Source organism: Gossypium hirsutum, chromosome D08 (genome assembly GCF_007990345.1).
Source record: "Gossypium hirsutum isolate 1008001.06 chromosome D08, Gossypium_hirsutum_v2.1, whole genome shotgun sequence".
NCBI classification, from domain to species: Eukaryota; Viridiplantae; Streptophyta; class Magnoliopsida; order Malvales; family Malvaceae; genus Gossypium; species Gossypium hirsutum.
Window position 1 is genome coordinate 55,043,769 of NC_053444.1, and position 72,089 is coordinate 55,115,857.

At 32.6% G+C, this 72,089-nt stretch overlaps 4 protein-coding genes and 1 pseudogene across 12 annotated transcripts; 2 read left to right on the forward strand and 3 right to left on the reverse strand.

Moving 5' to 3' along the window:
• Window positions 1–21,122: 21,122 nt before the first annotated feature.
• On the forward strand, window positions 21,123–25,057 carry LOC121219865 (conserved oligomeric Golgi complex subunit 6). 2 transcript variants are annotated; one of them, XM_041098424.1, is made up of 10 exons: window positions 21,123–21,589; window positions 21,720–21,867; window positions 21,960–22,067; window positions 22,260–22,327; window positions 22,674–22,797; window positions 22,893–23,039; window positions 23,161–23,424; window positions 23,504–23,788; window positions 24,071–24,217; window positions 24,341–25,057. In XM_041098424.1, exons 1-10 carry the CDS (start codon window positions 21,318–21,320, stop codon window positions 24,851–24,853), a joined length of 2,076 nt encoding a protein of 691 aa, XP_040954358.1. In that variant the 5' UTR covers window positions 21,123–21,317; the 3' UTR covers window positions 24,854–25,057. The 2 variants fall into 2 exon arrangements, with proteins under 2 accessions (XP_040954358.1, XP_040954357.1); XM_041098423.1 differs by having other exon boundaries at window positions 21,161–21,589; window positions 24,071–24,226.
• An 896-nt stretch (window positions 25,058–25,953) lies between these two features.
• Window positions 25,954–35,567, forward strand: LOC107900682 (conserved oligomeric Golgi complex subunit 6). Of its 7 annotated transcripts, none has more exons than XM_041098418.1 (12): window positions 25,954–26,006; window positions 26,392–26,617; window positions 26,859–27,149; window positions 27,280–27,427; window positions 27,520–27,627; window positions 27,820–27,887; window positions 28,234–28,357; window positions 28,453–28,599; window positions 28,721–28,984; window positions 29,064–29,348; window positions 29,631–29,786; window positions 29,901–30,617. In XM_041098418.1, the coding sequence occupies exons 2-12, from the start codon at window positions 26,412–26,414 to the stop codon at window positions 30,411–30,413; spliced, it is 2,310 nt and encodes a 769-aa protein (XP_040954352.1). In that variant the 5' UTR covers window positions 25,954–26,006; window positions 26,392–26,411; the 3' UTR covers window positions 30,414–30,617. The 7 variants fall into 7 exon arrangements, with proteins under 7 accessions (XP_040954352.1, XP_040954351.1, XP_040954353.1 ...); XM_041098417.1 differs by lacking the exon at window positions 25,954–26,006 and adding an exon at window positions 26,083–26,303; XM_041098419.1 differs by lacking the exon at window positions 25,954–26,006 and adding an exon at window positions 26,083–26,303 and having other exon boundaries at window positions 29,631–29,777.
• Window positions 35,568–35,668: 101 nt separating this feature from the next.
• On the reverse strand, window positions 35,669–40,111 carry LOC107900681 (protein root UVB sensitive 1, chloroplastic). Of its 2 annotated transcripts, XM_016826363.2 has the most exons (8): window positions 39,976–40,111; window positions 38,384–38,513; window positions 38,013–38,288; window positions 37,828–37,884; window positions 37,479–37,677; window positions 37,276–37,391; window positions 36,553–36,729; window positions 35,669–36,238 (listed from the first exon to the last, which is right to left on the reverse strand). In XM_016826363.2, exons 1-8 carry the CDS (start codon window positions 39,984–39,986, stop codon window positions 35,966–35,968), a joined length of 1,239 nt encoding a protein of 412 aa, XP_016681852.1. In that variant the 5' UTR covers window positions 39,987–40,111; the 3' UTR covers window positions 35,669–35,965. The 2 variants fall into 2 exon arrangements, with proteins under 2 accessions (XP_016681852.1, XP_016681851.2); XM_016826362.2 differs by lacking the exon at window positions 39,976–40,111 and having other exon boundaries at window positions 38,384–39,715.
• A 93-nt stretch (window positions 40,112–40,204) lies between these two features.
• Window positions 40,205–43,405, reverse strand: LOC107900683 (uncharacterized; annotated as a pseudogene).
• Window positions 43,406–46,284: 2,879 nt separating this feature from the next.
• LOC107900680 (uncharacterized) lies at window positions 46,285–49,472 on the reverse strand. Its single transcript, XM_016826360.2, has 5 exons — window positions 49,001–49,472; window positions 48,636–48,766; window positions 48,195–48,320; window positions 47,969–48,096; window positions 46,285–47,144 (listed from the first exon to the last, which is right to left on the reverse strand). Exons 1-5 carry the CDS (start codon window positions 49,197–49,199, stop codon window positions 46,862–46,864), a joined length of 867 nt encoding a protein of 288 aa, XP_016681849.1. The 5' UTR covers window positions 49,200–49,472; the 3' UTR covers window positions 46,285–46,861.
• Between the last annotated feature and the right edge of the window lie 22,617 nt (window positions 49,473–72,089).

Below are 72,089 nucleotides of genomic sequence, written 5' to 3' on the forward strand. Positions count from 1 at the left end.
GGAGCAAGAAGTCCAAGAAACCTCCCAGGACCAATACTAAGGTGGATCAGGATACTGGGATCAAAACGACATGGTATAAGGTAAATTGTTTCACGTATGTTGTCAACGTCGAATATAAAATGGCATTTTTCAGTTAATTAATTGATAGTGAAGGCTAATTAGGCTGTTAATTTGGGGTTTTTTTTTATAAAGTCAAGTTACAAATTAAGAGAAAGAGAATTACATCAACAAACCCTAGTCATTAGGGAATCAAGAATGAGTCTTAACCGTTTTTCCCTTATAATGTTGACTAATTGAATTGTTAAAATGACTCAGAAAGTGTATTTACCTATGCAATTAGCTCTTGATCTTTTGTGGTGATGTCCGGTCCTTTTATATGAATTCTTAATATGTTTTAATGGAACCAAAAGAAACTATAATGATGTAAAAGAAAATTTTAATCTACCAAAAAGTAATAAAAAAAAGTTACCATGAGTGGAAAAAAAAAGAAAGATAAACTTTTAATTTCGGTCATAAATTAAACTTGTACGAGGGACTCCTAAATAAAAATTTAACCAGCAGTTTTTAATGGAGTTTCATAAAATGAAACAAGAAAAACTCTTAAAAAGTTAGACAAAATAATGCGGGAAGTCACTTCTACTTTTAACTAGGGCTGTAAACGAATCGAGTTTGAACGAACAAACATCTGTTTATGTTTGTTTGTTTATTTTTAAGCTTGCTCGTGTTCAGTTTGTGTTCGTTAAGAATTTCAAATTTTTTTTCATGTTTGTTTATTTAAAATTATGTGTGTTCATGTTCCTTTGTTTAATGTTTACAAACATGTTTATTTAACTTAATCGAACATATTCACGAATATTAAATGAACATGCTCATATACATATAATTGAACATGTTCACGAACAATGCTAATAAATAATAAACAAACAAACAATTAATAAATACATACATACACACACATATATTGTTTCGATATAAAATAGTCAAATATAAATATTAATAATTATATTATAAATGAAAAATATACAAACAAATATAATTTTATTAACATATACTAATGAAATTTTTATAAGAAAATATCATTAATAAATAAACGAGTCATAAACAAGTCAATAAACGAGCTTGTTCATGAACATAAACGAATCAAACACACCTCTGTTCGTGTTCGTTCTTTATTAAACGAACATAAATTTTTGTTCATATTCGTTTATTTAATTTAATAAACAAACATAAACTAATGAGAAACATACAAAGAACTCAAGTGAACAAGAACACAATCCATAGTGATTGGAAAGGTTCAATCTTATTTTATAAAACTGAATACCAAGACATGGTATTTAAACACAATCTGTAACCTAATAACTAATTATAACAACCTTAACTACCAAGCTCTACCTACTAACTGCAATAACAATTTTCATTCCTTAACATGTCTTCATCTTGGAACTACCCTTAATAGTTGCTGTTTGTTCAAAATTTTGCAACAACTTTAAGATACGATCTAAATTTTGCAAACAAAGGGGCTGATAAAGGTTTGGTAAAACACATCTGCTACTTGTTCTTGTGCTGGAACATGCCCCACCCTTAGCTTTCCAGTAACAACTTTCTCTCAAACAAAGAAGAAATCTAACTCGACATGCTTGAACTTCGAGTGCAACGTTTTAGCATATACATCAACTGCTCCTGAGTTATCACACCACACTGTTGCCTTTCTTGAGGTAGAAACATGTAACTCAAACAAGAGAGACTCTAGCCAAACCATTTCTGTAACAGTGTGAGCTAGCCCTCTATACTCAACTTCTGCAATTGACCGAGAGACAATTTGTTGCTTCTTGGATCTCCAAGCCACAGGATTACCTTTAAGGAACACATGAAATCTTGTAGTAAACCTCCTATCATCCACATCAGTTCCCCAATTTGCATCCGGATAACCAACCAAATCGAAGTTGATAACTGCTGTAAAGTAAAGTCCATAGTTCACACTGTGTTGAAGATACCTAAGAATACGTTTTACAACCTTGAAGTGCTGGTCAAGAGGCTTATGCATGAATTGAAAAACTTTATTAACAAAAAAAGTAATGTCAGGTCTGGTAATGACCACATACTGTAGAGACCCACAATGCTTTTATACTCAGATTCATTCTCTATTGCACTGTACATGCTGAGACAAGTTTGTTGAAGTGACTATGGGTGTGGAACATCCTTTTGCCTGATCTATTAGAGCCTTTTTTAGAAGATCAAGAACATATTTGTGCTGACTTAGAAACAACCCATCAGTGGTGGGAGTTACTTCAATACCAAGGAAGTAACTTAGTGGCCCCAAATCTTTTAATGAAAACTGGGTATCAAAGGTTGAAACAAAGTTATCTATGCTACTTTGATGATTTCTAGAGACAATGATGTCATCCACATACACTAGGACATAGAGAAGCACACCCTCAACTTTCTTAACAAAAAGAGAACCATCTGACTTAGCCAAAAAACAACTCTGAAGCAAGCAAGAAATCTCTTAGCTTGAATAACCATGCTCTGGAAGCCTATTTAAGACCATACAGTGCTTTCTTCAATCTCCACACCAAAGGCTGTTCACCATGCTACTGCTCAAAACCAAAAGGCTGAACCATATAAATTTCTCCAGACAAGTCACCATTAAGAAACATATTGTTGATATCCATTTGCCTTAACTACCATCCAAACTTCACAGCCAATGTTAAAACTACTCAAATCGTTGTTGGTTTCATAACTGGGCTGAATATTTCTTGAAAATTAATACCTACCTCCTGAAGATATCTCTTGACTACCAAACATCCCTTGTAACGAGCAATAGTGCCATCTGAATGGCGTTTGAGTTTGAACACCCACTTGCATCCTATAGCTCTTCTGTTTGCAGGTAAAGGAACTAAGTCATATGTCTTATTTTTAGCAGAGCATCATATTTTTGTTGAGCTGCCAGTGCCCACTCTTTATTAGCAAAGGCTTCCTCAATTATGATAGGCTCAGTCTCACTCAACTCAGTTGAAAACACATTAGGATTGAAAATACCACTTTTGGACCTGGTTGCATGGGATGGGAATTGACAGGTAAAGCTGATGGATGATCTTGAAAGTCCTTAATAAACAGATTAACACTAGAAGCCATACTTGAGTTTATATGAGGATCTGTAACATGCTGAGATGAGTTTGGAGTATGAGTAGAACGAGCAGAACTACTATTTCTATCTTCATTCCTTGGTGAGATGCTATCATCTTGCCTCAATCTCATATCAGTGGACTCCAAAGGAAGAGTACCAGAATTTGGAGTAGCAGACCCTGACACATCACCTGAATTCATCCGATCTGAAATAACAGGTATATTTGATGCACCAGACTGTTCCAAAGAATAGACCACAACTGGAACCTAAGACTGTTGATGCTAGATCTTTGGTTGAGTTCAAGAAGTGGCAGAACCACTACTTGAACCAGTAAAACAAGCAAAAGGAAAACATTATTCATCAAACACCACATGCCTAGAGAAAAAAATCTTGTTAGTATCATCAAGACATTTGTATCCTTTGTGAATAGGACTAAAGCCAAGGAGATATGGATATGGATATTGTAACTTATGAGCATTAAAGGGTTTGAGATATGGATAGCATCTACATCCAAAAGCCTTTAAATGCATGTAGTCTAGTAGAGTTTTATGTAAAACCTCATAGGGTGACCTGCAATTGAGAACAAGTGTGGGAAGTCTGTTGATGAGATAAACAACACTAATGAAAGAATGAGCCTAAATAAGCATAGGCACACTAGCTTGAGCCAACAATGTCAAGCCATTATCAATCACATGCTTGTGTTTCCTCTCCACCAAGCCATTTTGCTCAGAAGTATAAGGACAAGAAAGCTTATGATAAATCCCCAGCTGAAAGAGTACCTTTGGAAAAGAACAAAATTCTCCACCCCAAACACTTTGAAGAACCTTAATCTGACATCCAAACTGAATTGCAACAAACTTCTATAGATGAAGAAATTTTTCCAGAGCCTCAGACTTGTGTTTTATAATATACATCCAAGTGTACCTAGTGTATGCATCAAAAAATGAAACATAATAACAATTACCTTCAGATGCCATAGAAGTAAGTCCCCACAAATCAGAAATAATTAGTTTAAAGGGAGCTAAATAAACATTAGTATAAGTAGGAAATGGAAGCTTATAAGACTTTCCAAGTTGACATGCTGAACAAACCGAATTTAACTTAAAACTCTTTGAAACAATATTACACTTTTGAAGAACTATAGTGATAGTTTTATTATAAGGGTGACTAAGACATTTGTGCCAAAAATAAAAAAAAACTGAACCACTAGAAATAGGAGACCTCACCTGAGTAGCGTGGGTAGTGGCTGCAGAAGAAGAAGAAATTTTAAAACTCTGAGTGCCTGATAGATCAAACTTGTACAAACCATCATGAATGTGACCCACCAACAAGATGCCCTATGTCTTGATATCCTTCACAAAGCAATGGAAAGGATGAAATTCAAAATAAATTTGATTATCTTTAGCAAATTGTACAACAAACATTAAATTTTTGCAAATTCTTGGAACATGCAGAATATTTTTCAAATGAAAAACTCTACTTTCACTTGTAAAGAATGATGAGCCAACATGAACCACGAGTAAAAATAGACCATTCCCCAAGAAAAGCTTGTTGTTACTTGTATATTCTACTGTCTCCTGCAAATTATCTAGATCATTAGTAACATGGTTGGATGCTCCTGAGTCTGGATACCATACTTTTGTATTCAATGAGCTTGTGGGAAACTGCCCTTTTGTGGAGACAACATTAGTTTGCAAACCAAAACTTTGCATAGTGTTTCTTTTGGGAACAAGATTGAGAACCACCACAGGTTGAATGGAGGAATCTTGAAACTGATGACAATTCAACTGTATTGTTTGATAAGAAACCCCTTCAAAAGACTTGTCAAATCTAGTAGCACGTCTGTATCGTGTGACCTATCCTACCACATAGCTGACATTGAGGTTTGCTATGGAAAAACCTTCTTCCTCGGCCTCTGCCACGAAATTTCCTAGAACCACCACCCCTGTAGGGTGGTCTAGAACCTCGATTGAACTGCCTAGTGATTTTATCATTATTACCACTATGTTGAGCAACATTACCCTGTAAAGGTACACTAGAAATAAAATCTTATTGTCGAGCTTCACAATCAGTAAGCATCTCAGCAAGAAGATCAAGAGGGACATACATTGTAGAAGCTATAACTCGAATTGACTCATACTCCACTGATAGACCAGTAAGAATGATGCTAATCTGTTCTTTCTCAGAAATAGCATTTCCTGCAGCCATTAAGGTGTCACACAAACTTTTAATTTTGGCCAAGTATTCTTTAATGGTTAACTACCCCTTTTTCTAATAATACAAAGAATGCCTTAGAGTAGAAATTGTCATATTAGACTTAGTAGCAAACTGCCTCACAACTGTATTCAGCACATCAAAACTCGATCGAGCACTAGTGAGATGTACCAAAATATCATCACAAATGGTGGACAATAACCAAGAAGCTAACAGCTTATCTTGTTACTTATGAATTAAGAAATCAAGATTATCAACAAGTTTACCATCTCTATCGACAACAGACTGTGAAGGAACAGTAAAAGTTCCAAGAACAAAATCATGCAGTCCATACCCCTCAAGAATCAACATAATATGTTATTTCCATAGAAGAAAGTTATGCTCACCTAGTTTCACAATGTCATGCTTAGGAAACTATTGAACTTTTCTCAAAGAATCACAACCAGGACCAGGAGAAGAACCATCTACCGGTGCAGCTGTGTTGAACGGCTGATGATTCTCTTCATTATTCACTACAGCAAAACAGGTTTTTAGCGGCGTTTTTTTAGTGGTGTTTGGATCGAAAATGCCGCAAAGGTTATACCATTAGTGGCGCTAACCGAAAAACACCGCAAAAGGTAAAGCATTAACGGCGTTTTTGCATAAACACCGTAAAAGGTAAAGCAATAGTGGTGTTTTTCTCATAAACGTCGTAAAAGGTAAAACAATAGCGGCGTTTTTCCCATAAACGCCGCAAATATTTTTTTTACTTTTATTAAAATGGTGCCGTTTTGATATCCTTAGTTTTTTCCTAAATCAGTTTCCCGAAATCCCTAATTTTTCCCCCAAATCCCTTAGGTTTTCTCCCCAAATCATTTTCCCCAATCCCATCGCTGTGTAAGTTTTTATGTTTTTCATTTTGTTTTTTTGTTAATTTTTTTTTCTCATCTTTCAAATCTTCGCTCAAATTTATTTGTTCTCTTCGCTCAAATTTCTCTCGTTCTCTTCATTCAAATCTATTAGGTCTATTATTACTTTGGTGATTTCTTTTTACAAAATTTCAATCATGTCCTCGATTAGCAGAGAACTTGTGTTCCTTGTACTTCAAATTATCTGGTTAATGAGGAATTGAAAGACACTATTCATAATTATGCTCTTTTGTTTGCACTCTTTTTTTTCTTTTCTTTTCTTCTGTCTTTTTAAAATTTAAATCTTTTAGGGGTTTAAGGGTTTGTTTTGTTCTATTTTGTTTTTTGTTTTTACTTTTCTTCTCTGGTTCTTGCTTATAGGAGAGAAATAATCGTTGTCTTATTTCTGCTGCTAGTGGATATACATTAGTTCTTGAATTTGGTTCATCCCTAATGTTTTATAGTTCAGATTTAGTTCATCTGTGTCGTTTTTATGGTTCTATGTTTTGTTGACCTAGTTTAGTAGATTGTTGTTTCAAACTTTTGTTATGTATATAAATGTCTGAATACCTTATGTGGGACTAAATTTGAATATCTTCACATTTGGTGGTCTTTGTTGATACTATTTTGCACTGAACCAATCTATCTTTGGGATTGGGAAATGATGAACACAAGTGTTGGCCTTCTTAGGAAATTTGTTTAAGTTTAAATACTTGTTTTAAAAAAATTAGTATTTTTATCAAATTTTACTTAAATTTTGTTAAATATATTGTTTGTCAGAAAAAATTACTTAATATATATTATATGTTTATTAAATTTATAATAATTTGCTTCTAAAATAGAGATGGTTGGGTTTTTAAAATACTATTTTCAAAATATCCACCTACTCGAAAAAAATTTCATAAATTCCCCATTAATATCTATTTATTAAGAAATTTTTAAATAAAAAAAAATTATCTATTTATTAAGATTTTGGGGAGGATATGCATTGCCAGTTTCTTGAAATTCTTCGTAGTTTATTGGATTCATTCACTTTATCAAAAGCTTAGGTGTCTACCTTTGATTCTTGATTTCTCTGTGCAAGCTTTATATTTTGGTAGATCAAAAATTTTATATAGACTTATGCTCAACCTAAGTACCAAAACAACTGGGGCATATTACTTGGATCCTTTTCTTCTACTCTTCATAGTTTAAGATCATGACTTTTGGATCTAACTTAACCTCTTTCTAACTTTTGTCTTGCTTTACTGTACAAGAATGCGGTGTTGTTCCTATTGCAGTTCTTGGAGAAGCAAAAACATTTTTCAAATTTGAATCCAGGTAGGATTGCAACTTGGATCTTCATGCATAGAGATATAGTTATTGAATAAGCTAAATATTGATAAATTTGCTTGTGTTTGTTTTCTCTATAATTTCTAACGAGCACAATCAAAACTTTAGTTGATCTTTTTTGTTTTGTTGATCATTGAGTGATTGTTATGATATAAGATGCTAGAAATCACGGCTAAAGACTGGTTGTCATGTGATTTTAATATCATGTGATTTTCATACCTTGTATATGTGTTATCTTCCCATTTGGTGTCCAGAACAGCTTGGAGTTCATTTATGCAAGTGTAAAAATTTTGAATGTTCATTTGTGATTTATTATATATATGTCTGCTGATTGTTGGAAATGCCAGAAAAGTTGAAAGTAAAAATAGCGCAAAGCCTGAAATTCTCTTAAGCATATGTGAATTGCTGTGTTCTGTAAAATTTAGCTTATGAACTAAAGATGTTAATTACCTTATCTTCATTGTTTGCAGGTGTAATTTTATCCTTAACAATGTTCTAGAAAAAGTTTTGTTATTGACTCAGAGAAGGGAAAAATACTTAGTAGTTGCTGCAGTTCGCTTTGTTCGCACCATTCTCACTCGTCATGTAAGCTAATTCACTCGTAATTTTGCAATTTATACTCTTTTATTTTTCATTTATTTTATTTTTTCGCTATTATAGAGTTCCTTTTTATTCTTCTTATAGCATCTCAAAAGTTTTGGGTGTACTTTGCTCACCACAACACTAGTTGCTGGAATCGACTCTACCATCCAATTTACAATTTCTAAAAGGTATGTATATTTAATTTGCTAAATTTAAATTGTACCTAGTATCATTAAATTATTATCCCTTGCTTCCAATAATAATTTAGCTACTTAAAGTTATGTTTCTCTCCATTGCAACTTTTATTATATATTTTATGTGCAAAAAAGCATGAGAGTGCCTTATGTTTGTATGTTAGTTAAGCAGATTATAGATAGAACCTGTCAAATTTCATTTTGTGAAGTTTCTAATTGTGATTTCATCGAAATATCTAGAGTTTGATTGCTACTTTTCAACATAAGATGAAGATATATACATGTGAATGTTCTCTCTTCAAAACTTGGAACCAGAAAATAAAGTAAACTAACTTTATTAATTCTTCCTTATGAAAACTTTAAAGGCATTTTCCATATATAAAGTGATTGGTTTTGACTTTATTCCGGTAATTGAATAGTGTTTTATATGCAAGTCGAAGGTGGACTTTCTATGTTCATCTTGCTCAAAAGCTGCTCGAGTCTGCCTGCAATAGGATCAACTAATTTTTAGTTTTAAAGTTAAAATTTTCATACAAAATTTAATTTAAATAATATTTTTTTATTTATCCTTAAAAGTATATAGTTTAAAGTTCAATTTTTAAAAATAAAACATAATATAATATTTATCATAGAGATAAATATTATATTATTAAAATAATTTTTTTAAAGGAAAATAATATTTATCTTAATGTTAAAATTATTTTAATATTTTTCATAAATATTATCATAAAAATAAATATATTTAATTATCATAAAGATAAATATTGTTTATCTATATATTTAAAATTTATTTATCCTTTCATAAAATCCGTAACACAATTTTAATTTTAATATTTTTTGTTTTAAATTCTAAATTTAAATTGATCGATTTTAATGTGTAGTATAAAGTTAAAAAGTTCATGGAAATTTAATTTAAATATTAACTCAAAATAGATGAAAAATTAACAAATATTAACTTTATTAACATATAATTATTAATTTGTTAATTTTTTTTAAGTATAGTAAACATAAAGGTGATAAAAAACAAAAATTTAAAAATTAAAAGAGTATAATTAAAGGGTTAAAATTTAAAGATGATAATTATAACTTACATAAACATTTAAAGAATAAAAAAAACTTTGGATCATAACTTACATAATACATAAATATATATCATATCATAACTTACGTAACTTACATAACTTACATAATACATAAATATATATCATATCATAACTTACATAAATATATAAAAATCACAGAAATTTGGGCAATACTATTTTTTTCCCTACTCTTAATTATACTTATAAATAAACAACTTACCTGAATTAGTTTACACCCATTAGATACTTGATACTTGATATGTATTATCTATTTTAGTACAATGACATGATTTAAATCAATTTAGAACACTTAAGTAACCGTAATTTATTGTCAACATTAGACTTCAAGAACTATAAAATGGATAAGAGTTGGATGAATTTGTCAAGGTTAAGCAACGACTATCGAAATGGAGTACAAACTTTTCTAAATTTTGCATTTCAAAACGCAAGCCAAGAGAATATGATTCTTTGCTCGTGTAAGAAGTGTGGCAACATCAGTTAGCATATTCGTGAAGTTGTCTATGAACATCTAATTGTTGATGGCTTTATTCGGGGTATAAAAATGGATTTTCCATGGAGAGTGTACACCTTGTAGAACCTCTTCAACGATTAATCTGACTTATCCTTATAATTCTTATCATCAGTCTGTTAGAGAAGATGACACGGAAGGTATGTTGCGGGATGCATTTAATATGGACAGTCCTGTTTGCAATCGTTTCCACCTGAAATTATTGCATTCGATGATTGTGATATTGGTAGAAATACTTTTACCGAAACGGGAAGAAGTGTACCTAATGAAAAGCCAAACGGAGAAGCAGTGAAGTTCTACAAGTTACTTAATGAAATGAATGAAGAACTTTATGAGGGATCAAAATTTTCAAAACTGTCCTTCTACATTTGTCTTTTTCACTTAAAATGTTTGGGAGGGTGGACTAGAAACTCTTTTCCACTGCTGCTAGAGTTTTTGAGAGATATGTTTCCGTTTGCAAAATCTCTCATTCATGCAAATATATGAAGAAACTGATAAAAGATTTACACCTTGGGTACGACAGAATTCATAGTTGCCTAAATGACTGCATGTTGTATTGGGGTGATCGGAAAAACCAACAGTCTTGTCATGTTTGCGATAAATCTCATTGGATGAATAGGAATACAAAAGATGTGAATGAGGATGAAGGTAAGGCACAGTCAAGAAAGAAGTCAATAAAGATTTTGTGATATTTTCCACTAATACCAAAGCTTCAAAGGCTTTTCATGTCATCAAAAATAGTCGAGTTTATGACGTGGCATCATGATCAACAAACTGATGATGGATTATTAAGGCATCCTATGGATTTTTTAGCTTGGAAATTATTTGACAGTAAATTTTCAAGCTTTGCAAGCGATCCTCGGAATGTGAGGCTTGGTCTAGCATCTGATGGATTTAATCCTTTTAAAATCATGAGTACTTCACACAGTACTTAGCCTGTAGTGCTTGTTCCTTACAATTTGCCTCCATGGATTTGCATGAAGCAATCTTCTTTTATCTTATCTATGATTATCACTAGAGTGAAAGGTCCTGGGAATGATATTAACATTTATATGCAGCCACTTATTAAAGAGGTGAAACAGTTATGGGCGGGTGTTGAAACATATGATGTCTTAAGAAAGGAGAACTTTTTATTTACGTGTAGTTTTATTATGGACTATTAATGATTTCCCAACTTATACCAATTTATCTGGTTGGTGCACCAAAGGACGTTATGCTTGTCCTTGTTGTGCGATGCAGACATGTTCGAAGTGGTTATATAATGGGAAGAAGTTCTCTTATATGGGGCATCATCGATGGTTAGATGAAAATCATATATTTAGATTTCAGAGAACTCTATTTGATGGTACTGAAGAGTTCAGAGAGGTGCTAATTTATTTGTAAAGTTTTCATTCATTCATGAATATACCTTTAGTTACAACTTTTGATAATGTTGTATATCGTGTTTAAGTTCCTATGCAAATTAAAGTCTTATTGTCATAATAAGTGTTATCCAGAAGGATCAATTGCTAAAGGTTACATGGCAGAGGAGTGTATGACTTTCTACTCTAGACATTTAGAAGATGTTAAAGTAAGACTAAATAGACCAAGTAGAAATGTTGGGCTCACTAATCATAACATAGCCGAAACTTATCTATTTCGAAGTTATGGAGAACCAATCGGTAAAGTTGAAATTGCATACTTAGATGATAGATCTTGGGTACAAGCACATCGATATGTTCTTTTTCACCATGATTCAATTGAACCATTACGCAAGTATGTTTTAGAATTTGATAAATATTCATATTTTTAATTTGTTTATCTTCTGACTAAGTAATCCTTTTTTTAACATAGTGAGTACAAACAAGTCTTGAGATCTCGTTCACGCTGCCGAAGATTACAACATCGAGAGATTCATAAGTTATTCAAAGAATCTTTTCATGAATGGTTAGAGCAAACGGTATGCAACTGAAGCTTTCATTGACAAATAATAATGTTTTCGTATAACATTTATAATTAATCAATTTACTTTCGATTCAATAGGTTTAGAATGGAAATGACATCAATGATGAAGTTAAATGGCTTTCCCAAGGTCCGAATAGAGTAGTAAAAAGATATATGGCCTTCCTCATTAATGGATTCAGGTTTCATACAAAATCTCGCGAAAGATTGATGACTCAAAATTGTGGAATAATTATTAATTCTTCAATTACAAGTTATGCTAGTGCTAGGGACAGTAATCCTATTAAGGGAAATGTGGAGTATTACGGACTTCTTACTGACATTATTGAGTTAGATTACTATGGCAAACGAAAGGTTATCTTATTTCAATGTGATTGGGCTGATGTTAATACTGGTCGCGGAATTAAAAAAATCAATTTGGTTTTACAATGGTGAACTTTTCTCGATTAATTCACACTGGACAACAATTGATAGACGAGTCGTATGTATTTTCTTCTTAAATCAAACAAGTTTTTTACTTGAAAAATCCAACTGATGAGGGTTGGTACGTTGTACTCCGTAACACCCCTAGAGACTTGTTTGACATGGGAATTGGAAGTAGAGATGAAATCGACGAAAGATCAAAAACTTTATCTTTGCCAGAACAAAACTTAAATGAAACTATCCCTAATACTAGTACACAATTTCAATAGGTTCGCCAGGATGTGGATAAAGATATTTACAAATCATGATGTAGTAAGATTTTACGATTTTTTTATTATATGTAATATTATAATTTAAATCTTGATCTTGTTAAATATTTTAATTATTTTATATGTACTATTATTGTTGTAATTAGTCACTAATATTTCAACTATTTTATGTGTATTGCAGATAAAATGCCTAGAAGAAGATTGCAAGATCTAAGTATTATTCAAAATCCTCCAAATCCAGAAGAAACAAATAGTGAACAACATACTGCTATTGGATCTTCGAATGTTCCGAATACAGTTGACGAACTTGCAGAAATTCAAAGTAATGTTAACTTTAATTTACATGCATGTTGACTTCTATTATTGATTTTTGTTTCAAATTCTTATATTATAATATACCATTTTTTTTAGCTGAAAGTGGTGGGAGGCGCAAAACTTGAGGACGTACGCTATTAAAAGATTTATACGAGTTAAATTCTGTTAGAAACAGTCATGGTCAGCCTATTGGATCAAAAATTCGACTTTTAGCAAGATACTTGGGCATTATAGCACGAAATGCCAATCTATTGCCTATCAACTACGAGTCATGACATCATATGCCTAATAGTAACAAAAAACAAGCTCTCAATAATATTAAAGTAATAACGTGAATGTAATTTATAATATTTTGGTTTAAGTTTTATTTATATTTACTTTCTAAACTTGTATTATTTGCAGGAGAGATTTACTTTAGAGGTCTCGAATAATTATGTGAAGAAGGTATTAGGAAAAAAATAGAGAGACCATAAAAGTGCTTTAAAGTGTTTTAAAGAAGGAATATTTTAAGAAAAATATAAACCTCAAAGAGAAATTGTGAAATGTCCCGCCAGGAATACTGTGGTACCAATGGGAAGATGTAGTTAGATTTTGGAATTCAAAGAAATGAGATGTATTACGTACTTCCAAACTCTTATAATTATTTCGGCTTAAAGTATTTACTATATACGTAATAATAATTTCATAATGTAGGATTGTGAGCGAGTTGGAACTACAAGTAGGCAAAAACAAAAATTCACGCTCACAGCTAGGTCAAAAAGTTTTGCTTGTGTACCTAATGACAAGGTATTTTGAATTTATTAATTGTGTTAAATATTAATTACTTTCTACTAAATAATATTTTTCCTACAATATTGTAGGAACTGTCGTCTGGTCAAAAAGTTGGACGCCTTCAGCTTTTTGACATTACACATAGAAAGAAATATGGATCTCCTATGGCTACTGAAGCTGCAGAAATTATGGTATATTTACTTAATAAATTTTGAATTATTTTAAATATTTATCATGTTTAATTATAATGGTTTAATTTGTCGTTTGTAATGCAAATAATGTTAAGTTATGTTGCATTTGTTTTGATTATATATTTCGTTTCTAACTCTTTAATTGATTTATTAGGAGAAACTAAATGATAAAAGGGCGGAGTATGAAGAGATCACCTCAAGTGATAGTTCTGTTAATCTTGACGACATTGATAATCGAATTATTACTGAAGTTTTTGGTCCTGAAAGGTATGGCCAGGTTCAATTTCAAGGATCTTTTGTTAACCCAACCCAATATTTTGGATCCAGCTCGCAGCAATACATGCCTTCAGGGAATTAGGCTCAAGCTGAAGTTCAGAGGTTAAGATACCAGATGGCTTAGATGCAAGCGAGCACAGTTGAGCAAATTGCTCAACTTAAAGCGCAGGCAGCATCGAGAGAAGTAGAGGCTCAAAGAAAATATGAAGAACTCTAGCTATAACTTAAAGCGGAGGCAATAGTGAGGGAAGTAGAGGTAAGCAGAAAATATGACGAACTCTAGCTACAGCTTCAGAATATGATGAAAATGTTTCAGCAGTCGCAGAATCCACCATCTTAGACGTTTGTTTTCTTATTGTGAGAATATTTTAACAATATAACTTTTGAATATAATATATTTTTTATTTAATTTATTAATTTAGATTATATATATTTCTTTCGTTGGATTTGAAGTATCATTTAGATTTGCAGTTTTTGGTTGGATTTGCTATTACAAGAAATTATGTTGACACTTCGAGTTCTGTATAAATGAAAATGAGTTGGTAAAAATCTGCTAAAATTAGTGACGTTTTTTCACAAACGCCGCCAAAGAACATGAGTTTTAGTGGCGCTTTTACTAAAAATGCCGTTAAAGAACATGACCTTTAGCGGCGTTTTTGGGAAAAGCATCGCTAAAGGTCATGTACTTTAGTGGCGTTTGTAGGGAAAGCGTCACTAAAGGTCATGTTCTTTAACGGCGTTTGTGGGAAAAGTGCCACTAAAGGTCATGTTCTATTGCGTTTTTCCACATAAACGACGCAAAATTTAATGGCGTTTATTGCGGCGCTTATTAAAACACCCAAATTGTTTTAAGCGTCGCTATAGGGCCAAAAAATACCGATAAAAACCTGTTTTGCTGTGGTGATTGCCAGAAACAACTTTTGTCGCTATAGAAGAAACACAAAGAAAACATTTAAACAAAAAAAAGAGACTAAGGCTCAGATATCTTAATGAGAAACATACAAAGAACTCAAGTGAACAAGAACACAATCCATAGTGATTGGAAAGATTTAATATTATTTTATAAAACTGAATACCAAGACATGGTATTTAAACACAATTTGTTACTTGATAACTAATTATATCAACCTTAACTACCCAGCTCTAATTGCTAACTGCTATAACAGTTTTTATTCATTAACATAAACGAATGTTATACGAACAGTTTATCAAATATTCTATTCATTTACGCCCCTATTTTTAGGGTGAAATTTTAACTTAAAATTCTATAACACGCTATCGAAAAGAAAATTTCACTAACCTAGGAAAAAAAAGTCAAGAAGCGGTCAACATTTTGTTTTCCTTCAAATGAAAATTTCATACTAATTAATTTATTTGAAAATACTTGTGATCAATATATCATTCAACAATGTTCCCCACTTAATAAAGCCTGAAAAGGCTCATTCGCTGCATATATATATATATTTATATACCATCAATCAACCATTGACAACTCAGTCCTTAGGACGCAATACTCCAAAGACTCTAGTTCAACTATGAACATCTCTACTTCTACGTACACTAAACATTAGATCACATCCACAACGTGATGACAAATAAAAAATATTATACTTGACCCATGTGAAAAAATAAATGTAAATATGCATTAAATATTTAAATGAATTTTCTTAGAGTCAACGTGTTCTTATGAGAATGGTTTTTTTTTTAAATAACCTTAGGATATAGTTTTTCTAAATAAATGATTAATGTTTTAATATATTATATAAATTGTTTAAAAAAACAAAAAGAAACTTGTCCATGGAATCCAAGAAAGATATTTAATTTTCATACAAGAATATATATTGTCGGAAAACAATGTATGGGTTAGTACTTAGTAGTTGAAATTTGGACAAAAATAAAGATAAATATGAAAATATATTTGCATTGACTGATATGTCCTGGTGATGCCCACTATGAATCCAAGCATGCAACTCAGTCATCAAGCATTACTAATACTAATCCAATTAAATATAGGCATCCGTTTCCAATAAAAAGTCTCTCGTCTAATCATCAGTCATCGTCATATATGATTTACTCCTCCGCAGAAAAAAAAAATCCTGTAAGGATAATATACATATATATATGATGAGTTAGAAAATAGCCAAAAAGAGAATAATAGCGATCAACCATTTGAGGGTCTGCTTCCCTTATCTCCATATATATTGTATCAAACAAAGTGCCAGCTTTTACACCCCCGAATGATATGGTAAAGATTTCATGCTGCACTGCCCAGGTGCCTGCTTGGTATAAGAGCCTCCCATTTCTTGTAGTTCTTTTCTCTTTCCACGTGCCTATATGGTGTAATTATTGTTATAAACTAATATAGTTATACTTTGAGTTCGTTACTTTTAAAATCCTTACGGACCGAAATTTATTTCTTTCCTTATGCGTCCAATCATATTGTTTTTGCAATCTGATAATAACTCTATTCAAAAAATAGATTAGGCTATGTCATTTTCCCACTATTTCGAGTTGAGTTGAAGTGAAGATAGCAAAAATCCATCCCACCCCACCACTCTGTTGCCATTCTAGTTCTTCGTTTAGGATGCCGAAAATAATTAAATGGGCTTAAAGAAAGTTTAACCTTATCCTACGCTGATTTTGAAATGTTGATTAGGATTATATTACACTTATTTTGACTATTAAAGGTCTAATGAAATTGGAGGAAATATATTAATACAAACTTTTCGGAAAGTACTGTGTTTAGATCAACACTAGTTATAAAATTAATGGGAGACGAGAAAGAGGAGATGGGTTTTAGCATATGAGGTGACACATCAGTTTTCAATAAAGATAACAATGATATAAGAAAATTAACTAATTCAACCAACAACATGAATCATTCCAATATTATTATATAGTAATAAGATAAGGATTCTGTGCCTTTAACACATTGTAATTCTATAAACTTTCATTCCCTTTACATACTTTTTTTAAATCCTTATCTGCTGTATATATATACATCCCTAGCTAGTTGAAAGATATGCTTGTTTGGTGCTAAGATTAGGACCTATCAATGCTCATCATCAACCCATTTGTATATATTCTCCATATATATGGATGTATAGTTTATGTACAATGGGGTGACCATGAAAGAAAAGCACCCATCAGACCAAAAAGAAAGAACAAGTAAATAAATGAAGGTCTTTTTCATGGGATAAATGACTTAATATAATATTCTAAATTAAGGTTAATAATAATAGTTATTTTGGATCTAGATATATTCGATTAAATGTTAAGTAAAATTAAAATCTTAAATACAGTTCTCTCAATATTGTTTTCTTCATCTTTATGATGCTTAGTAGTAGTTATCAAGACAAAGTGAATTAGAAATCATATTTTGGCAAACAACTGTAAAGACAGAGAGTTAGAAATTAATTTTTTCGTTTGTTTGTGTTATTTTAGGTTTACATTGATTTCAATTAGAGGTGATAATGAGTCAAGTTGGGCCTCAATAGAATTTTAGGCCTGTTTTCTAGATTTGAGTTTAACTCTAAAGATGGCTTAAAATTTTACTCAAGCCCAGTCTAGATAAAAATACTAAAACTTGAGCTCAACTTGACCCAGACCTTCCGTATTAAATTTTTATTATATTATTATTTTTATATAAAATATATATATAAAAATAGAATACAATATACTAAAAACATTAAAATAAATGTTTCCAACAAATTAAAGATTTTATTTATACTTAAATAACACTAAGATAGGTGCAACTTAGCAAACAAATACCTCTAAAATAGTAGCAAATTTGATAATAAAATAAAATTTATACAATATTCAAACAACAACAACAAAATAGTAGCAATATGATAGCAAAATGACACCAAAATAGTGACAAAACAACAACAAAAAGCAGCAGTTTTTTTTTTTTGCAAATTCGAGCTAGACCAACCCAAGCCTGGGCCAAAAAAACTTACCTGAGGCATGGCCCATTTAGGGTTTAGGGCTCGTTTTTTTTTTCCAAATTCATTTTTCAAGTTTATATTTTTGTTAAAACCCTTCCACTTTTCAGGCAGACCTTATCGACTCATGATAGGTCTATTTCCAATTGTACATATTAATATTTATGTTTTTGTATGATTTTAACTTACAATATTTATGTTATCCATATATATAAATATAAGATAAATACATGCAATCTTTCTCTCAAATCTTATCAAATAATATATATTATGGTGAGATTGTTGGGTGTTGAAACCTCCATTTTTAAAGTTGGTATCTCCCACAGATAAAATTTAATTTTAGGTTACAATATACGTTATGTATATGTCATTCTTATCACATACACACAAGTTTCTCTTTTATCAGTTAAAAAAATATCCCCATTAAATGTGATCACAGCAGCTCTTTTAGGATTTGTAATATGACGATGAATATGATAAACCACTTCTTTATATTTGGGTTTCGACTTTAATTTATTGAAAGGGAGATGAAGTAACCATGTCATTTCGGTTTAACCTTATTAATTAATTTGTAACTAACCTAAGTTATATGGCATATGCATACCATCAATTTTTAAATCTAATGCAAATATATATATTTTATAAAAATACGAATATAATAATTAATAAATCCTTTTTTTTCTCCATAATAATTGAAAAGTCAATCCAATTTACTTTAATTTATTTAAATTTAGGTTTTATACTTTACTGAAATAGGAAAGTTACTCCATCTTTTGTTTAACAAGAAACTTTGGGCTGTTGAAATGTTGAATTTTGCTAATTCGATATAGGGTTAGTTTAGCATTACTTTTGAGAAGTGTTTTTAAAATATGCTTTCGAAAAGTGATTTTGATAAGTACTTTTGAAAAGTTTGGTTTAAGATTTAAATGTTTAGCATTGCTATCAAAATGTGCTTTTGAGAAATAAATTGTCCATTTTAGACATGGTGTTATAAAGTAACAAATAATCATTTAAATATTTTTCAAATTAGTTAATATTATGATATTTTAATAATAATATAGAAAATAATTTATTATAAGTTGTTAATATTTTAATATATGAAAAATAAATTTTAAATATTTTTTAAGCAATTAACCAAGGAAAAGTACCATATATTGGAGGGGTGAAAACGTAATTAAGCTGTCAAAAGTGCTTTTGGAAAAAAAAAAGTTAAAAATTTTAACTCCTCCAGTGCTTTTGAAAAGCCAAAAATTTTCTTCAAAAATTACTTATTTAACATTCTTTTTGCTTCAAAAATGCTTCTAAAAAGCACTACTAAATACAACCATAATTTGCTAAATTGTTGGTTTCTAAATCAGCGATTTAAATGCAAAATTTAACAATATTACGCAATTAGACTGACTTTTCAAATTTCATAAAGCGTAAAAAGATTATGATAAAATATCAAGTATTAACTTCTTAATTTTCGAAAAGTATGGATCGGATTACTAAAAAAAGATTAAAAATCACTTTGGCATAAATCCAAATTCAAGTTAAATAATAAAATAAATTTTAGTTAAATTTAATTATAAAATATTATATTAATATAAATATTTTTTTTGAAGAAACATAAATTTTTTAAATATTTTATAATATATTAATGGGTAAACTGTTAAAATAGTCATTTTTGTTTACCTCATGTTACATTTTAGTCACTTATGTTTGAAATGTTACGCTTTAGTCACTTACGTTATCGCTTTGTAACATTTTAATCACTGAGTCATTAATTGTCGTTAACGGTGTAGCGGTAAGCGAACGTGACACGTTAAATCATCATTTCAAACAAAAATTTTAGGTAATTTAGACAATTGATCCCCATAGTTTTTCATTTTGAGCAATTTAATTGTTTTTCTTTTATGTTCTATAACTTCCTCTCTTTTTTCCCATTCTCTTCTGCTTCTCCCTCTGTTTTTCTTCCTTTATCCATTTCTTTTAATATAATTTTTTTATGTTTTCCATTTGTTAAAACTAATCCCTATATTTTTTTATTTTTTGAACAATTTAATTTTTTCGTGTAAGGCAAATTTGTGGATTAGTTTTAACAAATGGAAAACATAGAAAAACTATGTTAAAAGAAATAAAGAAGGGAGGAAAACAAAGGGAGAAGCAGAAGAGAATGTAAAATAAAGAAAAAAAAAGGAAAGTTAAAAGAAAATAAAAGAAAAAAATTAAATTACTCAAAATGAAAAAAATATAGGGACCAATTCTAGAATTTAACCTAAAATTTTCGTTTTAAATGATGAGTTAACGTGCCACGTCAGCTTATTGCTGCACTGTTAATGGCAATTAATAGTTCAGTGACTAAAATGATACAACACGATAACGTAAGTGATTAAAACGTAATATTTTAAATATAAATAACTAAAATGTAACCAGAAGCAAACAAAAATAACTACTTTGATAGTTTAGTTTGAAAATGAACTGTCCACTAAATAAAACTATTTAGACTCAAATATGAAATATGAGAACTTTTGGGCCAAGGCACAATTGGGCCCAAATGTTGGGTGGGCTTCACGCTTGGGTGATTGAATCCTATAAAATTCAAATACCCGCAAGTTGAATCAACCCAAGAAACAATTTTCCTTCCATTTAAACATGTGAATTGAGTGGATGTGGGTTGGTTTTTCACCCATTTAACTTAAATCAATTCTATTTAGATTTTCAAATTAACGTTACTTCAAGTTCAAATTGCTCACATTCAGGTTCAAATCATACAAGAGTGAAGCTTTGGTTTGGGAGTTAGGTCATTGGTGGTTTTTATCATTTCAGGCTACGGTTATTTAGGTTCAGTCATTTCTAGTCTTTGGTTAATTCAAGTTTAAATCATTTGGGTTGTTTCGGGTTTCAAATCCTGGATTTCCTTGAGTTAAGTAATTATAAGTTTAAATCATGGTTTTAGGGTCCATTGTTTCTGGTTTAGGCAATTTGAAGTTCTTGGGTGGGCTTCATGCTTGGGTTACTGTACCCTATAAAGTTCAAACAGATGATAGGCCCCGTTTTCAAATTACCCATAACTTATCGGGCTTTACATTTTAATCAACACAGAAAAAAATTTTCCATCCATCAAAAAACCAGACAAAATCTCAACAATTACATTTTGTTGCTGGAAATGGATCTATGATCCTTCTTTTAGCTCTATCCTCCGACTGCACAACGTAATCGGAAAACTTGATAATCGATAGGAAAAGACAAGAAAAGAAAATGGTGACAGGGGGGCTTGCTCCGGGGCTGTCGCGTAAACTGAAGAAGGTATTGGAATGCCGGACTGATACCCCCGAAGTTTTGGCTTCTCTCAATACGCTCTCCACTTTCTACACCGAAAACACTCCCCAGGCGCGTCGCAATCTCAGATCCACCATTGAGAAGCGCTCTCTCCAAATCAACCTTGATTTCCTCCGTGCTTCCCAGGCTGCTCAACTCGCTTTAGATCGAGTCGAGGACGAGGTCAATTCCCTCGCCGACTGCTGCGATAAGTATGCTCATCCCTTTTCTCTTCATTTTTGGTCTGCGAATTCCCTTTTCCTACATTTACATGCATTTTGTGCCATATCTTCGACTCTTTTTTTATATATAATTAAAGAAAGATCCAATCGAATCTGATAGGATTGCGAAGGCGTTGAGCAGTTGCAGTGCTAGCACCGGTGATATTATCAATACAACCGAGAGGTTGAACCAGGAACTTGAAGTTACCACTCAGAAGCAGCAGATAGTCTCCTACTTCCTTCGAGATTATCAGCTTTCTCCTCAAGAGGTTTACTTTTAATCCTGCAATTTTCTTTTCTAGCTTAATTACTTATTGGCTCCCGTTTTTGAATTCATTATGCTCGTTTCCTCCACTTGTAGATTAGTGCATTGAGAGATGAAGAGCTGAACGAAAATTTCTTCAAGGCACTTTCTCACGTTCAAGAAATTCATGCCAATTGCAAAATACTTCTCAGGACCCATCATCAGGTTAATAACATATTTCCTGATCTGCATATGAACTTTTAACTGTATGTCTACGATTGTCAATCAGCCATCGACATCTTTAGATTTAAGAAAAAAATATAAATTTTCTCTCATACTCGTTGTTAGTTGCTTGTACTTCCATTTTCATTATTAATATTTTGTTAACACAATCACTAACATGAGAATCCATCACAGCGTGCTGGGTTGGAGCTGATGGATATGATGGCTATGTACCAAGAAGGAGCTTATGAGCGACTATGCAGGTTAAGCATATATAGAATGATAAAACATTTATTCAAAGATGGAATTTAAGTAATGCACTATGATATGTATCTAGAGTTTGGAGTTTAGGAACGTGCTAAAAGTAAAATCTCATGTGAGATTGATGTATTGTTAATTACTGTCCTCCCTCTTCCTGTCTTTACTATCACGCTTTTATTTCTGCCAGAAGTGTGAATATAACCTTGCTACATTCATTAGATTTATTGGCTTTTGGTGGCTGTTGGATGGGTTGTGTGTGCAGACTCTACTTGACCAAACATAGGAGATACAGGGGATTTTCCCAAATGTTGGATTTGTTGGTTGACATGTCTTGTCCCTTTCTTGCAGGTGGGTTCAGGCAGAATGTAGGAAACTGGGTGATACTGATAATCCAGAAGTTGGTGACCTTTTGAAAACAGCTGTGCGCTGCCTCAAGGAAAGGCCTGTCCTTTTCAAGTATTGTGCAGAAGAGGTGACTTCATTGAGTCAAAAAGTTTATGTTCATAACTCCACTCCTTGTGGTTCTTCTTGTTGCATGTTATTTAGTTTTTCTGCGGCTAATCACAGGTAGCAAATATGAGACATAATGCATTATTTAGAAGATTTATAAGTGCTCTTACACGAGGAGGACCGGGTGGGATGCCAAGACCAATAGAAGTGCATGCTCATGATCCCTTACGTTATGTTGGAGACATGCTAGGATGGTTACATCAGGTTTGGAAAAAATAGCCTTCTATATGGTTTTTGCATCAATTCTCCATATGGTTATATTTATATTCAGTAATCATTTAATTTCATTTACTGTGTTAATTTTGCTTTTCTACTCTCCTTGTAGGCCTTGGCATCAGAACGTGAGCTTGTGCTTGCTTTACTTGATCCCGACGCATTGATAGAAACTGGATCAGCTGCAAACCCATTCAACAAGAATGTGGAGAATGATTTTGGAAAGATTGAAGCAGACTTGACATTTGTTCTGGATAGAATTTTTGAAGGAGTTTGCCGTCCTTTTAAAGTGAGAGTTGAGCAAGTTTTACAGTCACAACCTAGTCTTATAATCTCTTATAAACTTAGTAACACTCTAGAGTTCTACAGCTACACTGTGAGTGGACTCTGTCTCTTCTCTGGTTGTATATGGTGTGCTTGTCACCTGTTGCTAACAATTATCTGTTTGCTTACAGATATCAGATCTACTGGGGAGAGAGACATCTCTCTGCAATACGCTTTGGGCACTCAAAGATGCTGCTCAGAAAACATTCTTTGAAATTCTGAAAAGCCGCGGGGAAAAGCTTTTACGATATCCTCCCCTTGTTGCTGTTGATCTTTCACCTGCACCAGCTGTAAGGGAAGGAGTCTCTGTGCTGCTCGAGATAATTGGCACATATAACAGCATGATGGTTCCTGCTTCAGGGAAAAAGCCACCTTTTGATCCGGTTATATCTGCTTTACTTGATCCAATTATTCAGGTGTGTCATGTTTGATGTTATATGTTGAATTGATTTATTATGATGATCTTTTCCTGGTTGTATGGTGTGGAATTTATGCATATTCCCTATTTTCTCAAATGTGTAGTAGTTGTAAGTGATCCTTACAATTTTTAGGATAGTTAACACCCATTCAGATCACTATTCACAGCATTGGAATTTGTATGTCAGAACTTTAGTGCCGTGCTGAAATCAGGACAAATATAGTCTCTCCTTTCTGGTTTACGTAAAGTAGATTAACTTGCTGTCTTTGATGGAATGCAGATGTGTGAGCAAGCAGCAGAGGCACACAAATCAAAGGGAGCTGGCCACTCATCAAGAAGAAGTCGAATGAGTTCCGACTCGGGCCAGCTTAGTAAATCTGCAGTTGATGCAATTTTGTCAAATAACAACTCTGCTACCTTCTCTCAGGTTAATAAAGTAATAAGATCTGTTTGATCTTGTGTTTATTAGATGCCATACATCTTACTTGCATGGTTCTGGGCTTAAGCTTTCTTTTCTTGTTTTTATTTATTATAACTTGAATTTATGCAGAATACTGAAGCTCCATCCAAGATCTTCCTTATCAACTGCTTGTGTGCTATTCAACAACCATTACTCGGACATGAGGTTGCAGCTGAATATGCAAAGAAACTTGGCACTACGATTGATAATCATGTAAATGTTCTCGTGGAAAAAGAAGTTGACACAATTCTTAGAAGATGTGATTTATCAACGAAGATGCATCACTTCCATAATTGGTTTAACAAGGATACAACAGCTGGGACGCCATTGGCTGAGTTAGAAGACACAACTCCAGCTTCTCTTTCAGAGTGTTTGAAGGCCTTTTTCGGATTTATTTTGGGAAGTGACAGTTCGCTGCCTGAGTTTGAACAAATGCAAGTTCCAAAGTTGCGTTCTGATGCGTGTATACAGGTAGCTAAGTCATTAGCAGACACTTATGAGCTTATTTACAATGCAATCATGGATCCCAAAAACAAATACCCAGATCCCAAATCACTGGCAAGGCATCCTCCAGATCAAATAAGAACCATTTTGGGAATATGAGGCTGTAGACCATATTTGCTTTTAAAATGTTTGTAAAGAAACAGAGTCATGCTTTGGAGTAGTGGAAACTTTTGTTGGCTTTTTATTCTTCAGTAATAGTTAGAGGATTTATTTTCCAAATACACAAATAACTATTTTTGTATCATTGACAATGTATCTTCTTTGATTATGGCTGCATATGTGTCGATGACAGGCTTATGCTTCTGGTTGTTCGTTTGTGTGAATTGGTATATAATAGATTTATGTGAATTTTTATGTTTCTCAATTTCAAGTTGAGGTGAATTAGTAGTTGTAGTTAGATATTTGGACATGTCAACAATAAGTAAAACACAATCCCTTTGAGTTCATACATACTCATTAAGGCATTATAAACTCAAATTTGGAATGTTGTGAACACATTGTAATATCTACATACAACTCAACATGATGTTGGGATTTAAAGGGTAAACTACACCCAATGTTACTAAACATTAGTAACGTTTTTATTATTTAATTTCAAAAAATTACAAAATAATCATTGAATTATTCGAAAGTTTTCATTTTAGAAGTTGAATTATTCGAAAGGTTTCATTTAAGTCAATGAACTGTTAAATTTTTTTAAAAGACTGGCTAGCCAGCTCCAAACAATAATTTAACGATCCATATGGTGGATCAATACCCATCTACAAGTAAAAGAACATTTCTTATTTTCAAATTGATCCTATAGTTAGTGTCGGAGATCGGTGCAAATAGAGAATACAATAGTGATTTTATTAGTCCACTGAGTTAAATAAAACTTTTTTGATAACTTAATAATTTAATCACATGGAAGATAATAATATGATAGGATATCATACCATAAGAATACCCTTACCTATCTTTTTTAGAATGAAAAAATAAGGTTAGAAGAATCTTGGAATTTAACTAAATCTAATGTGAAAGTTGGAGTGAATGGAAGGATGTTACTGTGAAAGGGAAAGGTGTAAATGGTGTTTCCATCTTCCATTTGGGGTTATAGATTTATGTCCTATACTGTACTCTCTTCGCCACAATAATTTCTCATAAATTCATGATAATTACATAATTAAAAGAGACTCTTTTTTATTTTCCCTTCACTTTGGTGAGTTTTGATTGGATCTGAAATGCTTAGATTGGAAGGAAGACCCACTAATTTGTATGTTCTTTTTACAGCTTCAAAAGAAAGACTGAGACCCATTTAAATTTATTATTAGCATTTAACAGCAGTTCTAACTCTAAGTTTCCTTCTTTTTTTTTTTTCTTTTTTTTGAATAAGCCGGAAAATAAAAATACAAAAATGCTAAAACGAAAAGGCACACATCGACATAAATTATAAACCCAGCCGCAGGCCAGCTTAGCTTTGTTTTCAGAGCACCTTGATTTTGGATTCAAACACGCCTTTTTCTTTTATTACCTTATTATATGAATCAAATCCACCAATATATTGCTTGAGGTTGTCTGTTATTATCAATCTCTCTATTAACCCAAATCCATCTAAATTTCTCCTTTATATGCCCCCTTCTTATTGTAATTCTTTGCAGTGTGACAAGGAACAAGGAAGATGGCGGCAGGAATGAATGCAGGAGCACCGGAGAGAGAGGCACGGAGAGCCCATGCCTCCATGGCGTTGGTTCAACTCATCAATGGAGGGTATCATGTAATTACCAAAGTAGCCCTCAATGTTGGTGTCAACCAGCTTGTCTTCTGCGTCTTCCGTGATCTTCTTGCCCTCTCTCTTCTTGCCCCCCTCGGCTATGTTCGTGAAAAGTATGACCCTTTTCCTTTTTTTCTGGGTTTGACTCTGATTCTTCTCTTCTTTGCTATCATTCCAAATAAATTTGTATTCTTAGATCGGATCCTTTGGTCTTGTCTCTAATGAATTTGAGATTTGGATGTGCTGTTTTAAGTTACATTCACCGATATGTTGTCATTAAGATGATCTACATTGGTATCCATAGCTAAAATTGATTGCCTTTGTTGCCTTGCTCATTGACTTGATAATCGATAGGAAAAGACAAGAAAAGAAAATGGTGACAGGGGGGCTTGCTCCGGGGCTGTCGCGTAAACTGAAGAAGGTATTGGAATGCCGGACTGATACCCCCGAAGTTTTGGCTTCTCTCAATACGCTCTCCACTTTCTACACCGAAAACACTCCCCAGGCGCGTCGCAATCTCAGATCCACCATTGAGAAGCGCTCTCTCCAAATCAACCTTGATTTCCTCCGTGCTTCCCAGGCTGCTCAACTCGCTTTAGATCGAGTCGAGGACGAGGTCAATTCCCTCGCCGACTGCTGCGATAAGTATGCTCATCCCTTTTCTCTTCATTTTTGGTCTGCGAATTCCCTTTTCCTACATTTACATGCATTTTGTGCCATATCTTCGACTCTTTTTTTATATATAATTAAAGAAAGATCCAATCGAATCTGATAGGATTGCGAAGGCGTTGAGCAGTTGCAGTGCTAGCACCGGTGATATTATCAATACAACCGAGAGGTTGAACCAGGAACTTGAAGTTACCACTCAGAAGCAGCAGATAGTCTCCTACTTCCTTCGAGATTATCAGCTTTCTCCTCAAGAGGTTTACTTTTAATCCTGCAATTTTCTTTTCTAGCTTAATTACTTATTGGCTCCCGTTTTTGAATTCATTATGCTCGTTTCCTCCACTTGTAGATTAGTGCATTGAGAGATGAAGAGCTGAACGAAAATTTCTTCAAGGCACTTTCTCACGTTCAAGAAATTCATGCCAATTGCAAAATACTTCTCAGGACCCATCATCAGGTTAATAACATATTTCCTGATCTGCATATGAACTTTTAACTGTATGTCTACGATTGTCAATCAGCCATCGACATCTTTAGATTTAAGAAAAAAATATAAATTTTCTCTCATACTCGTTGTTAGTTGCTTGTACTTCCATTTTCATTATTAATATTTTGTTAACACAATCACTAACATGAGAATCCATCACAGCGTGCTGGGTTGGAGCTGATGGATATGATGGCTATGTACCAAGAAGGAGCTTATGAGCGACTATGCAGGTTAAGCATATATAGAATGATAAAACATTTATTCAAAGATGGAATTTAAGTAATGCACTATGATATGTATCTAGAGTTTGGAGTTTAGGAACGTGCTAAAAGTAAAATCTCATGTGAGATTGATGTATTGTTAATTACTGTCCTCCCTCTTCCTGTCTTTACTATCACGCTTTTATTTCTGCCAGAAGTGTGAATATAACCTTGCTACATTCATTAGATTTATTGGCTTTTGGTGGCTGTTGGATGGGTTGTGTGTGCAGACTCTACTTGACCAAACATAGGAGATACAGGGGATTTTCCCAAATGTTGGATTTGTTGGTTGACATGTCTTGTCCCTTTCTTGCAGGTGGGTTCAGGCAGAATGTAGGAAACTGGGTGATACTGATAATCCAGAAGTTGGTGACCTTTTGAAAACAGCTGTGCGCTGCCTCAAGGAAAGGCCTGTCCTTTTCAAGTATTGTGCAGAAGAGGTGACTTCATTGAGTCAAAAAGTTTATGTTCATAACTCCACTCCTTGTGGTTCTTCTTGTTGCATGTTATTTAGTTTTTCTGCGGCTAATCACAGGTAGCAAATATGAGACATAATGCATTATTTAGAAGATTTATAAGTGCTCTTACACGAGGAGGACCGGGTGGGATGCCAAGACCAATAGAAGTGCATGCTCATGATCCCTTACGTTATGTTGGAGACATGCTAGGATGGTTACATCAGGTTTGGAAAAAATAGCCTTCTATATGGTTTTTGCATCAATTCTCCATATGGTTATATTTATATTCAGTAATCATTTAATTTCATTTACTGTGTTAATTTTGCTTTTCTACTCTCCTTGTAGGCCTTGGCATCAGAACGTGAGCTTGTGCTTGCTTTACTTGATCCCGACGCATTGATAGAAACTGGATCAGCTGCAAACCCATTCAACAAGAATGTGGAGAATGATTTTGGAAAGATTGAAGCAGACTTGACATTTGTTCTGGATAGAATTTTTGAAGGAGTTTGCCGTCCTTTTAAAGTGAGAGTTGAGCAAGTTTTACAGTCACAACCTAGTCTTATAATCTCTTATAAACTTAGTAACACTCTAGAGTTCTACAGCTACACTGTGAGTGGACTCTGTCTCTTCTCTGGTTGTATATGGTGTGCTTGTCACCTGTTGCTAACAATTATCTGTTTGCTTACAGATATCAGATCTACTGGGGAGAGAGACATCTCTCTGCAATACGCTTTGGGCACTCAAAGATGCTGCTCAGAAAACATTCTTTGAAATTCTGAAAAGCCGCGGGGAAAAGCTTTTACGATATCCTCCCCTTGTTGCTGTTGATCTTTCACCTGCACCAGCTGTAAGGGAAGGAGTCTCTGTGCTGCTCGAGATAATTGGCACATATAACAGCATGATGGTTCCTGCTTCAGGGAAAAAGCCACCTTTTGATCCGGTTATATCTGCTTTACTTGATCCAATTATTCAGGTGTGTCATGTTTGATGTTATATGTTGAATTGATTTATTATGATGATCTTTTCCTGGTTGTATGGTGTGGAATTTATGCATATTCCCTATTTTCTCAAATGTGTAGTAGTTGTAAGTGATCCTTACAATTTTTAGGATAGTTAACACCCATTCAGATCACTATTCACAGCATTGGAATTTGTATGTCAGAACTTTAGTGCCGTGCTGAAATCAGGACAAATATAGTCTCTCCTTTCTGGTTTACGTAAAGTAGATTAACTTGCTGTCTTTGATGGAATGCAGATGTGTGAGCAAGCAGCAGAGGCACACAAATCAAAGGGAGCTGGCCACTCATCAAGAAGAAGTCGAATGAGTTCCGACTCGGGCCAGCTTAGTAAATCTGCAGTTGATGCAATTTTGTCAAATAACAACTCTGCTACCTTCTCTCAGGTTAATAAAGTAATAAGATCTGTTTGATCTTGTGTTTATTAGATGCCATACATCTTACTTGCATGGTTCTGGGCTTAAGCTTTCTTTTCTTGTTTTTATTTATTATAACTTGAATTTATGCAGAATACTGAAGCTCCATCCAAGATCTTCCTTATCAACTGCTTGTGTGCTATTCAACAACCATTACTCGGACATGAGGTTGCAGCTGAATATGCAAAGAAACTTGGCACTACGATTGATAATCATGTAAATGTTCTCGTGGAAAAAGAAGTTGACACAATTCTTAGAAGATGTGATTTATCAACGAAGATGCATCACTTCCATAATTGGTTTAACAAGGATACAACAGCTGGGACGCCATTGGCTGAGTTAGAAGACACAACTCCAGCTTCTCTTTCAGAGTGTTTGAAGGCCTTTTTCGGATTTATTTTGGGAAGTGACAGTTCGCTGCCTGAGTTTGAACAAATGCAAGTTCCAAAGTTGCGTTCTGATGCGTGTATACAGGTAGCTAAGTCATTAGCAGACACTTATGAGCTTATTTACAATGCAATCATGGATCCCAAAAACAAATACCCAGATCCCAAATCACTGGCAAGGCATCCTCCAGATCAAATAAGAACCATTTTGGGAATATGAGGCTGTAGACCATATTTGCTTTTAAAATGTTTGTAAAGAAACAGAGTCATGCTTTGGAGTAGTGGAAACTTTTGTTGGCTTTTTATTCTTCAGTAATAGTTAGAGGATTTATTTTCCAAATACACAAATAACTATTTTTGTATCATTGACAATGTATCTTCTTTGATTATGGCTGCATATGTGTCGATGACAGGCTTATGCTTCTGGTTGTTCGTTTGTGTGAATTGGTATATAATAGATTTATGTGAATTTTTATGTTTCTCAATTTCAAGTTGAGGTGAATTAGTAGTTGTAGTTAGATATTTGGACATGTCAACAATAAGTAAAACACAATCCCTTTGAGTTCATACATACTCATTAAGGCATTATAAACTCAAATTTGGAATGTTGTGAACACATTGTAATATCTACATACAACTCAACATGATGTTGGGATTTAAAGGGTAAACTACACCCAATGTTACTAAACATTAGTAACGTTTTTATTATTTAATTTCAAAAAATTACAAAATAATCATTGAATTATTCGAAAGTTTTCATTTTAGAAGTTGAATTATTCGAAAGGTTTCATTTAAGTCAATGAACTGTTAAATTTTTTAAAAGACTGGCTAGCCAGCTCCAAACAATAATTTAACGATCCATATGGTGGATCAATACCCATCTACAAGTAAAAGAACATTTCTTATTTTCAAATTGATCCTATAGTTAGTGTCGGAGATCGGTGCAAATAGAGAATACAATAGTGATTTTATTAGTCCACTGAGTTAAATAAAACTTTTTTGATAACTTAATAATTTAATCACATGGAAGATAATAATATGATAGGATATCATACCATAAGAATACCCTTACCTATCTTTTTAGAATGAAAAAATAAGGTTAGAAGAATCTTGGAATTTAACTAAATCTAATGTGAAAGTTGGAGTGAATGGAAGGATGTTACTGTGAAAGGGAAAGGTGTAAATGGTGTTTCCATCTTCCATTTGGGGTTATAGATTTATGTCCTATACTGTACTCTCTTCGCCACAATAATTTCTCATAAATTCATGATAATTACATAATTAAAAGAGACTCTTTTTTATTTTCCCTTCACTTTGGTGAGTTTTGATTGGATCTGAAATGCTTAGATTGGAAGGAAGACCCACTAATTTGTATGTTCTTTTTACAGCTTCAAAAGAAAGACTGAGACCCATTTAAATTTATTATTAGCATTTAACAGCAGTTCTAACTCTAAGTTTCCTTCTTTTTTTTTTTTTCTTTTTTTTGAATAAGCCGGAAAATAAAAATACAAAAATGCTAAAACGAAAAGGCACACATCGACATAAATTATAAACCCAGCCGCAGGCCAGCTTAGCTTTGTTTTCAGAGCACCTTGATTTTGGATTCAAACACGCCTTTTTCTTTTATTACCTTATTATATGAATCAAATCCACCAATATATTGCTTGAGGTTGTCTGTTATTATCAATCTCTCTATTAACCCAAATCCATCTAAATTTCTCCTTTATATGCCCCCTTCTTATTGTAATTCTTTGCAGTGTGACAAGGAACAAGGAAGATGGCGGCAGGAATGAATGCAGGAGCACCGGAGAGAGAGGCACGGAGAGCCCATGCCTCCATGGCGTTGGTTCAACTCATCAATGGAGGGTATCATGTAATTACCAAAGTAGCCCTCAATGTTGGTGTCAACCAGCTTGTCTTCTGCGTCTTCCGTGATCTTCTTGCCCTCTCTCTTCTTGCCCCCTCGGCTATGTTCGTGAAAAGTATGACCCTTTTCCTTTTTTTCTGGGTTTGACTCTGATTCTTCTCTTCTTTGCTATCATTCCAAATAAATTTGTATTCTTAGATCGGATCCTTTGGTCTTGTCTCTAATGAATTTGAGATTTGGATGTGCTGTTTTAAGTTACATTCACCGATATGTTGTCATTAAGATGATCTACATTGGTATCCATAGCTAAAATTGATTGCCTTTGTTGCCTTGCTCATTGACTTGCAATCAATTCCTTTCATTTTTAATTTAATTTTTTGTTTCCTGGATTCTTGAATCCAAAATATAACTTGTGGGGTCTTTTTGTTTCACTTTCCTGCAGAAGGATTCGACCACCTATGACTAAACGCCTCCTTCTCTCCTTCTTCTTTCTTGGGTTAACTGGGTGAGTACTGCGCTCTAAACTGTTCTAATTGATATGATAGTATATTGTCTACATAAACTTTATTGTGCCTAATCAAACTTCCAGCTAGTGAACTTATCTGCTTTTGGTTAATTGGAATAGGATATTTGGCAACCAACTTTTATTTCTCATTGGTCTGAGCTACACAAATCCTACATATGCTGCTGCCATACAACCTTCAATTCCAGTCTTTACCTTTCTCTTGGCTGTAATGATGGGGTAATGTCAACAAATACTTCTTTTTCGAATATTGCTTCATTTCTATATTTCTTATAAACAAATGCATGTATTTTGATGTCTGTTATTTTTTGCCATATTTTTGTATGAAACTCTACATGCAGTACAGAAAGAGTGAATTTGCTCAAAACTGAAGGTCAAGCAAAGGTTGGAGGTACCCTGATATGTGTTTCTGGTGCGATATTAATGGTTCTGTTTCGTGGTCCAGCTTTGATTGGACAGAAAGATGCAGACTTTGCTCTAAATGACATAAGTGCCAGGGGTCAACCAGAACCTTCTGGATGGCTCGTGTCTACTCTTCTGGGATTTGGACTGGAACATTGGCATATTGGAGTTCTATGCTTGATAGGGAACTGTATGTGCATGGCCACTTTCCTAGCTATTCAGGTATGCCATCATAAACCAGATGGTTGATATTTGGACAATTATAACTATTTTTCTTTTTATAACTTCTATTGACTAGTTTTCTTGTAGGATCACCCCCCCCCGGCCCCTCCCTTTTTTCATTATTTATCTTGCAAAATATATCAGAATCTTTTTCCCTTTAAAAGTTGTTCTTTGCTTGTTATATGCCATATCTTATTTGCTGTAGGGAACAAATAGAAGTCTCTGTTTTAGGAAAATAAAAAGAAAACAACCTATGTGGCCATGAATATGACTTGAGGTTTGATATGCCACTCTTGTCCCTGATCTTTTTGATCTGTGACTCATTAGTTTTTTATGATTCCATACCATCAATTTTGATCATATAATTAGATTCATCTTGTCTATAGTTAACATTTCTATGATGCTACTTTCCCCTTAATCATAGGTTTGGCATGGGTTTAGGGTTTATCATTTCAAATGCCTTTAGGTCAATCACAATGCTTTGTGATGCGTGTTTTAATCATATGATGGAGTAACCACCTGGTTCTTGTGTACTGTCTTTGCTTAGGCAACACGATGCATTTATGCAATATCTACCGTTTGCTTTGCTTAGTGGTTCTCACGAGGAGTAACAAAAGTTTGATTCTTATCATTATAATTTGAACTTCACATGTATATTTTCTTGTAATTAGTCTTTTTTATTATATTAAAGGCCCTGTTTTTAACAATTCCAGGCTCCAGTGTTAGCCAAGTATCCTGCAAACATTTCTGTCACAGCATTTTCCTATTTTTTTGGTGCCATATTGATGGTAACAACATCCTTTTTTATGACCAATGAGTCAACAGACTGGAGGTTGACGCGGTCTGAGCTTTTTGCTGTCTTATATGCTGTAAGTTCCTTGTGGACTTTATATTATCTCCATTCTTAAAAGATTTTGCAAGTCATTTTATTGAAAGATTAGCCATCAAAGTTGCGGCATTATCTAAGTTTCAAATGTGTGCTTGTTTTAAAGTCTGTTGGATCAATGCTTGATATGCTAGTTTAATGATCCAGATTGAGGCTAAGTTTTCGAGCATTTTTAGTCATTGTAGTAGGTGAAGTGAAGGAAATGAATTCATGTGACCATCTAATTGAAGAATTGATGTGCTAAGTTGGGTTGATTTGTCTATTAGGAGTTTGAAAAAGAAACTTAATAGATTTAATTGGAATAAGAAATGACAAATGGTAAATACAGCAACTCCCCTGCATTTTTTTAGAGAATACACTTTCTATAGTTTGGTCTACACTTGCCTCCTCTACACACATTTTTAGGAACACAAGTGTAAGATAAGTTCCCGTAGAAGGTGGGTAGACACTTCCCTTGTAATGCCTTATTTCTTGGAGAGAGAAGCAATAAGTGGACATAGATTTCAATAAGAAAAGTGTAAGAAACTGTTGGTAGAAGGGCTAATCTTGGTTTTCTCTAAATGTGTAACATTATGTATGGTTAAACCGATTTATGTTGGGATCCATAATTAGGATTTTAGAAGCTACCTCTCAAGGATGCTGGAAATCCCTTAATAGTCCCAGAAAAAGGGTCTTAAAAGTTAGTTGCTTACAAAATAGGTTAACCGTAAGCCTAAAGCTATGGCAATTTGGGTTTTTTTTCAGGGAATTATTGCATCTGCTCTTAACTATGGACTCCTGACATGGTCGAATAAGATCTTGGGGCCTGCTTTAGTTGCTCTTTATAATCCTCTTCAACCTGCAGCATCAGCATTTCTATCAAGAGTTTTCCTTGGAAGTCCAATTTATTTGGGAAGGTTTTATTTCTCTCTTCTGCTACAAAGTAGAACTTAATATCATCAAGTACAAAAATAGCACTTGCTTTTGCTCACTTATTTTGGGTTTTCTTTTGTTATGATAACAGTGTGCTTGGGGGATTTCTAATAATTGCTGGTCTATATATGGTCACTTGGGCATCCTACAGAGAAAGGCATACAGCTATGGGGATGCTGCCTCATGTCAGTCGGTCTTCTGAACCTCTCGTTCACAAAGATGCATCGATTAACAAGAATCCGTACCAGAGAGGACATATTTTCTTAGGACCTGGTTTATCAGCAAAACCCAGTGATTAACTTTGCAACCGGTTGCAGTGTATAGTTCCCTCGAGCTCTTTTCCCACAGGCACATTTCCTAGGATCAAATGGTGTCACTCGCCATGTTGTAAACTTTGATGGGTAGCTAAAGATAAATTCATTAAATCCATCCTCAAATTGCAATAATTTTAGATTCTTGCTCCTTTATGCTGTCTTAATTTGTTCCAAATACAGATTTTTGAGACCTCAATGATTTATATATACATTCAATGCAATAAATTTAGTATGTTCTTGATTGGCAAGGCAACTTGGTAAACATGCATTATTTTACGTAAATTAAATACAATTAACTAAATGTATATATACTATAAAGAAATTACAATAAAAAAAAGGAATGTATAAATACTAAATAAGGAAAAAATATCAACTTCTACCGAAGATGTATATAATTTACATCTTAAGCTGCTAGTTGCTATCAATAAAGTCTGATTCTCAAACAAGATAACAAAAGGAAAAATACAGATTCGATTCGTACAAGAAATGATTTCACAAAATAATAAGACCTTTGTGTTGTTGTCTTGTAAAGCCTAACTTCTTACAAGATTCAGTTAGAAGTGAAAATTATTCCTGCCTTTCTGAAGCCAAAATGGATGAAACAATTCCAAACTATCCTTTTTCATATCAACAAGAGGCATGCGATTCATACAGTGGCATAAACAGGTCGAATTCTGTTGGGTAAAGGCCTTGCAATAAGTCCATCAGTTACCCAACCTACTGATTCGCTGTCGATTTTAACATGGTTGAATTCTCTTTGCACATACTCGAGAGAGATTTGTAGCCTACCCCCTTGCCTGCAGTCATTGGAGGCACCCCTTGATTCAATTCCTGCATTCCTCTCCAACCAGTACAAATAATTTACCTGGAAAAGTGACTTCAACATATCTTGTGGTGAACAACTTTCTTTAAGCACTACCTGATATACGCCAAAAAATTATGGGAAGAAAGGAAGAATTAGTATTTCCCTTACTATTATCATATTCATTCCTAGTAGGCTTAGCCTACAGCACTACACCATCATTGAGACCGTCCAATTTTTATGGCAAAGTATTCAAGACATTTAAGACCAAATTGTGTTTAGGAACTTGTAAGGGTGAGAAATAAGAAGATTGCTGCAGGAAAGTGAAAAGGAACCAAGCTAAGTCTTTCAAGAACAACTAAAGAACATTGCCTTTATGTATGTGAGAGAGAATGAACGAATGGAGGCTAAAAGCCAGAACAGTTACTTACGCAGAATTTTCCTTCTTGTTCAGTCAGTATGTAACCTTCATCTTTATACAGATTGAATAGTGCCAGTACATCCTCCTTGTTGCTGACAATATCACTGAGTTTTGATCCCAATTGCAGCCGAAGCTCAATTTCGGAAGCAGCCTGCTTTGCTTCTGAAGATAGTACAACTGATCGTTCCTGAAAATGGAAAAATTCATGATAGTCTCTCAGATTTTATACCGACCACTAACGTCTTAGATGTTATTTTCTAATAGTCTGTTTCTTTCGTAAAAGATATTAGAAACTCCGGAATGGTGCATTGACCATATTACTACAGGGTAGACTTTAAAAGCTGAATTGGCAAGAGGTCTATGAATCGCTTCCATGCTTGTCTGAATACAACAATCAAGCACTAGAAGTCTTGAGCCATGGTAAAAGTTCATTTTCTAGAGAGCTACGGTTATAAAGGAAACCCTTCACTGCAGTTTTCTTTTAATTGAACAAGAAAATTAGCCGAAGCACAAAGAAGAGTTTTTGGAAGTTTTAACCTTCTTAATCTTTTAGGTGATCAGAGTATCTAATAATTCCAAAAGCAGGATATGGATTCAATAGAACAAAGAACCAACCTAAAAATTCTATCTCGAAGACCAACTTAAGTATTGACCCTAATCAATCAATCCAGACTTTTATACTGTCAATTAGTAACTATCTTCTGAGAGAGCCTAGCGAGAAACAGTAACCTACTCTGTTTGCAGACAGTAAATTCAGGAATGGTATAGCTGGAAAAAGTGGTTCCTCAGCATTGACCTCTTTGATTGAAGGTGCCTGGCCACTCAACAGATATTCACTGAAAACCAAACCTGTTAAAACATTGAAGGAATAAGCTTTCCATTATTAAATGAACTAGAACTCTCATTTAACAACAAATGGTAGCAACAATACATTACTTGCACGATAGGGATTTAAAGTCCTCAGTTGAATAGACTGATATGATTTCAGATTGCAGTACATATGGATCCAAGTGACCACACCAAATGAAGCAAGGGCAAAAGATGTAGATGAGCCGATACAGTTAGCCAAAGCTATACCAAGCCCTATTCCAATCGACTTGCTTATCATTCCCTGAGCTTCACCTTTCGCAATTACCTAAAATAACTAATTAACTTAGTAAAGACATATTATAGGCAATGCCAAAGCCAAAGTCACAAATATCATTAGCTGGAATGCCACTATCACCCAGAATCCAAATTGATTAAAGGAAGACACTTTTGGGGGATTATTCCATAAAAAAATTACCTCAGCAAAGTTCCTTTGAGCAGCAAAACCGGCATAGAAACAACTTCTAGTAGCAGCCTGGAATTGATTAGTGCCAGCTCTCAGCAACCAAACACCATTTTATTGATCAACAAGAGAGATAATGGCAACACGTACAACACTATACTTATTTGTAGTACCATGGAAACAAAAAATAACTTCAATACCTGGATGAGGGTAGCTGCTGATCTTCCAGCTCCAGCAATAGCACCAATAAGAACAAATAGATGGGGAAAAGAAGGGGTCAAGATTTCCAACCCAAAGGCAGCATTTTCAAGGAGATCAGCAAACAACCTCCATCCTTTAGGATTTACATCAAAATGTCTTCCATATTTAGACAACATGATTTTACTCAAATACCCAATTCCATCCTTTAACACCCAATTGATAGCAGCAGCTGTTGGAATAGCTCCTTTCCCCAATCCAACAGCATAAAGCAATGCCTGAATAGTAATAGCAAACAAAAGTTGAGCACCAAATGTTCTATAAAATTCCTAAGTCAGAAAATGAGAGCAAGCAATTAAGACTTAAAAATTACTTGTGTGGCAAGAACGCCGCTGACTTGGCTAGCAACGCCCTGCACACCTCTCCATAGAGAGTAATCAAGATAATCACTGGTAACACTGTCGGGGAAACCTTCAGGGAGCAACAACCGCATCACAAGGTCTCTGCATTGACCCCAAAGAGTTGAGAGGGACAACAATTTGGTTAAATTCGAAATCCCATTAGAAACAACAAATGCATCATCTGAGAAATCAGGAATAAGCTTAGTCCACTTGCTCCCTCTCACTTCCCAAACGACGTCATCCTCCTCTGTTTCCCCATTGGTTCTGGCGAGGGCGGAAGATAATTGGGAATGGGAGGAACAAGCAAGGAGTGAAGAAAGAAACAAAAGAAAAGGATAAGAATGAGAAGATGAAGATGAAGAATCGTCGTTCCACCGCCAAGAATCGGACCCAAAAGGTCCATCATCGTTGTTGTTGTTGTTGCCACCGTCACATCCGCCACCAACAGAGAGAACAGGGAAGGACCCAGAGTTCGCAGTAAGAGTAGTGATAATTGGCTTAGAAGACGGGTTGATGGGTGAGAGGCAAAAGAGAAAAGGGGTGGTAAGCGAACAGCTTGAGGGAGAAGATGATGAAGGGAAGGGTGAAGAAAGGAACAAAGGCCTGCAACTGGAAGCGCAGGCCATCACTGTCGCTCCTCGTTTATTTCACTAACATTAACATATATAAAAATCGGCGTTTTTTACTGTGAAGGTTTATGTCTCTGAAATTGAACAACCAACGTAGTTTCCATTTGGAGGAGAGCGTGTGAGAGACAGCCCAGGGCTTTAGAGCCTCAGAGCATAAGGAGGGTTTTTGCGGTGGCTCTCTTAATGGGGTAGCGACTTTTTTATTTCAAAAAAGAAGTGCATCATCCATTTTCAACCCCCTTTGACCTCCAAGCATAAACGTGTAGGCTGCCTAAGTTAGTAATAGTATCGACCTTACCGCTTTATATTGGGAGTATCAATACTTTCCAGGGTTTTGAACAAAAAATGTCTCTGCCTAAATTATCAACTTTTAATTATTGTACACTAACATCATCCATTATCATCATTTGTGTCAAGCTGGAATTTCATTTTATTACCACCACTTCATTTTAATTTTCTTTTCTTTTTTCTTTCCTTTCTTTATTTTCTCTCTCTTCTCCCTTACCACCTTATTCCCTTCTCATTTGCCTATTTAAGTTCTCTTAAAATCAACCTCCTATCACCTAGAATCAGAATTCGTTTGAACTCTAATCTTTCTCCCATTCAACATTTAATCTTTATTGTTGGATCGAACCTAATTTTCTTATATATACTTCTCCTCATCGATAACTTCCTTCTGACAGATGGGATCAGCGAGAGATCATCATCGAAGCCCTAAAAATCCAAAACTTGAAATAGGAAGTCTTCATTCTCTCTCTCTCGCTCTCTCTCTCTCTTTTTGCTTTCTTCTCTTTGTTTCTCCAATCCTTAAAACAGTTATTAAAACTTCATTTAGAATATTAAAATTTTGTATCGCATGGATATAAAATAATATTGATCGAAATAAATGTGGTTAAACTAATTGATTCTAGTTTAAGCCGAAAAATGGTACGTACCGAGACTTCATCAAGCAGGAGGAGATGCCATAAATCAAACTTTTGGTTATGGGGTTGTAGAATTGCAAGTTTTAAAATGTATTCCCTTGTTGGTTTCACATCTACTATTAATTCAGCTCCCAGCAAGTAATAAAATGTGAGATTTGGGTATCCTAACGGCTCCATACATAGCCATTTCAACTTATAATTTGATTGGGTTCCTCGTTCCTTCATGTAACAACAACAAATGTGGCACATGAACACACAGAATGCGTGCCCTCTTGTTTGGAGTATTCAACTTAGAATCTGCTTACAGATCTCCAATACATTTCTATACCTTGGAGTTCATCTGTTCATGTGACTAAGAAAAGCCATGTTAATCACAGTCTCAGAGTTCATCCGTGGAACTATATTCGGTCAATAAGGATTTGAGAGATACAAGGTTATAATATCCAAATATCATTTAACCGTCATGCTAGCTGTGTGTCCCAAAGATTTCCATGATGATTCCAGCCGCATTAAGTGTAATTTCTCAACAAATGGTTCAAGAAGCTCCGCCTCTTCTTCTGGAGCAAAGGCCATGCAGATGCTAAGCTCTTGCACTGCCTAGCCATACTCCCTAACATTTTGATAATATCAAATGTTATTTTCACCATCAGCTTAAAAAAGACCTTCATGTGAACCTTTTTTTTTTTTTTTTTAAATTAGGAAGTTTTAGAAATTCATACCTATTATAGTACAGCATCATGCCATGGTCTCTCCTTAGTGCCCAATTATGTGGCTGCAGAATCAACAATCTTTCTGAAGCCATGATAGCTAGCCTGCAAAGAAATCCAATGTTTAGCATGCAAAATATCAAGTTGTTCTTTACAAAATATAAGCTGCATCTCACATTCACAATATCAGTAACACAAATCACCACATCTCTTACACCATTGGTAAATTGAATACAGCAGATAAAACTATACGCACTAAATGATGCTAAATACGCAGATCGACACTGTCATCACCTTTGAATGCATAATGAATTTGTTGATAGGTGGATCAAAGCAGTCATATGTGGCATAAGAAAACAGATACTGCTACTAGATACATGAAGTGTCAGAAAGTTATGCTACTAAAATAATAAAGCTAAAGTAGAATTTACTTAAGATCTTGAGGCCGCAACAAAGGGACATTTGGTTTATCGATCTTGTTAGGTTCTCATCAGCATTATGAGCATGCCTAAGGGGAGAAGTTAGCATCAAACCAAGATTTGATCTCGAAGCACATTTCCAGTGAAACCTCTGCAAATTTTTTAAGTTTATTATTTCATATGCCAGATGAAATTAGGGAAGTATACTTTTGAGGCATTAATAGTTTAGAAGAAAGTGATAAATGTAGCAGCATTTTTTGAAGCAAGAAACTAGCTTGGTGAAAAGAATTAGGACTTACAATTAAATTGGCTAGAGCGATCCCAACAATATCACGGTTTGAAGCTATCTCAAGCCCTAAAAGTGATGAACCAGTTAAATCCGATGCCATTGATCTAGGGTCCTCAACACACCTTCCATTGACGACAGCGAACAAGCTGTGTCCTGAAGTCACTTTGAAGAGCTCCTACGGAGAGAAGTGTAGAAGTTAAGTGATTCATCACTACAAGAATGAACTAAGAATCATGCACCATGAAAATAAACTGCCGAAATAAACTCTTAAGGATTAAAGTACCTCGGGGTATGTTGTCTGGGGCCATATCAAAAAATCTTCCCCAACTCGAGACCCCACGATAGTTAGACCAAGCCGCCGACAAACTTCAATGTAAATTATGCTAAGCAAAATTGCTGTAATTAAGAAAGTCATATTATTAAACTGCCTAAAATGACGGACAGATTGATTAGGAAGAAGATATTACAATAGAAAAACCATTGAAATGCCACCATATCAAAATTATGAGGCTTATTGCATGGAAGTAGTAAAATGGGGCTTTACCACTGCCACATCCAGAACTCAGCACCAAGTGTAAGTATGAATGCTTAGAATCTACAAGAACAGGGGATCTTTTAAAGCCTCTTAACTCAAAAAGAACTAAATTGACTGCCTGCAAAACTTCAACCAGATGGCAGCCTATGTCCCTTGAAACTAGCTCTGCTTCAACTTCTTTTGCAATTGCATCCAGTTCACTCAGCCATTCAGATATGGTCTTTCCATCCAAAGGCATCTGCTCCACAGAATCCCACTCTCTGGCATTAGATGACGAACAAACATCTATCCCTTCATTGAGGAATGAACAAGCATCCATCTCTCGGTTAAAAACCATGAATGTCTCATCTTCAGCTGCAACATAAAGCAAAGCCTACACAAAAAAAGATACAAAAAAACAATAAATAAAACTTCCAACTTACGTTTCAAAAGCATGAACGAAGCAATGACCAATACCTCCTCAAATAACAAATGATTTAGCGAAGGTCAAACAAAAAAAGGACGAGGAAGTAAGCTGATAACCATTACTCATTATATCCATACCTTAGCAAGAGAGACGTCTTTATCTTCAGACTGGAAGGAGATCTCCCGAGCGAACTTGTCCCTTGCAGTCTTTAGAGCCTGTCACAGTCCATTCAAGTTTAACAGAATATTAGAAAAAATGGGACTGGAAGATAATCAAAGTACTAGCAAGTTGATTAACAAGGTGATGCAGATATCCAGAATGGATGAACAACATATATGCATAGATATAGTATATAGATCAAGATAAACCTCCTGGTAAAATTTGTGACGAGAAGAAGAGGCTTTAGGATTGGAAAAGAGAGGGTAAGCAGAAGCAGCAGCAGTGGTCCTACTCCTCCATCTCCCCAAGTCCTTGTGATCATGATGGTGATGATGATCATACCTGATTAAAGAATAAACGGATATTCCATGGATATTTTTCCTACCGTTATATAGCGGTAGCGGCGTCGTTCGAAACTGCAATTGCTGAAAATAGCGGTGAGAAGCGGAGTCACACCGATAGCGGTGGATCACGGCCGCAATTTAACGGGTAACGGCCAATTGCGGCAATAACGGGCCGCTATTCCCGTTATTTCCCGTTAACAGCAAATTAAAAAAAAAATCATCTCCTCTAAACAAAAATCAACAGAAACACTGAAACACAGTTCAATCAAAAAAATGAAAAAGAACAAAGAACAAAGAAGATAACGGGAAAAAGAACAAAAAACAAAAAAGAGGAGGTATGCCTGGAAATGGAGCTCCCTGAGGGCCTGAGTACGCTGAAGAACAAAGAAGATACGATTAGCTATGTGAACCAGACTAGAAAGAACCAGGAGAGGAAGAACGGAAGGAAGAAAGCTTCAAAACAATAAGAAAATGGAACGGTTCGGAAGGAAAAGTTTTGAAAAAGGAAATGGTCAAATTAAAAATGAAATGACGGGATTATGGGAAGAAGAGAGGGCAGGGCAAGGAATCGGTGCTTTTTTTAGGATTATATCTAGATTTTTTTACTTTAAAAATATTTAGATTTTTTTATTTTGGGCCCATCTGTTTTGGCAATTTTTGTAATTTTGTTCTATTAATAAAAGCTCAATATAATGTTATTAAAAAAAAGAAAAATGAAGTCTAAATAAACAGCAAAAAGCAATCAAAATCCAAATATTTAAAACTCTAAAAATCATAAAAAATGATTTTTTATAATTATAATTATAATTCTTATGTTTTATAATAAGTTGTGCAAATTTTAAAAAAATTCACGACCACGATATCCGCAATAACCGCAATAGCGCCCGTTATGTCCGCGACCGCGACAAACGCGACGCGACCGAAAACGCGACCGCAACCGTAATTTAAATCCCTGGGCCCCACACTGATTACGAGATACCCAACTGTCAAAATTTATAGTAAACCCCACTTAGCAAATTAGATAACTAGGTATATAAAATAGGAATTAAAAAAAGATTCGATCATCACGGAATTACCTCATAAAGCAAAAAATGAAAAAAAAAAAGAAGAATTACCTGATAAAGAAATGATCAGCAGCAAATGTTTGAGAAACCATTGATACCGCTGGCATGCAATATACTGTGCACAACATTCTTATGAGCAAATAAAAAAACAAAAACATAAAAAAAAAAGATGAATTAAAGCAAATGAAGAGTGATTTAAGGAGAAGAAACAAGAAATTACCGAAATCCATGACAAGATGGAAGCTAAAATTGAATTTCAAAACCAAAATTAGTTAGTTTTTGAATTGACTGAAACGAAAGTTATGTTTAAGAAGAAAAAAAGAAGAAGAGAGATGGTGGCATGGAATTGGAAATTTAGAAGAGGAGGGAAGCGTAGAAGATTGCGAGGGTAAGGTGGCTGCTTCTTCTTCATCTCCCTCTACCTTCAACATAATCGATACGGTAACAGCTAGGACCTGTCAAGGACCGGGCTCCACGCAACGATACTCAGACAAAAATAATAAGCAGCTTAAAAAATGCCATTTTCAAAAATTTATACATTTAGGTTTAACTGTTAGCATTAATTGTTTTGTTAAGTTTAACTGTTAGTATGTATTGTTTTGTTAAATTTGTGTTTGATATTTTAAAATAAAAAATATGTTTATTTTGGTAGTTATATAATTAGTAAATAATTTGAATTTAACAATAAATTTTAACTTCAATTTTAAAATTTGAAATGTAAAAACGATTAAATTCATTAAAAATACAAATAAAGGGTTAAATTTTAAATTTTAAATTTTAAAAAATATAAAAAAAATTTAACCTGAAATTGTGCTAAAAATTAAATTCATTAAAAAGGTTAACCACCTAGAATTTGTCTATAATATACTTTTGTTCATATTTGGTGGATTAAATATAAAAAGAATCTTGGAAGGTTTAGCTTCTGTATATAAATCTTTGGATAAGTTTGGATAGCCTTTTGCAAACGGTCCAGCGTCGAAAACATGTAAAAATGTTTTTTTTTTCTTTTTTATAATATGATAAAAATAATAGAAGAGATCGTCAAGCCTCAAAGCTAAATTCTCAAAAACCTAAAACCTGCCTTTTCCTTGACAGATTTGAACTACAACTTTTAAAAATGCAAAGTTGAAAATTACTTAGGCGTGTTTGTATGGTCATATGAGTTAGAGTTCTGTATATAAAAAAAGAATGCTAAGAAAATTTTATCTTTCAATTAAGTTACTTTGATTGGAGTATTATTTTTCCACATTGACTAGTTATAAATTAATTGCAATTGGTAATTTTTTTGCTATTCTCATTACTTGTTTGTGATAAAGATATGGAAATTTTTCGTTTATTTTGAAGATTATTCATTTTTCTAATTGAATGTTTATATTTGTACTAATAATTCTTTATGGTATACCTAACTACTTTAAAACATGTGTTAAATAAATAATTTTCTCAGATTATTACACTAATATTAAAAATTCAATCAAGTAAATGATGGGTTATGAGATAGCCTCATCCAACAACAACCAAGCTAAGCTATGGAAACAAAATGGAAAGTGGAAGAGCCCACCCTTCGGCCCGTTTTTATGTTCCGGGTACGAGGAGGAATTGAAGATGCATTATTCTATTATTAGAAAATGCAATGTGAGTTTGGAATCACATACACAATATTATGAGATGCAAAGTTGAAAATGTCTTCCCAACAGAGCACCCACATTTTTCTGAAATGGAACATAAAGAACAAAATAAATGCTCTATCTATGTCACCCAAACCTTCTCTTTTATTACTATTCTTTTTTCCATGTCTTTAAAATATCTTGCTAACTAATGTAAAATAATGCAAGGTAGATTCTTCACACTTGATAAATTTTGACAATTGCTGTTAAAAGTGTGTATGTTAGAATCTAGAAAAGCTCAAAATCCCCAGGTTTCAACATTCTTGCTATTGTTTATGCTCACTAATAAGTAAACAAAAGAAAATTAGTACCTTTATCATCCACGATCAATTGCTGCCTGGTCATTTAAGTTCAGGTGAAAGAGTACCGACCATGGAAATGTTGGGGGTTTAAGAATATTTCCCAGATTTTTAACCCTAGACCCTACTAGTGAGAGCTCTTCAGAAGCTGGCTCACCCATTGAGAGGCAAGCACTTTACATTTCAAGATTGGATCTAAAATCTCAGTTCTGTAAATCCACTAGCACAATTCAGATGAGCACAGTTTCTGGAGAAGCTTCCCAAAGTGAATCCTTGGCTGCTAGACCAGTGGTTTCATCTGGTTTGTGCCGGCACCAGAAACTTGAGTCAAACCTTAACCGTACATGAAAGTTCAAAGAAACAAGTCGGAAATGGTAGGAGCTCAGAAAATGTCTCCAAACCTAAAGTTATGTAATGCAGTTCAGAATGTACATAACAAGATAACATGGCTTATATATTAGTTTTCCCAATACAAGAATCTCTTTACCATCAAGAGTTAAAGTCATAATGCAATAGAATATCTACAATGTTGAAACCAATACTTGAGATTTCCTGATTATGTTCCGGTTCCGAAACTAAACAGGGATGCTAAAGTACTTCCAAATGTAGTACTATCTTTCAAGTTAAAAAGATAAAAGATAAAATAAAATAATCCTAAACCTGTAAAATAAAACAACATCTGCAATAAGATACTCCAAAATGTCTTCTTACCCACAGAAAATGGAAAAATATGGGATTTCGCTCATAATCATGTTCCATACGGAGTATTGAATGCGGAGAATAGAACATGCACTGTGAACTCCTGAATCTCTCGACTATAGTGATACATATTATACATCAGAATACGACTATTTTATCTCTCTCTGCTCCTTGTAATTAGACAAGCTGTATCGAAGTGTTGTTCCAATAGATCAGGTAAGCACTCAAGCTTACATCTTTCAAGAGGGAAAGCTGCATGAGTCAATGCAAACCCATTCCCAGGGGAAAATAGCACATAAAAAATGAGTGCTGCCTAGTAGTTAAAAGCTTTAATAAATGGGATACTGAGCCTCCTCCAATAATGGGATGCCAGCCAACCCATAACAGAAAAGTATACCAGTAGAAAACAAACCCGCTTTATAAGGACTGTGTTAATGGCTTGAGGCAACCAAGACTTCATATGTTGTAGGGTTCTAATGAAGCTGATAGTGATTATAGATGCTGAAAATCCAGTAACAATACCAGCTATCACTTCTGACCTCCAATATCTAGCGTACCCCTTGCTGGAAAACCAAGACTTCAAAATCTTTATGGATCTGATGGTATCATAACAACCAATAATTAAATTGAGGAAACCAGCATTAATTAATTAACACATGAAACAGCAAAACAGACTCTTTCAAAATATGTCGTACTCAACCATTTTGCACCTATTATCAGCAAAAGGAAATAAATGCAGTTACTTCACATTAACTTACTCATGAAAAAGAAAGCATAAAACTTTTTACATTATTCTCAGCGAAATATCAACTGCTGTCTAATGCCTACAGAAATTATCCCTTCTTAGTTCCGCTTTCTCATCCACTTCACTAGAACCCACTACCTCTCTCTATCTTCCTTTCTCTCTTTCACTATACTTCATTAACTTCCGGATTCTCAATTCAATCTCACGGAAACCTATATTCAGATACTTTCATTCTTTCTTCCCAAACTTTAACAGGCTTTGCTGCAGTGCTGTTCTCAGAATACCGTTAAAAACAACCAAAGACAAACCTTCCACTACGCACAGATTACCACAAAACAAATTTCTACACCGTTCTAACTACCAGACCTCAAATTTATGAGCAAAGCCCTTTTTCATTTGTTGCTGTAAGTCTAACCTAATTCAGCTTGAAACAAAATGAACCTAATTTGAGAGTCCAAGGGTAAAAAAGCTAAGTTAGCTAACTTGAAACCCAAGTTCACCAAAATGTAGTGGACCAGAATGCAAAATAAACCCAAGGGTCCAATTTAGTCCCAACCTAAGTAACAACACAATAAGCAAATTGTTGGAGGAGGAAGAAGAAACCCACTGAACACAACTTCAAGCAACTATATAAAATAACTTTTGAATGGAACAAAGTTTAAGTAATAAACTCACAATATTAGATATCGCCTCATCTTCTCAATTAAAGATGGATCTTTTGCTTGGCAACTGAAAAAACCATCATTATACAACTTTACTGTGGGAGTACCTGATATGTACCAGCAGTCATAGGTTTCATTTACCTGAAAAGGTAGACAGATGTCACATAAATTGCACTTCAATTAAAGAAGAATCAGGTCAGTCCATCATCATGAATAACAATAGAAACTTGAAACACTACCTTGAACTTATCTTTGGTCAACCAAGCAACACCAAAGTCAGGCCTGCAACTTACAGGAAGTGCTTCATTCGGTGCCTCTGTTAAGGCAAGTTGCATCTGACCCAAAGAATGGTCTGTGTACTCAACCTGAAATTGTTAAGCAAAAAACTAAATAAAAGAAGGTGATATATTAGAGTACTTAATATTGTTGCCTTCCTACATACTAGTATTTATATTACCATAAACTTATTAATTAATATAGCTATATTACAAGAATTGGCAAGTCTAAAATCCAATCTCTATATCACCATCGGAAAATATCAAGATCGAAATTCAAATTCAAATAATAATAAAAAACAACAGAGATGAAGATGCATATTTGCCGAAGTAAAAGAAATCCATATTTTCCTAAATTAGCACTAAAAAGGAGCTCATGACTTAAATCAGATAAGATAAGATTACCTTAAACACTGAAGTCCAGTAGTAATCATATCGACATCTAAATTTGCTGTTCTCGGAACTATAAAATACATGTTTTGCTTTATAATTCAATAATCCAAGCTCACAGACCTTCGAGGACCTAATATCCACACCTGACATTAAATTTTCAAGAATAAGAATCAAGCTTGCATATTACCAAGATATTACAAGGGAAAAGAAATCCATAATTGAAAATATACAAGCAATGACGATATCGTAAGTGAAATTGCTAGTTACACCTAAAAAATTATGCTAAAAATAAATAAATAAATATTAAAATATAGTCAAAATGTCATAGCAGGAAATGTCAAAAGTTTAAACAGTAAGAGAAATAGAGAGAAATTTACTGCTAGAGACTATCTTGCATTGTGTGGGCGCGGAAATCGGATCTGAAATTGATAGCTCCCCCATGAAAATAGCGAGGAGACAGACTAGAAATGATAACAAAAAGAAAACGAAGATGGGGAAAAGAAGGGCAAAAGCGATTCGAAGTAACATGTAGCGAAAACCCTTGTTACCATTATCGGGGAGTTCTTGTGAATCCATAAATTCAAAGGCGTAAATCAACAGAAGCTAGATGAGATTTGAACGTGTACCGGTCACCGGAACCATTTATCCGGTGATCGGAGAGCTTTCTAAAGTCAGAAGTTAGAAGAAAAAAGGGCGCACGCGGGCAAGCTACGATTGGGATCGTTGCGTTTGGACGATTCTTTTCTTTTCTAATTTTTATGTTTTGTTAAAGCGGGAGGAATAACTGACTGAAAAATGAATAAATCTAATCAAAATAAAATGTGTATCTTTAAAATTTATTTTTCAGGCTACTTGGTTTTAGCATTACCCAATCAAACAAGGTAATTAGTATCCCATCCATCCGTTTTTCTACAATTTCTTCTAACACTTTCTTGAATAATATTTAATATATGTATATAAAAAATATTTAAAAATATTAAATGAATTAAAATTAAATAAACTTAAATATTAAAATATTAATTAATTATGTAAAATATTTATCAATAAACTTCAATAACAAAATTCTTATCATTCAACAAATCTAAAATAAATAAATAAAAATTCTTTCTTTCATTCAACAACAAAATTATCCACAACATTATTCAAAAAAAAATCACAACAACATCTCATACTAAATATATAAAATGAAAATTTAATGAAAACATACACATCAAATTGTGTTTGTAAAGTTTTAGAGATTTTATCTTTTTTATTATTTAATAATTTTTCTTTAAATTTTAAAGTTTTCAACTTTGCATTAGTTAAAAAGTTTAATGTTGGGAAAAGTAATAATTTTATATATTTTAACATTATTCATACACCAACAAATACAACTAAAATTGAGTTAAACGTGTCGGTGCAATCGGAATAAATTAGAATATTGAACAATGCAAGAATTGATTTTCTATTATTGGAATAGTACGTACCAACCGGTTTCGTTAGAATAAATCTGAAACCTATTGCATTGATGTCAAGTTCCTTTCTATGTAGTTCAACAACCATTTTTTTTCGAGCCCAAGGTTCTTAATAATTAAAATAACTGCATGTAGTACATATTCAAAGACTTTCACATCCATAGGTGTAGAATTCTTTGTAAAACAAATCAATGGATCAACATTTATGATGATTGCTAGGAGTTTATTCTTAATAAATATTAAAAATTCTCGACACCTAGTTACATATATTTTAATGCATTAATTTTTTTTTACCATTGGAGAGTTTACTCTAATAAATACAAGAAGGCTTCGATATTCATGAGTGTTAAGTTATTCTTTAACTATAATTTTAATAATTTAAAAAATCTAACACTAATAAATGCACTGTATGGAAGTTGTCGAGTACTTTATTTCAAATTTCACCACGTGAAATTAATTAAACACTAATAAATGCATTAAATAGACATAGCTCCCATTGATATTGAGTTATTTATTATTGTCTTTTTTTTTTTATCATGCCTATAAATACCCTCTCCTCTCTTTCAGTTTTTACACAAACTAAAATTACCTCCCATCTTGTGAAGTTTCTAAGCCAAAAATTTCTTCAAATTCATTTTTTTTACCTTAAATTTGATTTTTTTTTCTGGAATCCTACTAGCTATGGATATAGTAACTTTTATTTTAATATTTAGTTCTAGTATTAATTTGTTATTATGTTTAACATGAATACTGATGTCCTGTTTATGTTTACTTATTAGATTATGGAACAAAATCTACAAATACGAAAAAATATATATATTTCAATATTAAATGAAAAGTAACTTCAACTAAAATATTTTTAAAGATAGCAATGTTTTTTTTAAGGTAATTGCATTTCTTCACATTCCAATGTGACCATCGTTGCTTGTAGTCATAGTCAAAAGGAGCAGAGTGGAGACTCTTAGCTTCTACTTCTCTTATAGCGAAGTGACAATTATTTTAAAAGAAATATTACATTATTATTTATTATGAGTCTTTCAATTGAAGGAGTTGTTTTCATTGATTTGGGTCGAAGAGATATTAAGCCAATAATGAGGAAGTTAATTAGGCATTATCTAGTGAAGTTCTTTTGGCTAAACACATTGGTTGAGCATCCACCAACAAGCAATGTGACCAATGAATAGTTTGAGTAGTATGTTATAGCGTACGAAGTGTTCATCATTGACGAAATGCTTATGACAAATAAATCAAGGGATCTTTGCCACTTAACATATTTCTTGTTGCTTGGTGACCTCACTCTTGTCCCTAGATATAATCATTAAAATGCTTAATTTAGGATAATTTTATTAAATAATTTTTTAGTCTATTAAAAATTTGACAATATTTAATAATATTCTCAATAATATTTTTACAAATTTATTTAAGAGAAAATATGCAAAAGTTTATTTTAAATGTTATTATATAAAAAGTTTGATAAATCAAAATATCAGATAGGCCAAAGTAGGAAGAAGAACTTAAGACAATGGGTAAATAATTTTGAATTTTTCCAAATTTTATTAATTTAAAAAATATAATTTTTTTAAAAACTATTAAAACTTTTTTTAACATGCCATTGGAAAAGTGTTTACTAGAAATTATGAAAAGGTTGTTAGTTTTTTTCATAAATTTTTTGCCCTCCAACTTGTATAAAAAAAGTTATTTTAGTTCTCTATTTATTTTTTCATGTTTTTTAACTTTTAAATTTGCATTATTTTGTCAAATCACCTCAAAATAGATAGAAAAATTAACGTTTGTTAATTTTGCTGATGTGGCGTACACGTGGATTACCACATGGATACACAACAACATTTAATTAATTTTTTAAAAAATTTAAAAATATTAAAAAAAATTATAATTTTTATAATTTTTTAATAATTTTAATAATTTTAATTTATAATATATTTTTTAATTTTTTAAAAATAATTAAATATTGGCGTGTCACACAAATGGCAACCCACATGTATACCACGTTAACTAAATTAAAAAAAAAAGTTATCTTTTTATTATTTTGAGGTTATTTGACAAAAAAACACAAATTCAATGACTAAAAAGGTGAAAAATTAAATGGAGAGCAAAAATAACATTTTTTTGTAAAGTTGACAGGCCAAATAAGTCATTATGCTATCTTTTTTTTTACAATGATATGTCATGTGTCAATTGTTGATTGGTCAAATAGTGTGTCGTCAACATTAGTAGGATTTATGCCCTCGGAATTATTCTGTCATTATTTACTTGTAATGTTTAGAACCATTTGAATTAATAAAGTTTACATATCATTAATAATAATTTTTTGTATAACTTTTCCCAATGATTTTTCATGAAAAGCAAAATGATTATAAATAAATATTAATTTATTGATTATCTCATATTCAATTAATATCAAGTTGCAAAGATTGTATGTGATGCAAAAGTCAGCTTATATTAATAATTAATATAACATCCTTTGTCTATCCCGACAATCGATACGAATGTGAGATACTACAGTCATATTCTAAAACTTATACAAAATAACTTTTATAAAAGCAACCCTTTCATAATATAATATTGTTCTTTAAATCAAAATGACCACATTTAAAAAGACTTGGATATAGTTTGAAACCATTTCAAGTCATTGAATATAAACGGAGACAAGTTTTCAAAGCTTAACAGTTCAAAAATTGAGACCCTTCAAGTTTAGTAAAATTGAGGATTTAGTATAACTTAAAAGTTAAAACAAATTAATAAAAACGATATAAAATCATTTTGAAGGATTTAAAATCATCTTAAAGTTATTTAAAAAAAAATTTGTAGGTGATCGGAAGCTTCAAAGAACTCAAAATGGTCAATATGGTGCAATAGGCACTAAAAGGGCAATTTATTGATACTACTGTATGTGTCAATACATTTGGAAATTTATTAGTTCATTGACTATATAATGTAGCTTTTTGGTTATTATCAAGTAATGTTCTGGTACCTGCAATGTTTAAGTATTGGAACCTGAGTCTTTTGGAGCAAAAATCAATTTTAAAACACTTTGAAACACCTCAAACAACATTATAATGTATCAATAAGTTTTAAATCATTTTAAAATCAAATGACATTTAAATCCACATTCATCACAACAACATGCTTAAACAAATTCGAAAATAAAAATGTAACTTATAAATTATCAAATATAAATACATTTGTCACGTGGTAACATAGAACAATATAATTACAAACTCTTTAAGGGTCTAAGCTTTTATGTACATGTCTTTACACTAACATATTGATGTCCACGAAACCAACTAAAAATCTCACTAAGGCAAGTGCACATATCAATTAATAGTATAGCTATGGTGAGTAAAGATATCGTTCCCACGAAGACTAAAAGTACTAGTAATTATAGTCTTTCTATTATTTAATTGATAAATTTGAGTGATGGATTAAAACAAAATTTAACTAAATTAATTGACTACAAACGCATCAAACAGCAAATCAATAAAATAATTTATTAACAACCAAGAAGCAAAATAATACTCAGGAAATAATTCACCTAGACTTCATCTATCACTACCAATCCAAATTACGCAATTTCTTTACTTAGTCTCTTGATCTGAAGAAATCCCTAAATTATGCTAATATCTCTCTTCAAGAATAAGAGCAACTAACTCTAGGTTGATTAATTGAAATTTCTTTCTAATTAAAACCCCTATTATCGCATTAACTCGATTTATGGATTCCCCTATTAGATTTGACTCTAATTCGGTAGATTTATGTCGCCTTGTTTCTAGGATTGCATGCAACTCCACTCAATTAAGCTAGATCCACTCTTAAACAGGGTCTATTCCTCTTCTGATTTAAGCACATCAGACAAGGATTAATAGTCTAGAAATATTAAACCAAGAATTAAGCACACATAATTAAGAATAAGATCTAAGTCTTTATTGCGTAAAATAAAAATCAAAAGACAAAATCCATCATAGGGTTCATCTCCCCTAGGTATTTAGAAAATTAGTTCATGCTAGCAAATAAAAACATCCAATAAGCAGTATAATCAAAAGAAACAAAGAAACTCATTATAATCTCCAAATAAATCAACTGGGAGTCTTCAATCTTGACGGAAATCTGCTTCAAAATTGGCTTCAATGGTGTTTTTTGAGTTGTTTTCTTAAGTATTCTATGAAAACTCACTTTTTTTTTGTCATATTTAGGTCTCAGAATGCCCAAAAAACCTAAAAATTACGTTTTTCCGCAGGTTTAGAATGCAAATCGCGAAATTGACACGACCTGCCACATGGCCATGTGGCTCACACAACTGTATGTCCAGGCCGTGTAGAAGGGGTCAATCCGTGTGGCTCATGTAACTTGCTCCAATTTTTTGGTTTTCACTCCTTTTGCTCCCAAATGCTCTCTTAAATATAAAAACATGGACTTAAAGGACTAGGAGTATAAAATTCACCATTTACTTCGAATAATCACCCAAAACGCATTAAGAATGAGGATAAAACGTGCTACTTTTAGCACCTATCACATATCTAGTACAACACTCCATGTTTTACCCTATTCAATCGTCGAATGGTGATACGATGTTCCCAAATCACAACTTCATTCTTCTCATAAAGGTTCTCACCTATGCATTTAAAAAACTAACGAGGTAAGCTCGGAGAGCTTAGTAAGTACCCAAAGAGTTTCCTACTTAACCTTGCATTTTATTAACATTGAGTCTTTTACCAATATAAGACTTAGATTTAGTTATGCCACTTTCTTATAGAGATTTAAATCCTCACACTGTTTCATTTACCACATTTAAGAACGTTACCACTTATTACTCTTTTTACTCATTAATTAAACATTTATTTAAGTCCTTAAACCTTTGTTATCATTTCCAAGTTATGTACTTTCTACTAATTGAGTATATGGTTACTCTAATTTCACAAGGCTTCCAATGGCATTGCTAAACTTTATTTCACTTACCATTTACAATACACCTAAAGGTTAAGTTATTATATTATTAACTTATCATATTTGTAACACTCTTTACTAGGTCCAGTCGCCGGACCCGAGCTACAGGATGTCACTACAATAATTAGAACTAAAAATACATATAAAGAAGTTATACAATAATCATTCATATTGTAATCGTAATCATATGATATTATTTAAACATAAAAATAAGATTAAATTGAACTTACAGAAGCTCTAAAGGTGACCTGGGCATGAATCAGGACCAAATCATTGTAAAGTTTTGTAAAGTTTTAAAAAGTTAGACTTCATGTTGCGACGAGCCCTTCTCTATATCGTGATGACGCCAGACAGTGAGCCATGTCACGATGTTGGACCACTTGACGTCAAGACGTCACAAACTGTCGTTCGACGTTGCGACGAGAGAAAATTCGCATTGAGACGAGAATCCTGTTTTTGGTAAAATTAAGCCATTTACCTATTTCATGCCAAGCCACACCAAATACTCGAATGGTGCATATTTGACCATTCAAACATGCACAAAACATGTCTAAAACCTGTCCAACTATTCATTCAACCAATATGCCACAATTGGCACCATAAACACAAAGATTACATAAAACTTTACAAGTTTTCTACACCATTCAATCAAAACAATCTAATAGCCAACATGCTAATATAACAATTCCTTTATGACTTTCATGTCACCTTAACTCAAACACACATAGCCAACATTGGCCATTATGCATACTTATGTACCTTTAATTTCAAGGCATGAAACATCCAATATACTAGCACAAGCTAGATCTAAAGATTACCATTCAAATGAATATAAACACTTAACAAGACTTATACACAAATCATATAGCCATAAACCCTAATCATAACCATTAACAACCAAAATGACACTTATACTTATCAAGCCTATATACATAAACTTACCATTTGAAACCGTTTTAATATAATTTTCATATACCAAAACTTATACTACCAAATCACATTCAAAGCCAAACAAACCTATTAATCCAAACATAATATCATCATTAGACCAAACTTGTAATCATTCAAGACAACATAAGTACAAGTCCAACCCTAATTACATGTCACATAACCGAGTATGGAATAATTAAAAGACTATGAATCAAAGGTTGTATAGTGTGAGCTTCGTGTTGATTCAACTACTACGTTCCGTGAAATGACCTAAATAGAGACAGAAAAGCAAACAAGATAAGCATTATGAATGCTTAGTAAGTCTATATGAAATTCACTTAACTTACTCTGAATAAAGTAACATTTAAGCAATGGAAACACAATATAGCTAAGTACGTGAATCTTTTCGCATCCTGTTACTTTCATATACATTTTCATGAAATAATCAAATTGTTAGTTTACTCATACATTAAGCCTTTGTAAAGCAATTCACATATACATGTACAACAATTCAATATAGCATAACATATGATATCCAATTCGTACTTGATTTATAAACGTATATAATTAAGTTCTTATTCATATCACATTTAATCTTTCTATTCATTTCTATTCATTTAATTATTGCTTTTACTCGGAGAACAATAGCAAATTAAATTCGAATACTCAGGATAAAATTGCTCACACAAGCTATGAAATATACTTGTTCCACAAGTTGTAAATTGGGACATTAACCTTTACTTGATGTTGTTCACACGAGCTATGGAGAATCTGCAACACATGCAGGATCTTAACTATCGGTAAGGTATCCAACACTGGTAAGAAGCACCTGACACATTTTAGACATTGGTACAAAGTACCTACTGCTTTTTAGACCCTAATGACATGTCATTTGTATCCTAATCATTCACTAGTTCAAATGGGCCTCAATTTTATATTTATTCTATTTTTAATCTCTATAATTGTATACTTGTTTTTCGTATTTTCGAAAACAATTCACATACATTCATAGTGAGTTTTCATCATGTATACATCATTTAATCATGTCACGACTTCAACCAGCCAATACTACACATATGTTCACTATTATCATTTATATTTCTTATTTTACAATTTAGTCCGATTGATGCCAAAACATTTTATACTTATCATTACTAACTAAAAACAAAGTAGTATAATACAAAAAATTTAGGATTAATAGAGTAAGGCCCATACGAACCTACTTGTCTAAAACAATAACCAACGAGAATTTGAGGACTAATCTATAATTTCTCGTATTTCTCGATTATCTACTGGTTGGTTCAAATATTGATCTATAAGGTAATTCATTTCGAATTATTAGTATCAATTACCTTATAACATCCTATTCAAAGCATATGACAACTTAATTTTATTTTACAAAATTTCCCTAAAATTTTACATTTTATTCAATTTAGTCTCTAAAACTAAAACTATCATAATTTTCATATTTAAGCTCCGTTTTTCATTCCAATTTCATTTTCACCTTGTACAGCCTTCTAAATTCAATAATTATAGAAATTTCATGTCAATTTTGAGATATTTTCATTTGTCTTTAAACTCAAAATTAACAAATTTCACTCTACAATTTAGTCTCTATTTCATCTCTTAGTTTAACCACTAACATAGCAGTATCAAAACTCCAAAATTAATTAATGGTAACATTTAAGATCTTTAACAACTTTGAAAATAAAGGTACGAGTTAGTTAAATCGAGTTACAACAATCTAAAAAACATAAAATTTATGAAAAATGAATTAAATTAAGCTTACCATGCAAAGCAAATAAAATGGAAGCTTAATTATCCTTCCTTAAGTTCAGCTATGGAGAGAATGAAAATGAAAAAGATGATGGCATGCTTCATCTTTTCTTTTATTTAATACCTAATACTTATTTTATTATTATTCAATTTTATAAGTTATTATTATTTTATTAAACTATAACTAAACCGTCCATGACATAGGAAAAATGGCTTATTGCCATTTTCAACCATTGGTTTAATTTCTACATAAGTCCTTTAATTAATAAAATTCTATAGTGATTAAGTTTTACCACTTTTACAATTTAGTAATTGTACCCTAATTAGCCACTAATTCAAAAAAATTACTTATAAAAAATTCAACTCACTTATACAATAACTCCGTAAATATTTAATAAAATTTTTTATGACCTCGGTTTATAGAAATGAGGCTCGATACCTCAATTTCCAAAACCATTGACTTTTGAACCGATAAACTTGTACATTGACTAACTTTCCACATAACCAAAAATATTAGACTAGAATTCAGTATAATACTGTAATAACCTCATAAATATTAATAAATAATATTTACTGACTAGATCATCGAAAAATGAAGTTTCGAAACTACCGTTTCTGGTACCATTGAAAATCGAGCTATTACAATAGTTCACTTTTCTCATTTAACGTCACTTACACCCAATTTAATAATTTAGCTCATTTAGTATACAATCACTTTAGCTTATAACACTTATTTCAAGCATAATCAATTCAGTAGAATTAATTAACTCACAAACCTTAGTAAACTTAGCAAAATTAAAGTTGGATACTTGGGATTAACTAACCAAACACCTTGAAATAACACGTTGATAACACTAAAATCCAGAGGCTCTAGAAATGAATTTGTAATGCACATAAGTGTTTTGCCATAAGGCATCAACCATGAGTTTTTACCACATCTTATATCACACCTGCACATAGATCTCCTATTGGCATGTCAATCGTATCTTATTTAACTTAAGTTACTAGGCTTTTTCACGATGTCTCCTTTCTGTTAATCATATCATATGAAATTAAATCGTGGAAGCAATGTTTAACACATATTTCCACTTAGCATTATTTTGTAGCACTTATTATTGATGTAGCATTATTCCACCATTCTATTATTCAAATCATATTGTGGAAGCAACGTTTAACACATATTTATGCTTAGCATCATTTCATATCACTTACCATTGACGCATCATCACGTGTGTGTATATCACAAATCTCTATTTGAAAGCTCATTATGCAATTTAAATTAACACTTAAATTTATTTCATGTATTCTTTTATTAAGGTATTCATGTACTTAGTGCTCTTAATAAGGTTTTCACATTCACATATAAACATATTGCTTTTTATGCTTTTCACAATTCCACTTATTATTAAAGTAACTATGTTACCATTTAACATTCATATATGTGTAACTTTGTTCATTATTAAATTCTCCTGCTTACGATCTCGTGTTTTGTTTTATCATTTTAAAACCTCTAACCCAACACATTAATTAATCATCTTTTTACCACATCATTGTAACACCCCTAACCCGTATCCGTCACCAGAACAAGGTTACGGAGTATTACCGGAGTAACGGAGTAGTAAACCATTCAATTCATACATCAATGCAAACATAATCTAATTACATTCAAATTTATTCATAATGTCCCTTAATCGAGCCTTCAAGGCCCTAAAAATACTTTGAAAATAGTTCGGAACTAAATAAAAAACATTTGGAAATTTTAAGAAAAAGTTGAAAATTTTAAACTGTAGGGGTCACACGGCCGTGTGGCTAGGCCTTGTGACTCACACGACGGAGACACATGCTCGTGTCTCAGGCTGTATGGACATTCGAAATAGGGACACACAGCCGCTTCCCAGTCCGTGTCCATGCCCATGTAACTCACTGACTTGGGTCATACGGCCAAGCCACACGCCCGTGTGCTAGCCCGTGTACCCCTCGAAATGACCTCACATGCCCGTGTGCCAGGCCGTGTGTTAGGCAGTGTAACAGCCTGACTTGCATATCGTGAACCTACAGAGGACACACAGCCATGTCACATGGCTGTATGTGACACACGGCTGAGACACACGCCCGTGTCTCAGGCTGTGTGGACCTAAAATGTACCTTAATCAACAAGTTTAGCATTTCAAACTTACTTGGAACCTAAGTAAACAATTTACCAATCAAAATACCTCTCCAAATTGACTTTAATCATGCCAAAAACATACCAAAATCAACCTAATTTAGTGTCTAACCAATGTACCCTCATTGGTACCACAAGTATATATATTTATATCAAAACATAATATCAATTCAACCTATAAATTCATCCAAGATATCACCTATAATCACCAACTCAAACATATCATATCTTAGCTACTTTGTAATACCCAGAAAATTACTACAGTAAGAAAGTAAGATAGTATCCTTGATATAGTAAAATAAGGAAATAAAGTAAAAATAAGGGAAATTTTGATTTATGTCAACATTGGGAAGTATATTGTGACATATTAATGTAAGAAAGGATTAAATCGCAAAAGTGAAAAAATTTTTGTTGCCCAAGAGTAAATATTCAAAATTTGAGGGGTTAAAGTGTAAATATGAAAAAGTTGAAGGACCAATAATGAAAATATTTTAAAGGTGGAATGATCTAGAAACTAAGGAAAATGGATGAATTATGACCAAATTGAATAAGTAAAGAATTATGATGGACTAAATCGTAATTTTACCAAATTAAGTAATAACTCAATGATGAAATTGTAAAAGATCATAAAGGGAAAAATGGTCAATTAGAAAGAAAGAGAACCCTAGAAGGTAATGATGATGTTGGTGATATTTTTAATTAATTAATTAGATAAATATTATTTAATTAAGATTTTATTAAGATTTTTAGTATTATTTTATTATTAAAAAAGGGAGTAAATATGAAGAGAATTTTTCATCTTTTCATGCCTCTAACATGAGAAGAAAAAGAAAGAAAGAAAATTTCTTTTCTTTACAATTTGGTCCTTTCACCAAAAATCCACCATTTTCACTTAGAAATCAAAAAAATTTCCATAGCCACTAAGAGAGAAAATTGATAAGGAGACTATGGGGAGCTAGAATATCAAGTTAGATTCAAGAAATAGAAGATGGAGGAGAGAGAAAATCAATAGGACAAGGTAAGAACATCAAGATTTCAATATATTTATGAGTTTGATATTATTGAAAAAGTATGAAAATGATGTTAAAGTATAGTTAATTTATATAAGGTTCTATGTTCTTGATATGTTAGTGAAGGGAAATAAGAGGAAGTGATGGGAAATATTGTAGAGAAAGGAAAGGAATGTATTATAAATTTGGTTATCAACATTTTACACTAAAATAGTTTTGGACAGCAATAGTAGTCATACTTTGGAAATTCACCTAAAATCATAAAAATTGAATTAGAGGTTTAATAAGATATGAAATTAAAGCTTATTGAGTCTAGTTTTACATAGAAGAAACGGTGTAAGTAAGAGAATTTCATATTATGAGATATTTTAATTTTTATGAGACAGGGTCAGAGTGATTTCTGAATCCCCTATTCTGACTTTGGAAAATAATTAAAAATTGTATAAAAATAATTATGGGTTATAATTTATATGTTTAAAATTATTAATGAGTCTATTTTAAATATAAATAAACAAGAACATCATTCTAATCTCGTACGAGGAGATAATTAATTTTTAGTGAAGAAGGGTCAAAACTGTCAGACAGCAGAACAGGGATGACTTTAAAGAATAAATTGTACTTATTGGCTAAACCATAAATTCTGAAATTTTATGGTAAGAAGATATGCGAGTCTAGTTTCATAGAAATTTAGCATATCTTAATTCGGAGTTCTGTAGCTCAAGATATAAATAATTTATTCACTATGACTCGCGTGGACAACTTTGATATGAACATAAGTAAATAGTAGAATTATAGATAATATTACACATAAGCATGTTATATACATTAAGGATGTGGAATGGAGAGGAGGAGGAAAATATACAAATATTTTGCTAGCATGGGTTTGTATTAGAAATGGTTAATTTGCATGAGTCTAGCATGTGTTTGTATTAAAAATGGTTAATTTGCATGATTTGGACTCAGGGACTAAATTGAATAAAAGTAAAATTTTAGGGGTAATTTTGTAAAAATTTCAAAAATGACCAAATTGCATGAAATGAATTGTTTTGTTATTTAAATTAATAAATTAAATGAAATATTAATTTAGATCAAGATCGAGTGGAAAATCGAGGGAAATGGAAAATTTAAAAAATGCCCTCATATCTTGGTATTCCTGCAATTTAGCCTGGTAAGTTCGTATGAACTATATTCTGTATAATTTTGATTAAAGTAAATGTTATTTGGTGATGAATATTATATAAATATGTGTTTTATTGTTGGAATTGAATTATTATTGGAAATATATTATCGAATTTAATACTCAGTTTGGATTGAAAACGGGATTGAGTACAATTATTCTATGGCAAAGGATGAATTGACGAATAATACCATAACTGGGTTATGGCACTATGAACGTAAGACCATGGTTGGACCATGGCAGTGTTTATATGTAAGACCATAGCTAGGCTATGGCATTCTGATGATAAGACCATAACTGGGTTATGGCACTACGAATGTAAAGGACGAATTGACGGTAAATTACCCGAGTAAGCCAAGGTTCAACATTTGTTGTGAACTTTCGTGTTTACTATCTGTTTAGCTCTCATGAGCTTCTGTTCAGCCTTTGTGCTTTTGAAAACGATGTACTCATATCCGTAAGTCGTTCTTCGAAAGGTAAAATATCGGGAGTTGTTTTGAATGATATATGTATATATATATGAATATGAAGAAATGGTAAGAGAATGATATGTATTATGATATGTATTTAAATCAACATCTTGATATGTTGATATATGGAAATTATGTAAGTAGAGACAAGTAAATAACTTAAGTGTGACATGTCAAGAAAATAAGTTTATCAAAGTTGAAATTATATGTGATATGTGTAAGTATGCTAACTAGTGTTGTTGTTTGATGCTTAGGAAAGTGCCAAGCTATTGGTTGAATGGTAATATGATTATTTATATGATGCATTGAATTGGTAAGTATTTAAGTGAAAATATGCTAATGCTCATGAAAAAGTCGTAAGGTTTAAATTAATCAATTTCTTATGAAATGACTTATCATGTGATCAGTTCGGGAAAGGCTTTGGTTAAATGTACTAGCTTGTGACCATGGTTAAATGACATGTTTATGACTTGTGTGACATACATATGGAATAAGTGTGGAAAGTAAAGAAATGCAAATGAAAATAAAGAAATTATGAATAGTTAAAGTTATATAAAATCCTACTAAGCTTGGGATAATATGTTTAAGTGATACTGTGGATTTATTCACCTTGTGAATTGATGAATATAGCTTCATGAGTATTGTGGTATCAATATTGGGTTATCCTTGATATGTATAGATTTCATATTTTAAATGAACTAATATGATTAAAGACTACACGAGCTTACTAAGCATTCATTGCTTACGTATTTGATTTTATTTACCCTATAGATTATGGGAAGCTCGATTGAGTTGGAAGCTTGTCAGAGATATATCACACTATCCATTGGTTCTATCGGTAATTTTGGATGATTTGATTCTGATTATAATGGCATGTATAAGTTAATTTGGCCAACATTGGCTCATTAATGTTTTAATCAAACTATTGGTTTCAAATATGAATGCTAGATGAAATGAAATGTCTGATAATTAATTTGTAAACTCCGGTAATCCTCCATAACCTTGTTCTGGCGACGGATTTGGGTTAGGGGTGTTAAATACTTAACAACCAATTCATCACATACACTTTTACCCATTCCAACAAATATCAAATGGACATACTAACACATATTGATAAAATATCAAAAGTACCAAAAGAAGATCAACCAAAGCATTTTGTACAACCAAATTCATACTTAGCTAATTACAAATCCAAACATTTGTATCATCATTCAACCTATTACATGTCATATAATCTAAAATAAATGTTTCAAAAGCTATCGAATTAAGTTGGATAGTGTGACTTGAGTGCTGATCCGATCATCCAACCTTCTGAGTATCTACAAGAACAAAGTTTAACACAAGTAAGCTCAATGAAGCTTAATAAGTTCGACGTAATAAATCAATAAATCTTACCAAAGTGAATACAACAATTCAAAAAGTAATATAACAACCATGAAATTTTCTTGTCATCCACAATCCCCATTGGTAATTCATAACTAATCATTTCAAATCCCAAGTATATATGAAAAACTTCATCAGAATTACTCAACAAGTTAACCTGCAGAGATTTTCAATCCAATGAACGACTTACAGATAAGAGTACATCGTCAATCCAACCAAAAACACCGGATGGTCACCCAAGTCAATCCCTCCAACACACCAATGCTCATAAGAGCTAATCCAACCATCACACCAATGCTCATAAGAGCTAAACAAACCATCACACCAATGCTCATAAAAGTTAAACCAACCATCACAACAAACAGAGAGTATAACACGAGAATTCGCAACAAATGCTGAACCTTGATTTACTCGGGTAATATGAAAAAATATCCCTCCAATAACATCTCCACTCCAACCACCGTAACGCACCAAAACACATCTGTACTCTACCCCGCGTTCAAATCAAACTGAGAATCAAGTTCAATATTAAACTTCAAATTACCATTCATCATCAACAATTAAGACTAATTATATAAATTGTATCATGTTAGACTACTCAATAATTTATTTTGATATTAAATCCAAAATGTATGAACTTACCTGGACCAAATTGTAGAAGTTGCAGAAGTGCAGAAACTATTATGTAATTTTTCCTTTTCCACAAGTATCTACGGGATCTTGATCTAAAATGTAAAATTCTTTATTTATCAGTATATATTTCATTTTCAATCCATTATACAATTAATACCCTTTTATTTTCCAAAACTACACAATTACCCTAAAGTTTTATAATTTTTACAATTTTTATAATTTAGCCTTTTAACCCTAAATTCATCAAATTAACCATTTGTTCTCAAATCAATATTTATCCAAATATACTAGGCCCTCAACATCCCCTAATAAATATCAAATTCATTATCAAACCCTAATATTTTGACACTTTCACAATTTAATCCTAAAATCAAAATTTAACAAAAATCACTTTACAAAATTATCAAATAACAAAATCAAAGCTCCCAATATATGGTATTTATCAAGAAAATTCGATATTCATTAATGGGAACTTCCAAAATTTTTAATAGAATCAAAAATAGAGGTACGAGCTAGCTGGATCTAGTTGCAACGATCTCAAAAACATAAAAATTACAAGAAATGAAATTAAAACGGACTTACATGCAAGCTTCCAATGCTAGCCGAATGTAAAGCTTTAAAAATGGTGGAAATACCCTAGGTTTTTCGGCAAGAAGATGAGAAAATGATGATTTTGGCTTTTGGTTTTTATTAAATTTTAGTTTATTTACTAAATTACCTAATTACCCCTTAATTAAAACCTTTTTAAACCACCATTTAAAACCCGTTATGGTCCATTAATAATCATATGGGCTAATTATTATTTAAGCCCCTTTTTATTTCATAAATACGCTATTAAATCTGTGGCATTCAAGATTTACTAAACTTTTACACCTTTTTCAATTTAATCCTTTTCTTTTAATTAACTATCTAAATGTTAGCATTTCTAAACCTAATTTTAATACGACTATAATGACTCTATAAATATTTTAAAAATAATATTTACGAGCCGACACGAAAAAAATTTGTGGTCCCAAAACTACTATTCCGTTACCACTGAAAATCGGGTTGTTACAATCATACCATAGCATAAATTCTCATGACACTTCTCTAACTCAATTTTATGTAACTAAGCTATGTTTCATAAATTCCATTATATTTCTTCCCATTTTCATAACTTACTAGGCCGTTGCTTTTCTTTTATTATTGCTCATATTCATATTTTAAACATACATACTCACCACACATTATTATTCCACCAATTATATCAATTTCTAAAACTATCTTATTAAAAGAAAGTTAATAAAATCCAAGGTACCTACTTTTTAAATAGCAAAAATTCAACATAAGGCTTTCTCTTACATTCTCAACACTTGAGCCCACTTCATCCACAGCTTAAAGCTTTCTATTCCGTCAATCTCTCTCCCACCATAAAAAAAAACGTATAAATCATATTACTTTTTGCTCCAACAACATTTCTTATACTAAAATCTCAAGTATCAAAGATGAAGATGGTGTAATACCCTTCACCTAGAATGAATCTGTAACATCCCGTTTTCAGGGTTAATTAGAACAGTGGTTTCAGGACCACAAATCTGAGACCAGAAAATTATTTTTATATTATTTTATAAGTTTAAATTATGTGAATTTTTATGTGAGAAAATTTTGTAAAATAATTTGATCGTTTGAGTGCTCAATTTGTTAATAAGGACTAAATTGCGTAAAAAGTTAAAGTAGCATTCTATTAGTTAAAAGCACAAATTGGCTATAGAATTAAAAAGGGGGAGTCCTTATGTTGTTATTAATCCATTTTTAATATTAGTGGACTTATATGGCCATTAAATAAGTGTTTTAAATGTTTAAATGCTAAGGTTAAAAAAGGTAAATTAATGATTTTATCATTAAATTAAAAGAAACAACATTGTATCATCTTTCTCCTTCAATTCTTTCCACCGAAAATAAATAAAAGAAAATCCATGGGAGAAGTATAGGTTCGGCCAAGCTTCATGATCTATTTGTAAGTCTGTTTTTGCTTGGTTTTTAATAAATTTTACGTTTTTGAGATTGTTACATCGAGTACTGCTAGCCCGTACCTTAGATTTCAAAACTACTTAAGTTTATGAATGTTGCCATTAATGATTATATGTGTATTTTGATGATTGAGGATAGATTATTAATGTTTGATGTTGTTTAAACAAGTTTTATTAAGGAAATTTTAATAAAATATCAAAATGGGATTAAATTGACAAAAGTGGAAATTATGTGGTTAAATGTGTAACTAAGTGAAAATATGGGATGCTATTGATGTATGTGGAATTCGGCCAATCTTGGATTTAATTGAAATTTTTGTAATTTGTGTTTTTATGCAATAAGGACTAAACTGCAAAAATATGAAACTTTAGGGGCTAAAGTGTAAAAGTGCTTAAATGTGTGTTTGTGAGTTGAATTGAATGAATGGTTGAATAAATAAGTTAATTTTGAATATATCTAGATTAAGAAAAGCGAAATTCGGATTTAGATTGAGGAGAAAATCAAAGTTCGGATTAGTCGACATAATTCGTCGTTTCAGCGAACGAGGTAAGTTCGTATGTTAATAAATGTTATGAAACTATATTATAAATGCTTATTATTTATGTGATTGAATTCAATGCTAAATGGTTATGCAAATAAAAGTATTATGATTGAGTTATATATGTTATTATGATATTGAATTGTTTGAGAAGCAGAATATATGAATACGAGAAAGTATTTACAGTGATGTGACGTCCGAAAGCCCCGTATGAACCATAGGAATAATATAGGATACTAATGTCATAAAATTAGGATTTTGAGATGTGATATTGTGTAAGACCATGTCTGGGACATCGGCATCGTATATGTTTCGTGTAAGACCCTGTCTAAGACAGTGGCATCGATATTTGATAACATGTAAGACCATATCTGGGATATGGCATTGTACGAGCTTTACGAGCTTTTCGAGTATCCTTATTGATTCCGAATGGTTCAACGGGCAATATAGAAAGGCAAATGACTATATGAATAAGTTATCCGATTCAGGTATGAAAATTGTTATACGTATCTTGAGAATGAAAGGTGAGTATGAATATAAGCGATGATATGTGATTTAAACGAGAAAGATATGTGTTTAAATATGTCATTTTCCAAAATATGCTCATTTTGCTATATGAAGTTATGAAATGAATGTCATATGAGAATTGAATTGAATAAACTTAAGGAAGCTAAATTTAGTTAAGTAATTGATTATATTATTGAATGGTGGTAACTTGAAATGAGAACATGTTATAAATTTGAGAAAAGTTTATGTTTGGCCAATGAGATAGCATATCATGCTTATAACATTGAATTGAAATTATATGTTATGATAAGTTTATTAAGATACGAGCTTACTAAGCTTTATAGCTTACTTTGTTTCCTTTTCAATGTTTATAGTGTTTCGGAGACTCGCTCGGGTTGGAAGTCGTAGGAGATCTCATCACACTATCCGGTTATCACTTGGGTAAATAAAAGCTTTGAGTTTTTGGTTATGTGGCATGTATAGGCTAGTTTCGATATATTTGGTTTAAAATTTGTATGTGTATAGCCATGCAAAAATGGCTTGATCATGATGCTAATGTTGGTTATATGATTCGGCAATGAGGAAGGGTAGTAAGATGTATATTCGGCTTATTAGTTAACTCACTTTGGAAACATGAAAAAGCGGTATAGTGTGGCTTGTTAATGTGGTAAAATGATGATTATATTTTGGGTATGCTTGATGGTCATTTGAATAACTATAAGTGATATATTGTTTTGATGTTAAGTTATGAGATAGCATATTTAGCTTAAAAGATTGAGTGATGGTAATATGGTTAATGATTCGGTTAGATGATAATGTTGGTATGTGTTTATAATTGCTATGTAATGACCTATGTTTTGAAGTATAAATTGCCTTGTAAATTGATTTGTAAATGATGGAAATTTCTTAGGTCATTTTGTGAGATAAATTATGATATATGATGTATATTTAAATTTGGCTAATGATAGGTAAACTAAATCCATACGCCTATGACATGGTTGTTTTGTGGTTCGGTATTTAAAGGTCAAGTTGTTGGATTAAGACTTGATTTCGAAATATGTTATAAAAGTGGATGTATATTCGGTTATGAATTTTGGCTCTTTTGATAAGGTTTTATGTTTGGTTGAATATTAGGCCATATAATATGGTTTGTTTTGTCTTAAGATGCGAATATGCTTAAGTTAATAAAATAGATTAATACAAATGGATATCTTGATATATGCTTGGTATTTGAAATGAAATATGATTGATTATACTTGAGATATTCGAATGTTATGTAATTGATTTGGTATGGTGAAATGCGCATAAGGTTATAATGTTGAAACAAGGTTATACTTGACAATTTTGTGAAGTTGTTAATGTTGTATATGCTAATGGACAAAAAAACCATGTGATATGATTTATTTGGTTTAATATGCGCATGTATAGAATGATAAAGAAAAATGTTTGATTTTTGTTAGGTATTCAAAAACCATTAAGGTGATGTGCAAATGATTCGAGTTATGTATTGATAAAGCATATATTGAATGGCTTTGAGGCATGCTTATTGGTTGAAAATATGATTTTGTGTATGATTTGGATAAGGTATGCATGAAATGGTACAAAATGATGTGGATTAGATATGCATGCGTAAGAGAAGAAATATGGCTTAATCCAAGCCTAATTTTGTGCCACACGGCCTGAACACACGGGCGTGTGACTGGCCATGAGATCAAGTCAGTATGTATGCCCTGTTTTGCCATGACCTAGACACGCGGGCTGTCTAATGTCGTGTGAGGCACACGGCCTGACCACACGGGCGTGTGACCTATACAACTTCGAAAAATGTTAGATTTCAGTACAATTTTATATGTGTTCGGTTTAGTCTCGACTTCTTCCTAATGCATGTTTAAGGTCTCATTGACCTAAGAAAGGGACTTTATGATGATATTTGACTATGAGATGATGATGTATGACTTATGATTGTGAAGTGATCACGAAATGTTCTGATATGTCTAGAAATGCCTCGTAACCCTAGTCCGGCGACGAATACGGGTTAGGGGTGTTGCAGAATCGTTACATCACAAGCAATGGATGCCACATTCGGAAACTGAGACTACTCAACTTGATCATCAATTTTATAACTTCAATTTAACATAATTAGACTCTTTTAGAGTTCTTCAAGTCATTTCTAGGCATTCTTTACAGTTTGGTTACAAATGGGGCCTAATCGAGGCTTATTTGAGTCAAAACAGGGTATACATGATCAATGTCACGACACTGACTGATGTTGTAACACTGAGTTACTGGTGGTGAGACACTGGAAACAAATTACCAAACATGGTCAATGTCGCGACATTGGGATGCTGATGTCATGACATCGAAAATAGATTACTCTAAAATAGGTCTAATGTCACGACACTAGAGATAGATTGTCCAGAACATGTTTGAAACATCTAAAACTAAGTCTCAACTATTAGCAACCATTCTAGATCACTTCTAAACATTATAAAACATAAATCACTATCAAAACATCATATGTTTCTACATCTATCTTAATCAAAATTTAACTAAACTTGTAAAGTTTAACAAAATGATCAAGATTTCTTCAAGTATTTTTACTAGAAACCTTATCCATATGTTTTACATTAACCTATGTACATGTCATAATCTATAAGCAAAAATATCAAAGTCGTACTCTCTTTCAAGCTTTGAGATGTGATAAGTTGAGATGATATCTTCTCTTTTTGAGCTTCAACTCGAGTCTCTACCTACGTGTTGAAAAATAACGTGTTAAGCTTATAAAAGCTTAGTAAGTACATCAAGAATTAAACTTACCATTAAATGCAGCCGATATTAACATCTAAATACTTGATTAATATTATACCATGAAATTAAATAAAAAGTAACCATATTAAACTCTTAAACTAACGTTCTATAAAGCACTTACCAATTTTATTAATATGATCACTTACCATTTAAATTATTAGCCCAATTATAGACTCAATAAAACACGTAGGATATGCGAAATGAACACTAAATCATTGCATAATTGTGCATATACTATCTTACACCGAAGTGTGATGCTAATGAAATGCACCGAAGTGTCACTATCACTAGCACCGAAGTACAGAATCATTGAATTGCACCAAAGTGCCACTATCACTAGTGAGCACAAAGATTCCTAATGGCATGTCATCTATATTCTACTAGTTCCCATTTTTTCTACATGGGCATTTAAATACTTAATTTCATTACACTCTCTTAACAACTAAAGACAATTCAATCTTTACACTGTTTTTATTTAGTCCTTATTTATATAAAAGTCAACAATCATCAAATATCACTTGACATTTACTTTATTTTTTTCACTTATCTAACTTTTATACACTTTTTAATTTAGTCCTTTTACTTCAAATTCACTACACATAAGCTATTCAATTTATTTTTTGAATTCACCTTCATTTTCAAATAAATTCCATAATACACATAAACATTTTCTTATATTGATGAATCCCATAAATATTACTATAACCAATATAACAAATTTTCACTTAGATTTTAATTAGGTAAAGTAAAATTTTTGAAGTACTTACTATCAAATGCTTGGATGAGCTCTTTCTTCTTCCTTCACTCTTTTGTTGCTTTTTTCTCATTATCAAGACTTTGTTGATCACCTCTCTTCTCTTTCTTTTCATTAACATATCACATGCATACAAGGTTTAATATCAAAATCATAATCACATATCATTTTCATGCACATTTAATGAAAAACATGAAATCCTTAAAGAAACTTCATAACTTTACAAGAAATTTAGCTTGCTATGAGGTTGCTCTATTGATTTCATTAAGAATATACGGAAGAAATTGGAAGTTTTTGAGCTTGAAATGATTAAAAATGGTGGAAACGACTAAAATGAAACAAAAATGAAAGTTTGCTGAGAAGAGAGACGGAGGTGACGTGAAAGAGAAGGGATGAAGGTGATGAAGAAGATTTTTCTACATCTTTCTATGTTAAAATATATTTAATTTAATATTTTAAATTTTTAATAATATTTATTTTAAAAAATCTAAACATCATCATACACACCAAGTGGTCCACATTCAATTTTAATCTCATCCACAGTTTATTGTACTCTCTTGGTTAAATTTGCTCGTCTAGTCCTTCCTCTCTTTTTTTCTATCAATCTAATTCAATCTTTTATACTTTTAATTTTTCACGCTTTTTATCCCAACATTTTTCACACTATTTTAATTTAGACAATACCTCAATTTAATTTCTCTCAATTCAGAAGTCTTTCTACTAATATTCATGATTCCTATTTTATTTACTTCAAAAATTCTAATATATACATCTTAGAAGTGAATCGGGACTAAACCGAATACTCAGGGAATTTTCCTAAAGTCTCAAAATTTTCTTAGGAGCAAGAGACACACACCTGTGTGGCCGGCCGTGTGGCTCACACAGCTAGG

Bases quoted from the DNA above. Each gene is read 5' to 3' on its own strand.
- LOC121219865 (XM_041098423.1), top strand. From the start codon at position 21,318: ATGGTGACAGGGGGGCTTGCTCCGGGGCTGTCGCGTAAACTGAAGAAG. The intron at 22,328-22,673 runs GTTAAGCATATA...CCTTTCTTGCAG, and splicing joins GCTTATGAGCGACTATGCAG to GTGGGTTCAGGCAGAATGTA. The intron at 23,789-24,070 runs GTGTGTCATGTT...GATGGAATGCAG, and splicing joins TACTTGATCCAATTATTCAG to ATGTGTGAGCAAGCAGCAGA.
- LOC107900682 (XM_041098418.1), top strand. From the start codon at position 26,412: ATGGCGGCAGGAATGAATGCAGGAGCACCGGAGAGAGAGGCACGGAGA. The intron at 26,618-26,858 runs GTATGACCCTTT...GATAATCGATAG, and splicing joins CTCGGCTATGTTCGTGAAAA to GAAAAGACAAGAAAAGAAAA. The intron at 28,600-28,720 runs GTTTGGAAAAAA...CTCTCCTTGTAG, and splicing joins TGCTAGGATGGTTACATCAG to GCCTTGGCATCAGAACGTGA.
- LOC107900681 (XM_016826362.2), bottom strand. From the start codon at position 39,037: ATGGCCTGCGCTTCCAGTTGCAGGCCTTTGTTCCTTTCTTCACCCTTC. The intron at 37,885-38,012 runs GTATTGAAGTTA...AATCAATTCCAG, and splicing joins CAGCAGCTACCCTCATCCAG to GCTGCTACTAGAAGTTGTTT. The intron at 36,730-37,275 runs GTAGGTTACTGT...TTCCATTTTCAG, and splicing joins ATTTACTGTCTGCAAACAGA to GAACGATCAGTTGTACTATC.
- LOC107900680 (XM_016826360.2), bottom strand. From the start codon at position 49,199: ATGGATTCACAAGAACTCCCCGATAATGGTAACAAGGGTTTTCGCTAC. The intron at 48,097-48,194 runs GTAGTGTTTCAA...CTACCTTTTCAG, and splicing joins TGACCAAAGATAAGTTCAAG to GTAAATGAAACCTATGACTG. The intron at 47,145-47,968 runs GTGAGTTTATTA...TGATACCATCAG, and splicing joins ATGAGGCGATATCTAATATT to ATCCATAAAGATTTTGAAGT.